This window comes from Thalassophryne amazonica, chromosome 11, assembly GCF_902500255.1.
Source record: "Thalassophryne amazonica chromosome 11, fThaAma1.1, whole genome shotgun sequence".
NCBI lineage: Eukaryota > Metazoa > Chordata > Actinopteri > Batrachoidiformes > Batrachoididae > Thalassophryne > Thalassophryne amazonica.
Genome location: NC_047113.1, coordinates 64865698 through 64937786, shown reverse-complemented (window position 1 = coordinate 64937786; position 72089 = coordinate 64865698).

Below are 72089 nucleotides of genomic sequence, written 5' to 3'. Positions count from 1 at the left end.
GTTGTGTGAAGAAATACTTTCTGAGAAGGAGCTTAGACCTTTCCTTGAACATTTTATGATGGTGACCCCTGGTACCATGGCAACCTCTCCTGAACTCAAACAAGACATCTGGATCTATGTCATCCAATCCATTCACAATCTTGAACACTTCAATAAGGTCAGCTCCAAGTCTCCTCATTTTCCATGATATCAGGCCGGTCTCTTTGTCTGGTATCATAATCCTTTTCTTGGAGATTACTTATCTTTGTGGCTGTGGATGTGCTGGATTTGCTGATTTTCACAGATCTGGCAACTTGCTTCTGACAGATTGTTGCTGTGACGCCACTCTGAACTTCACACGGTAGTATACGCTTCTTTTATTTCTGTTTAGCACTCTTCTGGTTATTAATTGTATCGACTCTGAACGTTATTTAACAACAGTCTTGTTGTGAATCGCGAGCAGTTAGTATTCGCTAGTGGTTAGCTTTCGCTAGCTAGGTCGACACCTCCCCTCTCCGCTGTTACTTTTTATAGCTATTTCTTTTCTACCCATTTAATACTTCTGTTTGTTTTTCAGTTGAACTGCTGTGAATTTTAAGTAATTTTTACTCCTGTGCAAAATCTTAGGAGCGGCTAGCATTTTCGCTAGCGGTTAGCTTGCATTAGCTATTTCTGACCCTTGTCATTTTTTCATTTCATTTTTTTACACTCCTGTTAGTTAACTGTTTAGTGTATTTTATAGCTGGTGCTTTTTTACCTGTTTAATACTTCTGTTAGTTTTTCAGTGTAACTGCTGTGAATTTTAATTCATTTATCTGAGTCTGTGTGAGCCTTAGGAGTGGTTAGCTTAACCATTATTGGTTAGCTCGTGTTTGCTTGGCTACATTTTTGAATTTCTTAGTGCACAAAGTACACTACTAATTCTACTTTACACCCTCCGTAAATCCTGCGTGATGTTGGAAGATAGGGTGGCTCTCTTAGAGAGCCGTGTGTTGGGAAAGTGTAGAGACACGGACCCACAACAGGGGGCGTAAATGAACGGACAATGGATAAGCCAAAAACAACAATTTACTGTTGTGAAGTGCACAACAAAATACAATCACAGATTTTGTAGTCAATCAATGTACAAAGGTGACGTGTGGGCAGGCTCGAGGATAGAAGACATCTGCCAGAGAAGAGCCGGGTCCCACATGATTTCCACTGCCAATGGATCTGGAGCACACTGGAGACGCCAAGTCCTGAGTCTCCAGGTGGCCACCATCTCCAGCTGTCAGATCTGGTACTGCTGGCAGGAAGCAGAAACAATTACTGGTGGGTGTGTGTGCACACACCCAGGAAAACAGTCAGCAAGCAGTTCCTTTCCAGTGGGGAAAAAACACTTCCACCTCCTGATCTCACAATATCCACAGTTTGTGCAGATCCCAAATTACACTTAACCGCTGAGGAGCGGGAACGCCAACTCCTCCCGACTTCTACAACCTCAGCTCCAGCTGCAAGTGTAACGGGTTACGTCTGCAAACTCAGAATTGATAGTTAAACAGCTCTCCAAGCCTAGATGCAAAGGACGTTACAACTACGCTTAGCTGCAAACTTAATATGTGCAAACTGCACAAGACGGCTGAGTCGTTTTACCTGAATGGTTTGACGATTTCTCGGCAGGAAGGTGGAGTTGCTGCCCGGCTTTTATGGGATGTGGTGATTGATGGTTGATGTGTGACATATGTCACTCCAGGCTGCTTCTGGGAGGTGGCTGCGCCCTCTCGTGCCTGAAGCCCGCACTTCAGGCAGGGTGCCATCTGGCGGTGGGCCAGCAGTACCTCCTCTTCAGCAGCCCACACAACAGGACCTCCCCCCCTCAACGGGCACCTCCTGGCACCCTACCAGGTTTGTCTGGATGTCAGCGGTAGAAATCGGCCAGGAGGGCCGGGTCCAGGATGAAGCTCCTCTTCACACAGGAGCGTTCTTCGGGTCCATAACCCTCCCAGTCCACCAAATACTGGAATCCCCGGCCCTGATGATGGACGTCCAGGAGCCTGCGCACAGTCCAAGCAGGCTCCCCGTCGATGATCCGGGCAGGAGGCGGCACCAGTCCGGGGGCGCAGAGGGAACAGGCGTGGTATGGTTTGATGCGGGAAACATGGAAAACTGGGTAGATCCGCAGCTTCACTGCGGCCGGACTGAGAACCTTGAGGATTGTGAATGGTCCAATGTATCGGTCTTTCAGTTTTTGGGATTCCAAAATGGATGTCCTTCGTTGACAGCCAAACCTCCTGCGCGGGCTGGTATGCAGGGGCCGGGGAACGCCGGCGGTCTGCATGGGCCTAGGCCCTCATCCGGGCTTTGAGCAGGGCAGAGCGGGCAGTGCGCCACACCCGACGGCACCTCCTCAGATGGGCCTGGACTGAGGGCACCACAACCTCTCCCTCCAGAAGCGGAAACAATGGGGGCTGGTACCCCAAACATACTTCAAACGGGGAGAGGCCAGTGGCTGTTGAAATTTGGCTGTTGTGAGCATACTCGATCCAGGCCAGATGGTTGCTCCAGGCCGTCGGATGTGAGGAGGTCACGCAGCGGAGGGCCTGCTCCAAATCCTGGTTCACCCGCTCTGCCTGTCCGTTCGTCTGGGGATGGTACCCGGACGAGAGGCTTACGGTGGCCCCCAGTTCCCTACAGAAACTCCTCCAGACTTGCGAGAAGAACTGGGGACCACGGTCTGAGACGACGTCGGATGGAATCCCATGCAGACGCACGACATGGTGGACCAGGAGGTCTGCGGTCTCCTGGGCCGTCGGGAGCTTCGGGAGGGCCACGAAGTGGGCCGCCTTGGAGAACCGGTCGACTATCGTGAGGATGGTGGTCATGCCCTGGGATGGCGGGAGGCCCGTGATGAAGTCCAGGCCAATGTGGGACCAAGGGCGATGAGGCACAGGCAACGGATGGAGGAGTCCTTGTGCTTTCTGATGGTCTGCCTTGCCCCTGGCGCAGGTGGTACAGGCCTGGACATACTCCCGGACGTCGGCTTCCATGGATGCCCACCAGAAGTGCTGCCGGACCACTGCCACGGTTCTTCGCACCCCTGGGTGACAGGAGAGCTTGGAACCATGACAGAAGTCCAAGACTGCAGCTCTGGCCTCTGGTGGGAGGTAAAGTCTGTTCTTAGGGCCGGTCCCCGGGTCCGGGTTCCGTGCCAGGGCCTCCCGGACGGTCTTCTCCACGTCCCAGGTGAGGTTGGCCACGATAGTGGACTCGGGGATGATAGGATCCGGTGGATCTGACAGCTCAGTTTTGACTTCCTCTTCGTGGACCCGGGACAAGGCGTCAGATCGTTGGGTCTTGGTCCTGGGGCGGTAGGTGATCTGGAAGTCAAAACGCCCGAACAACACTGGCCAGTGGCCTTGCCTGGGGTTCAGACACTTGGCGGTCCGGATGTACTCCAGGTTCCGATGGTCCGTGAAAACCGTAAATGGTACCGCAGCTCCCTCCAGCAGGTGTCTCCACTCCTCAAGAGCCTCTTTCACCGTTAGGAGTTCCCGATTGCCGACGTCATAGTTCCGCTCTGCCGGGGTCAACCTGCGGGAAAAATAGGCACAAGGGTGGAGGACCTTATCGGACTCCCTGCTCTGGGACAGCACGGCTCCTATCCCTGAGTCAGAGGCATCCACTTCAACAATAAACTGGCGATTGGGATCGGGCTGCACCAGAACTGGTGCAGTCGAGAACCAGCATTTCAACTCCCTAAACGCGGCGTTGCACCGATCCGACCAGGTGAAGGGGACTTTAGTGGAGGTAAGGGCCGTCAGGTGGCTAACTACCTGGCTGTAACCCTTCATGAACCTCCGGTAGAAATTTGCGAAGCCGAGGAACTGCTGCAATTTCCTATGGCTCGTCGGTTTGGGCCAATCTCTCACCGCCGCAACCTTGGCCGGATCAGGGGCAACGGAGTTGGAGGAAATTATGAACCCCAAGAAGGACAAAGAAGTGCGGTGGAACTCGCACTTCTCGCCCTTCACAAACAGCCGGTTCTCCAACAACCGCTGCAGGACCTGACGTACATGCTTAACATGGGTCTCAGGATTCGGGGAGAAGATGAGGATATCGTCCAGGTATACGAAGGCGAACCGATGCAGGGAGTCCCGCAAGATGTCATTAACCAAGGCTTGGAACGTCGCGGGCGCATTGGTGAGGCCGAACGGCATGACCAGGTACTCAAAGTGACCTAAAAGGGTGTTAAACGCCGTCTTCCACTCGTCTCCCTTCCGGATCCGAACCAGGTGGTACGCATTCCTAAGATCCAATTTAGTGAATATTTGGGCTCCATGCAAGGGGGTGAACACCGAATCCAACAGAGGTAACGGGTATTGGTTGCGAACCGTAATTTCGTTCAGCCCTCTGTAATCGATGCATGGATGGAGTCTGTCATCTTTCTTGCCCACAAAAAAGAAACCTGCACCCATCGGGGAGGTGGAGTTCCGGATCAACCAAGCAGCTAAAAAGTCCCGGATGTAGGTCTCCATTGATTCGCGCTCAGGACGTGAGAGATTATACAACCTGCTGGACAGGTACTCAACGCCCGGGATCAAATCAATGGCACAATCGTACGGACGGTGTGGGGGAAGAGTGAGTGCCAGATCTTTGCTGAAGATGTCAGCAAGATCATGGTACTCCTCAGGCAACGCCGACAGATTGGGGGGACTTTAACCTCCTCATTAGCTGTCACACTAGGTGGAACCGAGGATCCTAAGCATTCCTGGTGGCAGGTTTCGCTCCACTGCATCACTACCCCTGTCGGGTTTAGAATACTTTATCTTTGATAAGAGGAAGAGACAACCAGGCAATAAAACAAGTGAGAGATAGAATTCAATTTAAGCTCGCGAGGAGTGCAGTCAGGCTGTACACCAAAGCTACACTAAAGTCTGGCCTGCGCTCCCGCTCTTTTTATTTAGGACTTCCCTACATACATGGGCGGTACAGCTCCTGAGGGGAAGAGTGATAGCGCGTGAGCTGTTGCCGCAGAACTGCTGATTGCACAATACATTCAGGACGTTCAGAACCTTTTTAATCTTGGGCTCGATTAAGATGTGTTTAAGACATCTAACGATTAATCACACTTCTTCTGACACAAGGACTAATGTATCATAATCACACTGTGGTTGGAACATTCAATTCTCTATTCTTTATCTCACTGCTCCGCTTATGGCTGCATCCTGCCTGAGTCATCTTCACATGTCCTGAAAAAGAGCTTAGCGTACACACAGAAATACCACAACTTGCAGAAACACGTCATGTCACATATCTTAAGTAACCTTCACCCATCACATCAGTACAATACACTTTATCAGAGCAGAGAGAACACAAAACATGCATGATAAAATAAAACAGTGTATCTACCGAATAACTCCAACAACCCCAGACGGCCAGTCTATCCGGGGATTGTGCTTAGCCATCCATGGAAATCCCAAAATCACTCGGGAGGTAGGTGTTGTTACATAAAACACAATCTCCTCCCTGTGGTTCCCAGACACAACCAAGGTCACGGGCTGTGTCTGGTGTGTGATTAATGGGAGAAGGGTGCCATCTAGTGCCCGTACCTTCAATGGTGAAGGCAGAGCCACTAGAGAGAGCCCTATCTCCCTTGCCCATCTGCTATCCAGCAGATTCCCTTCCGACCCCGTGTCCACCAGTGGTGGGGCATGAAGGGTTAGATCCCCACTCAGGATTGTCACTGGGATGCGTGCGGATCTACGGGATTTCCCCGCGTGAATGTTATGGCCCACCCTTAGCCCAGTCTCTAGGGGCGGGCGTTGTAGTTTAACCGCTTGGGGCAGTTCTTTTGTATGTGCTCACTCGAGACACAGAAAAAACATTCTCTGCGGGCCAGCCTCCGTTGTCTGTCATTAGATTTTACTTTAGCCCTGCTCGTGTCCATAGCTTCGTCAGCAGGGGGAGCTGTTGCCACATGGAGCTCTCCGGCTGTGGAGCGTGGGGACGACGGCACCCTTTCGGACCCGGAAGGAAGAGGGATGGCTCGCGCCCAGCCACGCCCTTCGCCCCACTCCCGACGATGTTCCTCTAATTGGTTGTCTAACCGTATGACCAGGTCGATAAGCGCGTCAAAATCCCGCGGCTCATCCTAAGCCAGCAGATGCTCCTTCGGTATTCCAGCCGGACCTCGCAGCCGCGATGCGGAAGTCGACTGCATACTCGGCCGCACTCTGACGTCCCTGTCTCATTGACAGCAGCACGGTCGAAGCGGTCTCGCCTCTATTGGGATGATCAAACACTTGTTTAAACTCCCTCACAAACCCAGTATAAGTGGTTAGGAGCCGTGAATTTTGCTCCCAGAGCGCCGTAGCCCAGGCGTGTGCCTCTCCTTGAAGCAGATATATAACATAAGCCACCCGGCTAGCATCTGACGCATACATGACGGGACGCTGTGCAAAGACGAGCGAACACTGCATCAGGAAGTCTGCGCACGTCTCCACACAACCTCCGTACGGCTCCGGAGGGCTTATGTATGTTGTATGGCTGGGGGGCCTGGCTGCCTTTTTGTTTCTGTCTTTTGTTTTTCCTTCCAGGTGGCTTGCATTTGGAACTGAGTGGCTGTGTTGCTGAGTTTATCAGGACCTCACCCTGATCACCTGAGGCTGATCACCTGCGGCTCATCAGGACTCACAGCTGTGGTGCATCTGCATGGATTGGAACATGGTGGCATTTAAGACTGGAGTGCACAGTGTGTATTTGCCAGAGACTCGACCTTGTGACCAGACGGGTGAGATCGTTGTCTCGGGAGCCATCTCATCATCAGTGGATGCAGAGAACGTCCAGGTTTGATGCACGGTCTGTGAAAGAGGAGGGGGTGAGGTCTCACGCTCGTCAGCACACTTCCTGAGGTACGTTAGATTTGGTGACTAACATTTATACAGTCAGTAAATGTGGTGTCCCTCACACCTTTTTATATTGAGCTGTACGTTAGTCATGTATCGGCTTCCACTGCAGTGGAGTTTTGTGAACTGGATGTTCCATGCCTGCAGGTTGGGAAGCTGATTAGTAATCAAGCCAGGAAGTGTTTGCTGTTTGTACACCTTTAAGTGTTCTCTCTGTGTGTAGAGTGTGGACTCACATAATGGTTCCTTCTTTCACAGACTCGGTTTGTTGCGGCCACCTGGGGGGTGTCGGCGGGGTCCTTGGGTCCGAACAGCTTCTGGCTCCGGACCGTTAGCGCTGCTGGGAGCGCATCACGCCAGACCGCACTTTCTTTTGTATTTTTTTGTATCACTGTTATGTATTAAATTCAGTTAGCCTTTGTACCGTGCTCTGCTTATTTCATACTGGGTCCTTCAAACGCTGGTCGGTTCTCCGAGCTGCGTCCGACACATAACAGTAGTCTCTGGCCAAACATCACGGACCCAGCGGTAGCAGAGACGGTAACGCGCCGGGAAGGCGGCAGCAGACGTTCAGTAGTTATCCGGATCAGTTGCGGGTGCTCTCCGCCCGGATGGTGCGTGTTTGAGACCCATTACTGAATACTGATTTGTGCTCTCTTGCAGCCGTGTTCCTGTGTTTGTGCCTTATCCGTGGGTCGTGGTGGAGTGTGACTGGCGACAGCTTCGCGTCACGCTCCGACCGGATAAGAGGTTTAAACGGGAGCTGCAAGAGTGTGTCTGTAATGGGTGCACGCGCACGGCGGAGCTCTGTGGCACGGGTCGCTGAGCTTCCTGTGTTACAGTTGTAACCCCGTTTCCCCGGATAAAGATAACTACTGCGTCTGTTGTATCAGCTCCGGCGTTATTTAGTTGAGCACATTTTGGTTGTGTGTTGCACACAGCTGCGCACGAAGATGCAGCTCGTTTGTTTTTTGTCACCAAAGGGGGTTTTTCATTTTTAGCACTTTGGCTCCCTCTTTTGGTGACTGAGTCACATTACCGTCAAGCTCTTAAGTTGGAACAGGTGTGTTCCATTTGTTGGAGCTTGACGGTATAAATCACTTGTTTTGTGTTAGTTCATTTTGTGTGGGTGTTTTTTGAGTTGGTTTTTGTGTGGGATTTTATTTTTTGTTTTTCACTATTTAGTGTCTGGGGTCGTGACCCTGCAGTTCTGCCAAAAAAAAAAAAAAAAAAAAAAAAAAAAAGGACCCGAGCAACTGTATGTTAGTCTGGTTAGTCTTTCTTTTTATTTCTTTCAGTTTCACCTCCCAGGGTTTGATGGGACGGTCCCCTGGGGGGTCATGGGGGGGTCATTGGGTTTTTTTTTTCTCTTTTTTTTTTGTTTTGTTTTTTGTTGTGCCCTCTCTTCTCCTCTGACTCCAGCTGGGTGAGCCGTAGTGTCGGCGTTGCTGGAGTGGTGCAGTTTGGTTATGCTGGGCGTTTCCCAGGTAACCTCTGCACCTGGGGGGGGGGGGGTGTTTTTCTCCTTTTGTTTTTTCCCCCCCAGTTTCCGCCCTCAGGGTTTGACTGAGGTGTCCTCTGGGGGGGAAAGGGCTGTGGGTCCATCTAGCCATAGTCGGCCAAGGCTGGGTCCGTTGGTCATGAGGGGAGGCGTCTCCTGGGGTTGACGAGTGGTCCTCTGGGAGGCGCTGGGAGTCCCCGTGGGTGACGTTGGATCCCAGAGGGACCTCGGCTGTGGTTATTACTCCTGGAGCTGGCGGGAAGTCCTCTGGGGGGTGTTGGTCCCTACATGTCGTTTGGGGGGGGGGGGGGGGGTGTTAGCATTTTTATTTGTTAGCTTAAGTTTGGGTTGTTTTTCTTTTCTCCCCTTCCCGGGGTTTGATGGAATGGGCCTCTGGGGAGGGGGGGGGGGGGCGTTTTGGTTGTTTGTGTTTGTCTTTTTGGTTTTATGACTAACCAGACTGTGAACATGGTTGGACAAAGGCTGACCGCACAGGTTTAAGAACTCCTGGCCACACCTGTGCTAAGTGACTGACGGAAACAAAGGCAAAGATGCAGCCAGAGGAGAAGACATCAACCGTTCTGTTTGATGAGGATTCTGCTGGAAGATGAATGCGGATACGGTTTCCAGCCATGGTCCCTGGAGGGGGGTGTTTCTCCTGGGCCAGGTTTGTGTGGTCGCCGGGAGGCTTCCCGTGAGGGTGGGGTACTGTTGTATGGCTGGGGGGCCTGGCTGCCTTTTTGTTTCTGTCTTTTGTTTTTCCTTCCAGGTGGCTTGCATTTGGAACTGAGTGGCTGTGTTGCTGAGTTTATCAGGACCTCACCCTGATCACCTGAGGCTGATCACCTGCGGCTCATCAGGACTCACAGCTGTGGTGCATCTGCATGGATTGGAACATGGTGGCATTTAAGACTGGAGTGCACAGTGTGTATTTGCCAGAGACTCGACCTTGTGACCAGACGGGTGAGATCGTCGTCTCGGGAGCCATCTCATCATCAGTGGATGCAGAGAACGTCCAGGTTTGATGCACGGTCTGTGAAAGAGGAGGGGGTGAGGTCTCACGCTCGTCAGCACACTTCCTGAGGTACGTTAGATTTTGTGACTAACATTTATACAGTCAGTAAATGTGGTGTCCCTCACACCTTTTTATATTGAGCTGTACGTTAGTCATGTATCGGCTTCCACTGCAGTGGAGTTTTGTGAACTGGATGTTCCATGCCTGCAGGTTGGGAAGCTGATTAGTAATCAAGCCAGGAAGTGTTTGCTGTTTGTACACCTTTAAGTGTTCTCTCTGTGTGTAGAGTGTGGACTCACATAATGGTTCCTTCTTTCACAGACTCGGTTTGTTGCGGCCACCTGGGGGGTGTCGGCGGGGTCCTTGGGTCCGAACAGCTTCTGGCTCCGGACCGTTAGCGCTGCTGGGAGCGCACCACGCCAGACCGCACTTTCTTTTGTATTTTTTTGTATCACTGTTATGTATTAAATTCAGTTAGCCTTTGTACCGTGCTCTGCTTATTTCATACTGGGTCCTTCAAACGCTGGTCGGTTCTCCGAGCTGCGTCCGACACATAACAATGTATGCTTCGGGGACGGTGGGGGGGGGGTTCGTTGAATCACCACTGGAATGTCTGTATTCGGCACCTGAACAGCAGGAGGAGGAGCTGCAGCAGCGCCCTGCGTGCGCGCTTCCACCTGGGCGGTGAGAGCCTCCATCCTCCAATTGAGAATAACATTCTGCTCGGTCACCAAGTCCAACCGAGCAGTGAAGGCGGTTAAGATTTGCTGCAGCTCACCTAATACGCCTCCTGCCGGCGCCTGTGCACCCTGCGTTTCCATTGGTGGTTCACCCGATGGTTGACGCCCCTTGGAATCCATGACGCTGGCCGAGAAATCCTGTTGGGAAAGTGTAGAGGCACGGACCCACAACAGGGGGCGTGAATGAACGGACAATGGATAAGCCAAAAACAACAATTTACTGTTGTGAAGTGCACAATGAAATACAAACAATCACAGATTTTGGAGTCAATCAATGTACAAAGGTGACGTGTGGGCAGGCTCGAGGATAGAAGACGTCTGTCCAGAGAAGAGCCGGGTCCCACATGATTTCCACTGCCAACGGATCTGGAGCACACTGGAGCTGCCAAGTCCTGAGTCCCCAGGTGGCCACCGTCTCCAGCTGTCAGATCTGGTACTGCTGGCAGGAAGCAGAAACAATTAATGGTGGGTGTGTGTGCACACACCCAACAAAACAGTCAGCAAGCAGTTCCTTTCCAGTGGGGAAAAACACTTCCACCTCCTGATCTCACAATATCCACAGTTTGTGCAGATCCCAAATTACACTTAACCTGAGGAGCAGGAACGCCAACTCCTCCCGACTTCTACAACCTCAGCTCCAACTGCAAGTGTAACGGGATAAGTCTGCAAACTCAGAATTGATAGTTAAACAGCTCTCCAAGCCTAGATGCAAAGGACGTTACAACTACGCTTAGCTGCAAACTTAATATGTGCAAACTGCACAAGACGGCTGAGTCGTTTTACCTGAATGGTTTGACGATTTCTCAGCAGGAATGTAGAGTTGCTGCCCGGCTTTTATGGGATGTGGTGATTGATGGTTGATGTGTGACAGCTGTCACTCCAGGCTGCTTCTGGGAGGTGGCTGCGCCCTCTCGTGCCTGAAGCCCGCACTTCAGGCAGGGCGCCCTCTGGCGGTGGGCCAGCAGTACCTCCTCTTCAGCGGCCCACACAACACCGTGTCCGTAAGTTAGAGCAGCTTCTTAGTGCAGTGGAGTTAGATGTTACGGGCACTCCAGATGAGGTTAGCGTTGGGCCGGCTCGCGAGCCCATTAGCATCAGCTTAGAAATGCCGGCTGTGGAGGACGGCTTTTAGACTGTGGCTAGGCAGAGGAAGCCCCGTAGGGCTTGGTGCCCGGTTGTGGCACCCCGATCACACTCGCCAGTGCGAACTGTGAATCGGTTCTCCCCCTTGGATTTGCCAGATGTGAATTCTCTGAGTCCACACGTGACTTCCACTCCTGTCTCAAGGCCGAAACACCGGAATTTAGTGATAGGGGATTCTATCTGTTATGTGGGCCGCTGAAGAGGAGGTACTGCTGGCCCACTACCACCAGAGGGCGCCCTGCTTGGAGTGCGGGCTCCAAGCACGAGAGGGCGCCAGACCCAGAGGAAGTGACAGCTGTCACTCATCACACCAGCTGTCACTCATCTACACCACTACTTAAGCCGGACTGCAACTCCACCTCCCCGCCGAGAAATCGACTACCAAGAGGTAATTTCTCTGCTGACTGACACGTTGTGTACTAATCTAGATCTCATTTGCAGCCATTGTCCTGTGGTCGTTGCCTTATCTGGGATTTTGGCGTTTGGCGTGACTACGACGACTGCGCCTCACTCTCTGAACAGATAAGTGGTTAATCAAGAGCTGCACGAGTGTGTGATTTGGAGGTGGAGGTTCCCCCTCCTAACTGTGTACAGACCGTGGACCACTGAGTGTACGGACTTACACTCATTCATCTTGTCTCTGCTTTCTGCCAGCAGTACCAGGGTCGACAGCCAAAGACAGAGGTCACCTGGGGATACGGGACTTGGCGGCTCCGGTGTTCTTCAGACCGTTGGTGGTGGAGGCCGTGTGGGACGTGGCTTCTCTCTCGTCGGGGTCTTCTATCTTCGAGCCTGCCCACACGTCACCTGGTGTTAATTGGCTTTACAAATTTTGTGTGTTTAGTTGTGTGTTGTCACAACATTAAATTGTTACCTTTTGGCTTACTCATTGTCCGTTCATTTGCGCCCCCTGTTGTGGGTCCGTGCTACGACACCTTCCCAACACTATTACCCGCAAAGTCAGGTTACAGATGCCAGCTGACGTTAAATGTATTTTTGGGGCCAGAGCTCCCGACATTGCATCTCATCTTAGGGTGCTGATGCTGCAGAAGGGAAGACAGACGAAGGAACATGACATGAGATATAGTCACACAGTTATTCATGTTGGCACCAATGATATCAGGACGAAGCACTCAGAGGTCACAAAAACGGACATAGAGAGGACTTGTGACCTTGCCAGAAAGATGTGTCGGCATTGATTAATAGTCTCTGGTCCCCTCCCCTCCTGGGGTACTGATGAGGCGTTTAGCAGGCTGACATCATTAAATAGGTGGCTGGCTCAGTTTTGAAGCCAGCAAGGCTTTAGCTTTATTGATAACTGGCCTTCGTTCTGGGGCCGCCGTGGCCTGCTGATGCCGGACGGCCTCCACCCTACTGGGGAAGGCGCCGCCATTTTGTCTGCGAACATAGATAGAGCTCTACAGGGAGAGTAACATTAGGAATCTACAGCAGGCCACGGAGCAGGTGATTAGAGACCCTGCAAGGCTTATGACAAATGTGGATGTGGAATCCATTAGCTTAGCTGGGAAATTAGTACAGAAAATCCACTATGGTGATAGAGCAGTTTATCTGCCAGGGAGGGAATTTCAACAAGTTGAGACTGTGGCCTGCTCCCGTAGAAGTGTCCATAAAAATCATAGAGGGATATGCTTTGCAAACGTAATACCCATTACTATATTGCACCATGTTGAAACTGAGGATGGCCCAATGGTTGTTCCAGCAATATCAAATATTTCATGTCTGCTACCTACAACGCGTGTGGAATGTCTCAAACCTAAACCTACTTCTAGGCATCTTATATATGCCACTCTGGAACCACCCCTAAACCCAAAAAGCGCAACTGTCAACCCCTCTGAGGTTCTTAGACTGGGTCTCATTAACATAAGATCACTGTCCTCAAAATCATTGTTGATTAATGATTTAATTATTGATCATCACTTAGATATGATTGGGTTATGTGAAACTTGGCTTAAAGCTACAGCTGTCCTCCCCTTAAATGAGGCCTGCCCACCAGCATATACATTTAGTCACGTCCCTCGTGATGCGAAGCAAGGCGGGGGTGTAGCTCTTATTTATAAATCCAGGTTTAGCTTATTAGCGGTTGGGGGTCACAAATATAACTCGTTTGAGCATCTGATTCTCCACTCCGCTCAGGATATTACGCATTGCCAAGGTCAGAAGAATAAAATCAGCCGTATTACTTTGTCACTGTATATAGGCCTCCTGGCCCATATTCTGAATTCTTAGATGAATTTGGTGCGTTCATTTCTAACTTGTCAATGAGAGCAGATAACATTCTGATCATTGGTGACTATAACGTTCATATAAATAAGCCTTCTGATCCCCTCTGCAAATCATTTATGGAAATTGTGGATGCATTAGGATTTCGGCAGTGCATTCGGGATTCGACGCACATTAGTGGAAATACCCTGGATCTGGTTCTCGCACGTGGTATTGCTGTCACGAATTTTGACATCATGCCTCTTACATCAGTGGTCTCTGATCACTCACTTATTAAGTTTACAGTTTCACTGCCGTGTTTAGTGGAACAACAACCTTATTTATCATTACGGCGATGCATCAACTCCTCAACTAAGACTGAACTAGAAGCTAGATGCCTGATGTCTTAGCCTCACTTTTGACAAATACCCAGTCAGTAGACAGACTTGTGGATAGTTTAAACTCAGTGCTCAAAACGACACTCGACATGACTGCACCACCTGTGTTGAAACCGCGCTTCCCCAAATCACAGTCACCTTGGTTCAATGATTACCTGCGTGACCTCAAGCATAAAACAAGAGGCCTAGAACGGAAATGGCGTCGTTCAAAATTAGAAGTATTCCACCTTGCATGGCGTGATGCTATCTTAGACTATAAGCATGCACTATTGGCTACAAAGCGGACCTATTACTCTGATTTGATCAACAAAAACAAGCATAACTCAAAGTTCTTGTTCAACACGGTGGCAACACTTATTCATGGACAACCACCTGTAGTTCGCTCTCCTTTTACAGCACAAGATTTCCTGGATTACTTTGAGAAGAAAATAGATAACATTAGGTTGAACATATCCCAGCATGCCTTAACCCAGCCACTACACCCTGCTATTGAGGTGGGCGCCACTACGGAGGTATTACCTAGATTTACAAAATTTGATGGTATCTCTCTAGACATGCTGACAAAACTCGTAACGTCAACAAAAAGCACAACCTGTTTATTTGATCCTATACCAACAAAACTGTTTAAGGACCTGTGGCCCACTCTTGGGCCAATTGTGCTGGAAATTATTAATCTTTCTTTAACTTCTGGATCTGTTCCTAAACGTTTCAAATATGCAGTGATTAAACCATTACTTAAGAAATGGTGTCACGGCAGCTTGTAGACTATCTTACTAAGAATAATCTCTTTGAGCCGCTGCAGTGTGCTTTTAGAAAATATCATTCCACAGAAATGGCTCTCACTAAAGTAGTGAATGATCTTCTACTTACAATGGATTCGGACACCACTATGGTTCTGTTGCTGTTAGATCTCAGTGCTGCATTTGATACAGTGGATCATCATATTCTACTTGATAGGCTGGAAAATCATTTTGGGATTACTGGGAGTGCCCTTGCATGGCTGACGTCATACTTGACCAGTCGTTCTCACTGTGTTTTGTACAGTAACACTACCTCTAACCTTAGTGACATGAAATTTGGGGTTCCTCAGGGGTCTGTCTTAGGCCCCCTGCTTTTCTCCCTTTATATAGCACCCCTTGGGCACATATTGCGGCATTTTGGGATTACCTTTCACTGCTATGCAGATGATACTCAGTTATATATGCCGATAACTGCTGGTAATCTGGTTCACATAAAATCCTTAGAAGATTGCCTTGCATCAGTGAGAAGTTGGATGTCTAGAAACTTCCTACTTTTAAACTCTGAAAAGACTGAAATGATGGTTCTTGGTCCAGTGAGACATCGGCATCAATTTGACCAGTTAACACTCAGCCTAGGCTCGTGTGTCATACATCACACTGACAAAGTGAGGAACCTTGGGGTAATTTTTGATCCTTCGTTGTCCTTTGGTCTCCATATTAGAAATATTACTAGTACTGCTTTCTTCCACCTGCGAAATATAGCGAAGATTCATCCCATCCTGTCTGTGGCTGATACTGAGACCCTGATCCATGCGTTCATCTCTTCTAGATTGGACTACTGCAATGTTCTATTTTCTGGTTTACCGCAGTCTAGCATTAGGGGTCTCCAATTGGTTCAGAATGCTGCAGCCAGACTTTTGACACGAAGCAGAAGATTTGACCACATTACACCCATTTTGGTGTCTCTTCACTGGCTTCCTGTCCCAGTGAGAACAGATTTTAAGGTTCTGCTACTAACCTATGAAATTATTCATGGACTGGCACCTCCCTACCTAGCTGACCTAGTTAAACCTTACGTACCGGCCTGGGCTTTACGTTCTCAGGGTGCAGGACTACTTTGTGTGCCTAAGGTGAATAAGAAATCTGCGGGTCACAGAGCTTTCTGTTATCGTGCCACTGTTCTGTGGAATGATCTCCCTGCGTCAATAAAACAATCAGATTCTGTGGAGACTTTCAAGTCCAGACTTAAGACGCACTTATTTTCCCTTTCATATGGCTAGCATACTGGTGCAGTTTTGTTTTATGCTTTTTACTCTTTTAATTCATGTTATTAGTAATTGAAGTGGGCCGCGGCCTCAACTTCACCTAAATTCTGGGTCTTTTAGTGAAGCTTAGGGCTAGCGGCCGGCGATCACCTTAGTATTTCTTCTGTTTTTCTTGTTGATTAATGCTGGCAAATTATACAGTATTTTTTGTCTTTCTGATGCCTGATTGTGTTTTTTCTCTGTTTAAGGTGCAGCTCCATCCAGAGATGGGAGTTGTTTGTGTTGGCGATCCTCCTGTCCTGTGCACCAACAGCAATTCTTGTATATTTGTCCGTGAATTGTTCTGTGAATTATTTCTGTAATTTATGTTTGTAGCATGGTCCAAGCAGAGGGTCACCCCTTTGAGTCTGGTCTGCTTGAGGTTTCTTCCTCAGAGGGAGTTTTTCCTTACCACTGTTGCTCTGGGGGTTGGTAAGGTTACCTGTGTGAAGCGCCTTGAGGCAACTCTGTTGTGATTTGGCGCTATATAAAGGAAATAAATTGAAATTGAAATTGAATTGTGGCTCTACGCTGCACTTTCTCAATATTGTCTATGTCCTTTTGGAAGTAAGGTCTCCATGTCTGCACACAGTACTCGAAATGTGGCCTGACCAGTGCCTTATAAAGTCTGAGCATATTCTCCAAGCTTCTGTCCTCATAGGTCCTCCGTATTACGCCAAGTACACTATTCGCAGTCTTCACAATGGCTGCCACGTGTTTACTGGGACTGAGGCTCTCATGTATGAGGACTCCCAAATCTTTCTCCTCTTCTGCACTCTCTATCAATTCCTTGCACAAAAAATAATCATATCTGAGATTTCCATGACCCATGTGCAGGCATTTACATTTCCCGCTATTAAAGAGCATCTGCCATTCAAGGCTCCAGTCATAGAGCTTGTGTAAGTCCTCCTGCAGGGTGAAGGCCTGGTCAGCAGTGGCAACATTTCTCAAAAGTTTAATATCGTCAGCAAACTTCAGTAGATCACTGGTTACTCCCTCATCAGTATCATTGATATAAATGAGGAAGAGGATCGGCCCTAGCACCAAGCCTTGTGGGACACCACTAGAAACATCGGCCCAGTCTGAAGACCAGCTGTTCACCACAACCCTCTGCTTCATACCAGTCAACCAGGCTCCAATCCAATTTGTAACCATTTCACCGATGCCATGCACTCTCAACTTACTCAGCAGCCTCTGATGCGGTACTTTATCGAAGGCCTTACTAAAATCTAGGTAAAGGATGTCCACTGGGTTACCTGTATCAACAGCTTTAGTAATTTTCCCCAAGAAAACCAGCAGATTAGTCAAACATGACTAATCTGCCGGTCAGAGCTTTCACAACCGTACGCTATAAGAGGAAGCATGTCCACCCTAAAGATGTGCTCCTTTATTCTACCACAAAGGTATCACCAAACACATCTGTCCAGAGACCTCATGAAGTCATGAACTCTATCTTGTGGTCTCTCTCAATCTGAAAGGCCAAGGATCCAGAGACATTGATGTCAGTACTGAGATAAGTGAACATCTGCGTAAGTTCAACACTTTCACCACATACAGATACACTTTTGATAGTCAAGGCCAGCAAGTCATGAAAAGGCTCATCTGTTGTCTTGATCCAGGAAAATAGCAAACCCAAGCAATCCAATTTCTCACTAAGCATCTCAAGTGCTGCAATCCAGCAATTTATTGATTCCACAAAGATCACAGCATTATTGACAAAGCGAAGGTCAGTAAACCTTTACTCACTAAACAAAAGCACTTATAATCCACTGGTTTCTACAACCCTATGCAATACCAAGTCCATGCAAGCACTGAATAGTGCAGGAATCACAACACATCCCTGGCGAATTGTGATACCTCCGCAAGAACAAAATTAAATTGAGAGTGGGGGTTCTTTGTAGTGATTGCTGTGCATCCAGTCCTGCAACAGCTCTTTTGGCATCTTAGCTAGTTGACTGAAACAGTAAATTTAACACAATGCTGAAATACCCTCAGCTGTACGAGCATTGTCTTCTTTATCATTTGCAACTGTTTAATTAGTATCCCAGTGCAAACTACAAGTATATACTGTATATTTAAATATATATATGCCCAGCTAACAATTTGACTTTGCCGGAACGTTGCGCAGAAGTTGCAATGATGTTGTAGCAACATGAATTCACGTTGCTACAACGTTGTCAGCGACCTTCCAGCAGCGTTGCATTTACGTTGTGTGTTACCTGGGTGGTAAATGTACTGCATTTATGTAGCACTTTTCCATCTGCATCACACACTCAAAGCGCTTTACAATAATGCCTCACATTAACACCGATGTCAGGGTGCTGCCACACAAGGCACTCACTACGCACCGGGAGCAACTAGGGGATTAAGGACCTTGCCCAGGGCCCCTGAGTGATTTTCCGGTCAGTCTGAGATTTGAACCAAGGATCCTCTGGTCTCAAGCCCAACAACTTAACCACTAGACCTTCACCTGCCCTGATGATAATAGTGATGAGATATATATATATATATATATATATATATATATATAGATATATATATATATATATATATATATAGATATATATATAGATATAGATATATATCTATATATATAGATATATATATATATAGATAGATAGATAAAGGCTATGTGTGTATGCGGCATGATTTGTGTTCAGGGTGAACATCCACAGCGATTAAGCGATCATCACCGAACTTGGTATGGTGACTAGGGGCACTGAGGCAGATGTCTTTGGGGCCCTTAAATTTAAAGCATCACACACATTAAAGTGAAAGTTCTTTTGCCTGTGAATTCTAGCAATAATGATTAGAGCTGAATTCTGTAATAGATAAATAGATAAGTAGAGAAGCTTGAATCTTCGACTGGACTGGGTTGCTTGACGCGAGGACGTTTCGCTTCAAATCACAGAAGCTTCCTCAGCTAAAATTCTTGCTCTGGTGGTCTGACTTCTGTCTTGACTCTTGTAGAGAAGAATAATCAAGAAGTCTCAGCAGTCTCAGTCTGCAGTTCATCTCCACCTTAAAGACACTAACCACACGTTTGAGGACAAGGAAGTTAAAATATTAGCCAGAGAGAAGAAATGGTTTGAGAGAGGGGTCAAGGAGGCATTCTTTGTGAAACGATTGAAACCCAGCCTTAACCGGGGAGGGGGTCTGAGACACGCTTTATCCCCTGTTTACAATGGGGTACTCAGGTCAAAGCAGTTTCAGTCTTTTGTTCATGTTAATGAGCCATTCACGTCATCAGCAGAGTCGTCAAGGGAGCCATCAGGAGAGGGACAGCTGCCCTGTCATTAGGAGGGTGTTAACTATAGCACAATAGGTGCTAATTAGAGCTATTGTTTAGTCACCAGCCTATAGTAGTCTGCCTCTCGGTAGGAGGGGTCTGGTTAGGTTTAAAACTCCAGCTTTTGTGACTTCTTGATTATTCTTCTCTACAAGAGTCAAGACAGAAGTCAGACCACCAGAGCAAGAATTTTAGCTGAGGAAGCTTCTGTGATTTGAAGCGAAACGTCCTCGCGTCAAGCAACCCAGTCCAGTCGAAGATTCAAGCTTCTCTACTATGGAAACCACCTGGACAACTGAGAACCTACACAGAACTAAATAGATAAGAGAATAGATTAAAGCATTAAATTATTGGTTGCCCAACAACAATAAAGAATTAAAGTGAAAGTTCTTTTTGTCTAAAATTTCTAGCAATAATGATTAAAGATGAATTCTGTAATAGATAAACATAAAGAAAATAGATTAAAGCATTAAATTATTGGTTGCTTTGCTGGTTCACAGATCTGGCAGCTTGCTTCCGACAGATTGTTTACTGTTGTGACGCTCTTCCGATCTTTACACAGTTGTATATGTTTCTTTGATTTCTGTTTAACACTTTTTTTGGTGTAGTGTATGTACCATGAATTTTATTTAACTACAGTTCTATTGTGAATCGCTAGCGGTTAGCTTTTCAATCAATCCATCAATTTTTTATATAGCGCCAAATCACAACAAACAGCTGCCCCAAGGCACTTTATATTGTAAGGCAAGGCCATACAATAATTATGTAAAACCCCAACGGTCAAAACGACCCCCTGTGAGCAAGCACTTGGCTACAGTGGGAAGGAAAAACTCCATTTTAACAGGAAGAAACCTCCAGCAGAACCAGGCTCAGGGAGGGGCAGTCTTCTGCTGGGACTGGTTGGGGCTGAGGGAGAGAACCAGGAAAAAGACATGCTGTGGAGGGGAGCAGAGATCGATCACTAATGATTAAATGCAGAGTGGTGCATACAGAGCAAAAAGAGAAAGAAACAGTGCATCATGGGAACCCCCCAGCAGTCTACGTCTATAGCAGCATAACTAAGGGATGGTTCAGGGTCACCTGATCCAGCCCTAACTATAAGCTTTAGCAAAAAGGAAAGTTTTAAGCCTAATCTTAAAAGTAGAGAGGGTGTCTGTCTCCCTGATCTGAATTGGGAGCTGGTTCCACAGGAGAGGAGCCTGAAAGCTGAAGGCTCTGCCTCCCATTCTACTCTTACAAACCCTAGGAACTACAAGTAAGCCTGCAGTCTGAGAGCGAAGCGCTCTATTTGGGTGATATGGTACTACGAGGTCCCTAAGATAAGATGGGACCTGATTATTCAAAACCTTATAAGTAAGAAGAAGAATTTTAAATTCTATTGTAGAATTAACAGGAAGCCAATGAAGAGAGGCCAATATGGGTGAGATATGCTCTCTCCTTCTAGTCCCCGTTAGTACTCTAGCTGCAGCATTTTGAATTAACTGAAGGCTTTTTTAGGGAACTTTTAGGACAACCTGATAATAATGAATTACAATAGTCCAGCCTAGAGGAAATAAATGCATGAATTAGTTTTTCAGCATCACTCTGAGACAAGACCTTTCTGATTTTAGAGATATTGCGTAAATGCAAAAAAGCAGTCCTACATATTTGTTTAATATGCGCTTTGAATTACATATCCTGATCAAAAATGACTCCAAGATTTCTCACAGTATTACTAGAGGTCAGGGTAATGCCATCCAGAGTAAGGATCTGGTTAGACACCATGTTTCTAAGATTTGTGGGGCCAAGTACAATAACTTCAGTTTTATCTGAGTTTAAAAGCAGGAAATTAGAGGTCATCCATGTCTTTATGTCTGTAAGACAATCCTGCAGTTTAGCTAATTGGTGTGTGTCCTCTGGCTTCATGGATAGATAAAGCTGGGTATCATCTGCGTAACAATGAAAATTTAAGCAATACCGTCTAATAATACTGCCTAAGGGAAGCATGTATAAAGTGAATAAAATTGGTCCTAGCACAGAACCTTGTGGAACTCCATAATTAACTTTAGTCTGTGAAGAAGATTCCCCATTTACATGAACAAATTGTAATCTATTAGACAAATATGATTCAAACCACCGCAGCGCAGTGCCTTTAATACCTATGGCATGCTTTAATCTCTGTAATAAAATTTTATGGTCAACAGTATCAAAAGCAGCACTGAGGTCTAACAGAACAAGCACAGAGATGAGTCCACTGTCCGAGGCCATAAGAAGATCATTTGTAACCTTCACTAATGCTGTTTCTGTACTATGATGAATTCTAAAACCTGACTGAAACTCTTCAAATAGACCATTCCTCTGCAGATGATCAGTTAGCTGTTTTACAACTACCCTTTCAAGAATTTTTGAGAGAAAAGGAAGGTTGGAGATTGGCCTATAATTAGCTAAGATAGCTGGGTCAAGTGATGGCTTTAATGGTTAATTACTGCCACCTTAAAAGCCTGTGGTACATAGCCAACTAACAAAGATAGATTGATCATATTTAAGATCGAAGCATTAAATAATGGTAGGGCTTCCTTGAGCAGCCTGGTAGGAATGGGGTCTAATAAACATGTTGATGGTTTGGATGAAGTAACTAATGAAAATAACTCAGACAGAACAATCGGAGAGAAAGAGTCTAACCAAATATAGCTAGCGGTTAGCTTGCATTAGCTAGGTTGACTCTCCCCCACCCTCCCCTTTGTTACTTTATTACTGTTTTTACCAGTCTAATACTTCTGTTAGTTTTTCAGTGTAACTGCTGTGAATTTTAGGTCATTATTTTACTCGTGTAAATCTTAGGAGTGGCTAGCATTTTTGCTAGCAGTTAGCTTGTGTTAGCTAGGTCGACCCCCCAGTTTCTTTAATACTTCTCTTAGTTTTTCATTGTAACTGATATGAATTTTAGTTCATTACATTACTCTTGTGTTAATCTTAGGAGTGGTTTACTCTTAGGAGGTTATTTTAAACTACTGTTTCTATCAATCTAATACTTTTGTTACTTTTTCAGTGTAACTTTTACGTCATTAATCTACTTAACTGAACCTTAGCAGTGGTTAGCAAATTCATCAGTGGTTAGCTTGTATTTGCTTGGCTATACTCTTGAATATTCTGGTGCATAAGTACACTACACTTTACGTAAATCCTGCATGATGCTGGAAGATAGGGTGGCTTTTTTAGAACGCCATGTCCTTACGTTAGAACAGCTTCTTAGCTCAGTGGAGATTTTACGGGCCCTCCAGATGAGGTTAGTGTTGGGCTGGCTAGTGTGCCCATTAGCATCAGCCTAGAAATGCCAGCTGTGGAGGACGGTTTTCAGACAGTGGTTAGGTGGATGAAGCCATGTAGGGCTTGGTGCCCGGTTGTGGTACCCCGATCACACTTGCCACTGCGAATTGTGAATTGGTTCTCCCCCTTGGATATGCCTGATGTGAGTTCTTTGAGCCCATGGGTGACTTCCACTCCTGTCTCTGTGCCGAAATGCTGGGCTTTAGTGATAGGGGATTCTATCACCTGCAAAGTCAGGTTACAGACGCCAGCTGACGTTAAACGTATTCCTGGGGCCAGAGCTCCCGACATTGCTTCCCATCTTAGGGTCCTGACGCGGCAGAAGGGTAGATAGATTAAGGAATGACATGAGATACAGTCACATAGTTATTTACGTCGGCACCAGTGATGTCAGGATGAAACACTCAGGATTCACAAAAATGGACATAGAGAGGACTTGTGACCTTCACAGAAAGATGTGATGGCTGACCTAATTAAACCCTATGTACCGGCCTGGGCTCTGCATTCTCAAGGTGCAGGACTACTTAGTGTCCCTCTGGTGAATAAACAGTCTGCGGGGCACAGAGTTTTCTCTTATCCTGCCCCTGTTCTGTGGAATGATCTCCCTGCTTCAGTAAAACTGTCAGATTCTGTAGAGAATTTCAAGTCCAGAATTAACATGCACTTATTTTCCCTTTTGTATGGCTAGCATACTGGCATAGTATGTTTCCATGCTTTTTACACTTCTAATTCATTTTATTAGGAAACGGAGCGTGCCGCGGCCTCAACTTTATCTAAATTCTGGGTCTTTTAGTGAAGCTTAGGGCTAGTGGCCGGTGATCACTTTAGTATTTCTTCTGTTTTTCTTGTTGCTTAATGCTGAGAAATGATACTGTATTTGTTTTTCTGATGCTTGACTGTTTTTTTTTTTCTTTGCTCTCTGTTGAGGTGCGGCTCCATCCAGAGATGAGTATGGTATCTGTTCCAGAAACCATTCTGTGCACCGGCAGCATTTCCTGTATGTTCGTTTTGTGAATAGTTTTGGAATTTGTGTCTGTAGCATGGCCCAAGCAGAGGGTCACCCCTTTGAGTCTGGTCTGCTTGAGGTTTCTTCCTCAGAGGGAGATTTTCCTTACCACTGTTGCTCTGGGGGTTGGTAAAGTTAGACCTTACTTGTGTGAAGTGCCTTGAGGCAACCTTGTTGTGATTTGGCATTATATAAATGAAAATAAATTGAACCATAAAAGATAAATAGATAAAGAGAATTGATTAAAGCATTAGCCCAGTAACCATAAAAAATTAAAATGAAAGTTCTTTTTGTCTAAGATTTCAAGCAATAATGATTAAAGCTGAATTCTATAGATTATTTCTGGCAATAATGATTAAAGCTGAATTCTGTAATAGATAAATAGATACAGAATAGATTAAAGCAAGGGTGCAAGAGTGCCAGGAAGGCAGATCTCAAGGACCGAACTTAGGCACCCCTGGATTAAAGCAGTATATTGCGGTTGCCCAATAACCACAAAGAATTAAAGTGAAAGTTCTTAAATCATTAAAGCACAGAAGTGACACACACAGTCTACCTTATATAAATATACTTGCTTTGCAGCGGGTACACCTGCTAGTTAGTGTGTGTGTGTATATATATATATATATATATATATATATATATATATATATATATATATATATACGTGTACGCAGCCTGTGCGGTCGCAGAGGCAAAAACGCAGGTCTGGGAGGAGTTCGGGGAGGCTATGGAGGAAGACTATCGGTCGGCCTTGAAGAGATTCTGGCAAACCGTCCAACGCCTCAGGAGGCGGAAGCAGCTCTCCACCAGCACTGTATACGGTGCGGGTAGGGAGCTGTTGACCCTGACTGGGGATGTTGTGGGGCGGTGGAAGGAGTACTTTGATGATCTCCTCAATCCCATCGTCACGTCTTCCGAAGAGGAAGCAGAGACTGGGGACTCAGAGGCGGACTCATCCATTACCCAGGCCGAAGTCACCAAGGTGGTTCGAAAGCTCCTCAGTGGCAAGGCTCCTGGGGTGGATGAAATCCAATGAGTACCTTAAGTCTCTGGATGTTGTGGGACTGTCTTGGCTGACAAACCTCTGCAACATCGCGTGGCGATCGGGGACAGTGCCTCTGGATTGGCAGACTGGGGTGGTGGTCCCTCTGTTTAAGAAGGGGGACCGGAGGGTGTGTTCCAACTATAGGGGGATCACACTCCTCAGCCTCCCCGGTAAGGTCTATTCCAGAGTACTGGAGAGGAGAATTCGACCGATGGTCGAACCTCGGATTCAGGAGGAGCATTGTGGTTTTTGTCCTGGTCGCGGCACACTGGACCAGCTCTACACGCTCCATCGGGTGCTCGAGGGTTCATGGGAGTTCCCCCAACCAGTCCACATGTGTTTTGTGGATCTGGAGAAGGCGTTCGACCGTGTCCCTCGGGGCACCCTGTGGGGAGTGCTCCGAGAGTACGGGGTCCGGGGTCCTTTGCTAAGGGCTATCCGGTCCCTGTACGACCGCAGCAGGAGCTTGGTTCGCATTGCCGGTAGTAAGTCAAACCTGTTTCCAATGCACGTTAGCCTCTGCCAGGGCTGCCGGTTCTGTTCATTATTTTTATGGACAGAATTTCTAGGCACAGCCAGGGTGTAAAGGGGGTCTGGTTTGGGAACCACAGAATCTCGTCTCTGCTGTTTGCGGACGATGTGGTTCTGTTGGCTTCGTCAAATCAGGACCTTCAGCGTGCACTGGGGCGGTTTGCAGCCGAGTGTGAAGCATCCGGGATGAAAATCTGCACCTCCAAATCCGAGGCCATGGTTCTCGACTGGAAAAAGGTGCTTTGCCCTCTTCAGGTCGGTGGAGTGCCCTTGCCTCAAGTGGAGAAGTTTAAGTATCTCGGGGTCTTGATCACGAGTGAGGGATGGATGGAGCGTGAGATCGATAGACGGATCGGTGCAGCATCTGCAGTGATGCCGTCGCTGTATAGGACCGTTGTGGTGAAGAGAGAGCTGAGTAGGGGGGAAAAGCTCTCCATTTACCGATCAATCTATGTTCCGATCCTCACCTATGGTCATGAGATTTGGCTCATGACCGAAAGAATGAGATCGCGAGTACAAGCCGCCAAGATGAGTTTCCTCCGCAGGGTGGCTGGGCGCTCCCTTAGAGATAGGGTGAGGAGCTCGGTCACTCGGGAGGAGCTCGGAGTCGAGCCGCTGCTCCTCCACGTTGAAAGGGGTCAGTTGAGGTGGCTCGGGCATCTTTTCTGGATGCCCCCTGGACGCCTCGCTGGAGAGGTGTTCCGGGCACGTCCCATTGGGAGGAGGCCCCGGGGAAGACCCAGGACACACTGGAGGGACTACATCTCTCGGCTGGCTTGGGAATGACTTGGGCTTCCCCCGGAGGAGCTGGGGGAGGTGTGTGTGGATCGGGAGGTCTGGGCGGCTTTGCTTAAGCTGCTGCCCCCCGCGACCCGACTCCAGATAAAGCGGAAGAAAATGGATGGATGGATGTATGTATATATATATATATATATATATATATATATATATATATATATATATATATATATATATATATAAATGTGACTTTTTAAACTGTTCAAATAGTCAAGGTTAGCCAGCTTTGAACATGTCCAAGGTGTGAACTTGAAGACCCTGGCAGTAATAGGACTGGACTTATGCTGAGTACAGATGGATGGACAGATGAATGCAAAGCCTTTGCAAGTAACCCAGTGGCCAAATTTTAATGGCCTCGGGTAAATGACTTGCTTTCTAAGTGAAAACATGGCGAACTGCCAGTGGAATTTCCCAAATGCCTAAATCGAGCAGACTTCGACACTGTAACCCTGATGTAGGAATGCAGGAGATGACAATCTTCGATCTCCTTTATTTTGCTATCAGCAAAATAAATGACCCCTGTGTTCACTTTCCTGTCTTCCTGGGTATCTGCTGCTGTTGCTTGTCTCCCCATTGGTACTGTTCCACCTGAGCACCTGCCTGACTTCACTTTTTGGCCGTGGCTACAGGTACGGCGTATCTACAGAGACCGTTCTAAAGATACGGAGGGTGTCTTCCTGACCAATCAGAATGCGCAAATATGTCCGTACCCGTACCATATGTGGCTAAAGGTCCGGCAAGGCTTCAAAACTCATCCGTACATTGTTCGTATCTTCGGTGAACCTCGGTCCATACCTTTAGCAGTCCCGCAGACGATATGGATGTACGTACCCGTAGCCACTTCATTATTCTTTCTTCTTTTTACTTCCTGTGTACATACTGCTGTCTGTTATTGCTTGTGTCTCTTAGTCATGCTTCTCCACTTCCTGTTTACCATCTGCTTATTTTGGTACTGTGCCCACCTTTGTCCTTTTTACTTGCCTTTCCACACCTGCTTACCTAATGCCATACCTTTTGTTAGTCGTCATCCAAGTGCAAATAAACAGCTAGCTTTTAGCCAACGCTTAGGTTTGCGGTTTTTGTTCAGAATAAGTATAAAAAGCCTGAGTACCTCACATTTAATGGCTGAAAGTAGGCCAACAACAAATTTTTGCACACACAAATAGAAGCTGATATAACTTTGATAGAAAACAAACACACACAAGCAATTGTGGTTTCCTGAAATTATTAGAATTCCTTTTCCCACAGTGTGATAAAACAAAACAAACACGGTTGCCATTTTTGAAAGAATGTTTCAAGTCATAATGGAAGAAAAAAGTTCCCTTTGAAGATTTTTTTTTTTGTCTGTTTGAAATGGAGAGCTACAGTGCTTCTCATTTCTGCCAGCTTTTAAGACATCCAATAAAATCAGGGGCAGTATGAGGCATCACTGTGTAAAAATGCTACTTTACTTCCAAATGCATGTTGTAAAAGTTATACAGTAAACGCTCCAAATGATAAAGGTAACTTGAAAATGAAATTCACTGCTGTCCCAGTTTAAGCATCGATTTGTACAGACTGAGAAAACAGGACCTCGGTGTTCACTGTGTACTGGATGTTCTCTGCTCTTTGAGCTGCAAGCTTCGTTTACGAGTTATATAATCCAATGGGTCTCGGACTTCTCCTCCATTGTCAAGTTCAATTCCAATCATTTAGACAGTACAACTACATCACAAGTCACCTCAAGGTACAACAGAAGAGTAAAGAGAGTAAACGAGGGGTCTACAGCCCTGCTCCCAGAGATCACCTGCCCTCCATATGTTCTAATTATAATTTAACCAGGTTAGACCCATTGAAATCGAGACCTCTTTTGCAAGGGAGACCTGGACAATTATTAACTTTCCACTTCACCTAACCTGGATGTCTTTTAAATGTGGGAGGAAACCGGAGCATCCGGAGGAAACTCATGCAAACACGTGGAGAACATGCAAAGCCCACACAGAAAGGCCACAGGTGGGAATCAATCCCATGACCTTCTTGCTGTGAGGCAACAGTGCTAACCACTAAACCACCATGCTGCCAAGCACAGTATGTACCCTGCTGGAACCCTGCTTAGTCAAGTCTGCTGTTTTCTAAGTCTTGACTGTCTGAGCACACCAGACTTAGTTATTTAGCAGTGGATGGAGCAGTGAAAGTTGGAAAATCTACATGAAGGTGATCTCCAGGAGCAGCATTAGTGACCCCTGGTTTTGACCTTACCCATGTGAGGAAGTGACAAAAGTGATGGGGGGGATTATTTTGATTCCAGGAAGAAACCTCAAGCAGACTGGAAACAAAGAGGGAGCTCAGAATGTACACAATATGTGAGCTGAACAACCACATATATATTTGAAATTGCTAAAATGAGATGTAGATGAGAGTCCCAGTGGAAGAAAATTCATTAGTAAGTCAGTGAAGTTGCTCTTTTGGAACTGAACACACTCATCCACCCACCCACTGTCTCTCATCAGGTTGAACACAAGCATAATTTTTAATCAACCATTTATAATACTGGCAACATTCCAACCAAAGATTAATTTTATTTAAGCGTCCTTGCCAAGCACATCGCCTGTGCTTTTTTTTTCAGATTCGTTCAAGGTACGGTTGGACAAATAAAAAAGTAATTTACAAATTGTTAATTTTTTAGACATACATGCACAAGGCTCAGGCCAAATTGACTCAAAGCACAAGTGCAAGGCAATGCAGAAAGAGTCTGCAGGTTTGATCCCTAGGCCTGAAAAATGCTACATCTATACATCTTACATAATGGTGTAATAAATAACAGAACTACATTTAATGTCCTACTTGTGTCCGTTAAAGTGAACCATCTTATCTACAACCTACCACCTGGATTTTGATCATGTAAATGCTAACAGGCAGGAATACGCCTTACAACAGCTGCATATAAAACTGACTGAATGTAACACAGCCATTGTGCACCAAATCGGAGCACTGTGACAGTTGTAGCTTCGGAGAAAGACAGACTTCTGGCAAAGTGGCCGCACCTGTCGCCTCCTTCAAAGGGTCTTCACACATCTTGTCGCACCTTCCCCATCCCCTATTGTGAAAGGTGTGCTGGCTGGCAGGGCTCCATTGAGCTGTTCTAGAGCTGTGATAATTGGCCCATTAAGATCTCAAAACGAGACCCAGCATGTGGCAGAGACGGAGTTGAAGTCTGCCAACTCCTTGGAATCAGCCCTGATGATTTCTTTACTGGGGTTTGAATATGTACAGGAGCAGAAACTTGCTTTGCATATTGGCATATTATATGTAAAATAGATTGCGGTAGAGGCAATCCAAGAAACTAACAACATATACAGGACTGTGCATTTCATAAAATTTATTCTCATTCTCCAAAAGGTGGCGAAGCCGACTGCAGGAACCCTGATTTTTGCAGCACGCACGTAATACAGATGGTCATCTCTACTAGTGTATGTCCATTTTACATCTCGCCCCTGCAGTCTGCTTTGCCTCCCTTCAGGGAATTTCTTTTCTTGCTATTATATTCCTTCCCATGTACATGCTGAAGCATGATGAGCATGGACAGAAATGGCATCACCCTGCAAAAAGTAATAATCGTACACTAAATTAGCAGCAGCTGTTAGGTTAGGGAGGTCAATGTCATCAATATTTATAAAATTCACTCTCATACTGAAGTATAAATGTCTAAAAATAGAGGCTCACAAATCTATATGGTTCACATTCAATCCTTTAATGTACTGTAATTATATCCGCGCACAGTGGTGAAGCATGCAGGGGTATTGTTTAGACTCCTCTGCAATGCAGATAAACAAGAAGACAAAATATGAAAGACAGTTAAAACCACCTGAATGAGAACAACGCACTACAAAATATTGACAGAAGACAAGCTTCTCCAGATTAAGAACTGTACTTGAGTTTAAATGTACGCAGCAGTATTTTAAACCAACCAAAGTATAGTTACAAGTCTGTATGCCTTGCAGCTACAACAACCCAGACCAAGTCAAGCAAGTCCACCACACCATGGAACTCCATTCAACATCCAAGTCCTGGATGACAACCACTTATGCTGGCAAACGGTCCATACCCACTTCTCGAAAGTAGCAGTGGCGGCACCAGGAAATTTTTGTTGGGGGGGGCTGAGGTAAAAGTTGGAGGGGCTCCACAAAATGTCGTTGAAATGAACTATATATAGTAAATTGCTTTATAAATACCAAGGTATATGTTTTAGTCACTTAGAATGATTGCAATTTCAGTAAACTTGCACATACTGTAGGTATACAAACTGAATTCACTGAAAGGGTTCTCAAGACAATGCATGGAATCAACCTTACACAAATCGTCTATAGCATATATCATATAGCCGTAATAAATATTTAGGAAACCTAAATTTTTGAGTATTGAGTTAAATTTGTCTCATTAATACTTGCAAATGCACAGAGGGTGATTTACAAATATCCTTTGATTTGTGCACGTGCTTTTTGGTCCACAAACACAATTTCTGATGTGTAACTTGTGTGTGGGGTTTTACAAATAATGTTTATTTGCAAAACTGAAAATTCTGTTTGTGAAGGTGATTCAGCATTGGTGGATCACCGAACACACACATTCATCACTTGCTCAGTTATGCAATATTGAGACATTCTCACCGCAAAACTGCAGTTGAGATCCACAAATGTGTGAGTCACTATTCACATTATTGGCAGAATTTTATTGTTGGGGAGCTGAGGGGGGCTTGGCTCATTATTTGGTGGTTTTAAGCCCCCCCAAGCCCCCCTTTGGCACCGCCACTGGAAAGTAGCATCTATTGGTCACAATCAGATGAAAAACGGGCAACGCCTTGGCCTTCTCCAGTCACTGGGGGTCCTCAACACTGAGGTGTCTTCATGTTGGATCATGAGAAGACTCGAGAAAGTTAACAGCACGTTGAAGCATGCTGGTATACGTCACAGTCTGGCGAGTTCGTCAAAAAATTTTGGGCATGCACAATATTTTCAGTGCATGTCCAAAATACATCTCATATGTCCCACATAGTGGCCCATAAGTTGCAGGTTAGCCATGTGTTTGCTGACAAACATTACTCATAAGTTGAAATATGTCCATTGATGCTGTTCATTGATTAGCTCAACAACTGAAAGCTGCAGTCCTGTGAACAGCTGAGGTTATTTCAGATATTAAATATTTACACGCCACGTAATATAAAGTCTTATCTTACCTGTTATAGTTGTTTCAGTCAGAGTCATCAGAAACCAATCCTTGTGGATAGGTTTGCTGACTATCCACCAGTACAGCGGACTACTTAGTTTCGGAAAACGTCTGATTCAGGTTGTAGTCTGAACAAACGGTAATGTTTTAAAAAGAAGTCCCTCTGTGGCTCCCTGCTCAGGGGTGCATTCCGCACCCTGACCAGCGCATGCCGGTGCTTTGCGCCGCAACAAAGACAATTAACTTATTTAAAGGTTGAAAGAGGTCACAGCTCCTCATATCATTCAAGTCAGGACCACCACAGGCAGTTAGTCAATTCTTCAGTTCTGTGTGCGATGAAAATAAATCCATGATCCACTATAAGACAAAAAAAAAAAAAAAAAAGTAAAATAAATGTTAAATTACTCTGTTTAGCCTCCTTGTGGCGGGGAGAGGCCAAGCAAAAGCGGACGCACGCTCGATGACCAGTCCAGTCTCACGTTTTTTGTTGTTGTTGTTTCTGTTTGTTTGTTTGTTTGTTTCATGCTCCCGTCACGAAATGAGTCAAATTTTCATGGCGGGGTTTTTTTTTAACTCACTATTACTAACCCTATTACTACCCCCAACCCTAACCATAACCACCCCGACCCCCCGCTTCACTTTTAATTTTGTGCAGCCATCACAGAATGTATTAGAATGAATTCGTGCTGCCGTGACGAAAATGCGGTGCTTTTTGCGACAAAATTACAAACCAATAGATTAATGTATATTTCATGCCATGAGACTGGATTGCGATGACATGCATGTCAATATCTACCTGCTTTGCCTACCAGACAAAAGGGTTCTGCTGGTGATGGAAATACAAACCGAGCCAGACTTAACCATTCTGACTTTTTCCATACTGTGTCGTACCAACCCAGGCCACTTGGTGGAAATGGGGCTGTTGGAATACGCTGCCAAAATTGTCATGGTGTGGCAGCTGCATAACTTATACGACATAGCCAGTGTATTCACTAAATTTTTCACAAGTCGGCACATGCTGGCTAAATCGTCAGGGTGTGACAGGCTCATTAACAAGATCACCCCAAGAATCAGCATAAAACATTCACAAATAGCACAACAAATCACAATTATTTATCCTTATTTACAGTTCTCCCAGAGTGAACATTTGTGTGTTTGTGTGTGTGAACGAATGAATGAATGAATGAATGAATGAATGAAAGTCTATTAACGTGTCATGCGACCACAGGTCGCCCAGCCCACATGGGCATATAAGGCACCATAACAAGAGTATTACATACACTACATAGAATAATTGAATCTCATTACAAAACATAAAGATATTTAATCTTACAGTCATCTGAAAAGGAACATTACAATATTTACGTCTTTTCCATGCCTGTGTGTGTGGGTGTGTGTGTGTGTGTGTGTGTGTGTGTGGTGTGTGTGTGTGTGTGTGTGTGTGTGTGTGTGTGTGTGTGTGTATGGACATATCCCCCTGGTCCCAACAAATCAGTAATACGAGGTCTGGGAGAAAAGTATTGTACCTTTTTATTTTATGCAAAAACTATATGGATTTGATTCATATGTTTTTACGTCAGCCAAGCTTGAACCTTTGTGCGCATGCGTGAGTTTTTCCACGCCTGTCGGTTGCGTCATTCACCTGTGGGCAGGCTTTGAGTGAGCACTGGTCCACCCCTCTCGTCGTTGTTTCATTGCGAGGAAATGGTGGAATGATTTGGGCTTTTTTTCCATCAGAATTTTTTCCGAAACTGTTAGAGACAGGCAGCTGGAAACCATTCGAAAAATTTATCTGGCTTTCGGTGAAAATTTTACGGGCTTCACAGAGAATAAGGAGTGTTACTACAGCTTTAAGGACGGCCCACAATGGCGCACGGCGCGCCACGCTCCGAGCCGCCATCAAGAGGCAGAAACCACCACATCATTTCTAAATGGATTGCTGTGTGGAGCCGGGACCGTCGTGTGCAATTTCTCTGGTTATCACAAGAGCTGGACATCAGCCATTTTCCGGCAGATTTAACTTTTAACAAGAGATTTTGTCATGGAAAGCCGCGCGGAGGCTTCGCGCGTCACGACCGATTCGCTGATGAACTGAGACAAAGGAACACCTCCATTTCGGAGTGTTAAAGGACAAGTTGGGACATGTCCAGCTCTCCACAATTTCTCTTATACTCACTCAACTGGTAAGCACTGAAAGCCGGTAAGCATGCACACGAAGGTTCTAGCTTGGCTGACGTAAAAACATCTGAATCAAATCCATATATTTTTTGCATAAAATAAAAAGGTCGGATACTTTTCTCACAGACTTCGTACAAAGTGTTGGGGGATCACCTAGGTACACACTTATGCTAAATATGAATAAAACTGGTCAACTGGTTCTTGAGGTATGGCACTAACAAGGGTGGCAATGACAATATCTTGAATATCTCCTCTCTGTGACCTTGAAATTGATCCCAAGGTCACTGCAACAAATCAGTAATACAAAGTGTTGGGGGATCCCACAAGTACACCCATAAGCTAAATATGAGTGAAATTGGTCACTGGTTCGTTCGTCTTATTACATGTAACAAAGGTTATATAATTCGGTCAACCTAAGCGTTTTGGGAAAATGGACTCGGTTCTCCCGTTATATACAACATTTGAACATCTAGCCAATGAAAAATCTACATGCCCCGTGACCAGCTTCCCACTAAGCACCAAAACTGAAATACATCACTGCCTGTAGACCATATCGGCTTGCGTGCTTGGCGGCCGTTGTTTACACTTTTTTAGTGGCAGAAACTTTGATTAAATACAGCTCTCAGGGACTTGTTTGTCGATATGCTTGACCAGTGTGTCACAGCATATTGCACAAACACAAGGGAGACAGATTTTAGCCTTTTCAAGTTTCCACAGGATGAAAATCTCTGTGAAAAGTGGGTTCTGCAAGTTCGTTATACAAGATCAGGTCTGACGAAGGGGACGCTATGGGGGCTGACCGCGTATTCTTTGTTGTGCTGTGCACATTTTGAAGATGGGTGTTTTGACGCCGTCCCAGCTTTGAAGGAGCAGCTTGGGATAAATGAACGTCTTGTTTTTGTTGCCGGGGACTGTTTCAAGCATCTTTTCCTGCGGCACATCGACGTCCACAGCAAAGCCTATGAAGTGCAGAAAATCTACTATGTTAGAGAAACGGCGAGGCCAAAACGGCGGAGATTGGTGGTAGGTTTCTAGCATTTTGTAGGTTTTCGGCGATCTTTCTCGAAACCTTCGCAGTTTATTTCCTATTCTTTCATGAAAATAACGGAACTAATCACAGATGAATGCAATGCCTGGCACTCGAAAATGGCAAAAACCCGAAGGTAATGACGGTGGTCCGCAAGTAGGAGCTACACTATCGCGGGTCCGGAAAAATAACAAAGGCGATAGACGCTAGAATCGAAAATGCTATAATTGTAGTGTTATAAACAGCAGCAACACAAATCAAAGCCTCCCTTACCATTCCATATTCTGCAGCCTTTCTCTTGCCTCTGCTTTGGCTTCGCCATGAGCATCGTCGGCATTATTTTCACTGCCAGAATGCTCCTGGTTTCAATGTTCGTCCGAAAGATACGGCTTGAATCTGTAGGGTCTAATCACTGCTGCGACATCCTCAGGATTAGAGTCCGTCTCGATTTCCTCACAGAAACAATGGACACTTGAAGAGGAGTCAGAAAAGTTCTCGATCTCGTCACTGTCCATGCTGAGGCCTATCTGTTCCTGTTGTCAGTCGAACAGACAAAGATGGGACTCTACAGGCTGTGATGTCACGGCATTACGTAAATGCTGATGGAACGCTAAGATAAAGTTTTCATTATCGGATTATCTTTTCAGATAATTTTGAAAACCATTATCAGACTAATTATCTTCTGATAAATTTTTGTCCGATAACTTTTAGACCATTAACATGGTAAACAAAGGTGACCAGATGTGCAGTTCCACCCTCTAGAAACAGAAGAGAGCTGGTTCTAGGAGAAACTGCTCTATCCTCTGCAGTCAAAGGAGAACTGGTCACAAAAAAAAAAAATTATTTTAACCCCATACAGATACATGGCCAATATCACCCAAGTCATCTATAGGCATACATTTTTAAGTTATGGTTAAAATTTTAACCAAACTTATTTCAGACAAGTTATTTAAATTAACGTCACTTCTGAAGTTTTATAAAGTGAAAATATCAGATATATGTTTTATTTTTAAAGTAATGCGCTAATTTTAAGGTTTTAGTGTGGGCATGCTGTGCCCAGCAGTGCATTATGGGTAGGATAGGGTAATCTCAGTACAGTAATCTCAGTACATTCACAGGAGAATGCATGATTTGAGACAACAGCATTAAACTCGAGTGCCTAAAGCTCTCATGAATATATTCTCTGGGTTTATAGACATTGTTTTTGTGTTTGCTTTTATTAAATTGCACGCATCTTAAACATAGCAAGTAGCAACACAGATTATCTGGAATTTTGTTTTGGCACGTTTTCAAGGTCTCTACTGCCATCTACTGGCCAGTAGTGTTCATGGCAGTGCTCAGACTCAAGCTATTTATATCAGTTTTACCTAATTTTTTAGGTGTCATATCCACTTTAAATATAGCTCTAACAAGCAAAAACGGATGGACAGGCTTATTTTAATACGTCGGCATATGTAGGGTAAATCAAGGTGTGACAGGGCCATTATGGTTAGGGGAAGGGGTAGGGTTAGAAATAAAATAAAATAAGGGTGTTACAAAAACGTGACTACTTTTGTGACAGGAGCATGAAAGAAATATCGTGAGACTGGGCTCTTTTATTAATACAATATTGGACACACCATAAAGCAAACAATATAATTCTCCAATGTACAAACAGTCTGTTCAATGTAACATGTTGCAGGCCTCTCTAGTAAATTAACCAAAATGGAATGGACACTTAACTAGCTAACCTGTAGCTTTTTTATAGAATTTGTTGTACAATGAACAAAAAGGTCATTGCTGAATATTTAACAAAGTACAAGTGCTACCTGTGGGTAAACACAGCCTTTATAAAGATGTAATATTCTGAGCAACATCCCATATGCAGATAGATAATGAGAAGAAAGCAGCCTTACCAGTCTGAGATTTAGATTTAGAGATTTACTGGTGTTGTCAGATGACTCTTTGTTCTATTTGTAAATTTTCTATAACTAGCAAACTACCCCCTATCCATGCAGGAACACTGCATTACATTTTGAATGCTGAAATCCTATATCCTGGAATGGAATTATAGTCCTCATTTTATCGTTTACCTGCTCTATGATAGTCATGATGGGGATATTTAATTGAAGAGTTTTGCCATTTCACACACACTGGTCACTGATGCTGATACAGCGATTTCTACTTCAGTATCACCAGTGGTGGTGAGTGGATCGATCCAAATATCGACATTGATACCAACATTGGTATTGATATTCAGCATCCCGGTGTAATGAGATCCATACTTTAGTTTCAGTTTCTCTCCTGTATGCACTGCTGCATTCGGAAAGAAGTGCACTGAAGGGGAGACATTTTGTTTTTTGTTTGTTTGTTTTGTTTTGGGTTTTGTTTGTCTGTTTGTTTTCTCTTTTCCTGAACACACATTCTACTTGAAATTTTGCTTGTTTTATAACATTTGTTGTGGAGTGATAATTTTGTACACTTTATTTTAAAAAATCCACAAAAGAAGTGCAATGAAGAGTGAAATTTTATTTAATTATTGGCATTTAGCTTATGAACTCTCTAAATAAAAAATAATTTAATTTGTTCTTGAATGATAATTTTGTATGTATGAGGAAAATTGTTTTGCTACTGTTCTATTGTTTCTGAACAAAAACTTTTATTATGATAATAAACAATCCATTTACTTATAACTTTACCCAAATTTAACAAATTAATAGTCCAAAAAAATAATAATTTCTTGCAAACATAAACATATTATTCACCGTTCAAAGGTTACAGATTGCACTCTATCTCATGAACTGGCACACAGGTACAGGTGGCACAGATAGCATAGAAACATCATACAATGGAAGCTCACTCATTTTACAGGGAATCCCAAACAGGAAGTGCCAAATTTTGAGTCCACAGCGAAATGTCAAACACTTCTTGGATTGACACTTCCTAGAATGACAGGCGAGATCTCATGGAATCTCACAAGAACTCAGTGGCAACTTCACACTGAAACAGGAAATGTCAAATGTTGAACACTTCCTGGCATGGGTGGAGCTAGAGTGGAGGCTAGGGTTGCACTGGACTCCCCTGAAATCTGAGTGGACACAGATGATTGACATGTCACGGAACATGCTAAAAAAAGAGCTGCATTTTGAAATTGGTGACACATATTGACTGCTAGGCCCATCCTGTACAGTAGTAGTAGAGGGTGGACTTTTTTCTGGTTCCGGAGCACAGCGGTGTTCTGCTGTATCTGTTAGCTGTTGAACTGAGCTGTTTGAGTTCTTTGAATTAACAGTCTTTTTCAAGACTTTTTTACTTTTTTTTACTTTTCACCGCTGCAGTGTGCTTTTTAGAAAATATCATTCCACAGAAATGGCTCTCACTAAAGTAGTGAATGATCTTCTACTTACAATGGATTCGGACACCACTATGGTTCTGTTGCTGTTAGATCTCAGTGCTGCATTTGATACAGTGGATCATCATATTCTACTTGATAGGCTGGAAAATCATTTTGGGATTACTGGGAGTGCCCTTGCATGGCTGACGTCACTTGACCAGTCGTTCTCACTGTGTTTTGTACAGTAACACTACCTCTAACCTTAGTGACATGAAATTTGGGGTTCCTCAGGGGTCTGTCTTAGGCCCCCTGCTTTTCTCCCTTTATATAGCACCCCTTGGGCACATATTGCGGCATTTTGGGATTACCTTTCACTGCTATGCAGATGATACTCAGTTATATTGCCGATAACTGCTGGTAATCTGGTTCACATAAAATCCTTAGAAGATTGCCTTGCATCAGTGAGAAGTTGGATGTCTAGAAACTTCCTACTTTTAAACTCTGAAAAGACTGAAATGATGGTTCTTGGTCCAGTGAGACATCGGCATCAATTTGACCAGTTAACACTCAGCCTAGGCTCGTGTGTCATACATCACACTGACAAAGTGAGGAACCTTGGGGTAATTTTTGATCCTTCGTTGTCCTTTGGTCTCCATATTAGAAATATTACTAGTATACTGCTTTCTTCCACCTGCGAAATATAGCGAAGATTCATCCCATCCTGTCTGTGGCTGATACTGAGACCCTGATCCATGCGTTCATCTCTTCTAGATTGGACTACTGCAATGTTCTATTTTCTGGTTTACCGCAGTCTAGCATTAGGGGTCTCCAATTGGTTCAGAATGCTGCAGCCAGACTTTTGACACGAAGCAGAAGATTTGACCACATTACACCCATTTTGTCTCTTCACTGGCTTCCTGTCCCAGTGAGAACAGATTTTAAGGTTCTGCTACTAACCTATGAAATTATTCATGGACTGGCACCTCCCTACCTAGCTGACCTAGTTAAACCTTACGTACCGGCCTGGGCTTTACGTTCTCAGGGTGCAGGACTACTTTGTGTGCCTAAGGTGAATAAGAAATCTGCGGGTCACAGAGCTTTCTGTTATCGTGCCACTGTTCTGTGGAATGATCTCCCTGCGTCAATAAAACAATCAGATTCTGTGGAGACTTTCAAGTCCAGACTTAAGACGCACTTATTTTCCCTTTCATATGGCTAGCATACTGGTGCAGTTTTGTTTTATGCTTTTTACTCTTTTAATTCATGTTATTAGTAATTGAAGTGGGCCGCGGCCTCAACTTCACCTAAATTCTGGGTCTTTTAGTGAAGCTTAGGGCTAGCGGCCGGCGATCACCTTAGTATTTTCTGTTTTTCTTGTTGATTAATGCTGGCAAATTATACAGTATTTTTTGTCTTTCTGATGCCTGATTGTGTTTTTTCTCTGTTTAAGGTGCAGCTCCATCCAGAGATGGGAGTTGTTTGTGTTGGCGATCCTCCTGTCCTGTGCACCAACAGCAATTCTTGTATATTTGTCCGTGAATTGTTCTGTGAATTATTTCTGTAATTTATGTTTGTAGCATGGTCCAAGCAGAGGGTCACCCCTTTGAGTCTGGTCTGCTTGAGGTTTCTTCCTCAGAGGGAGTTTTTCCTTACCACTGTTGCTCTGGGGGTTGGTAAGGTTACCTGTGTGAAGCGCCTTGAGGCAACTCTGTTGTGATTTGGCGCTAATAAAGGAAATAAATTGAAATTGAAATTGAATTGTGGCTCTACGCTGCACTTTCTCAATATTGTCTATGTCCTTTTGGAAGTAAGGTCTCCATGTCTGCACACAGTACTCGAAATGTGGCCTGACCAGTGCCTTATAAAGTCTGAGCATATTCTCCAAGCTTCTGTCCTCATAGGTCCTCCGTATTACGCCAAGTACACTATTCGCAGTCTTCACAATGGCTGCCACGTGTTTACTGGGACTGAGGCTCTCATGTATGAGGACTCCCAAATCTTTCTCCTCTTCTGCACTCTCTATCAATTCCTTGCACAAAAATAATCATATCTGAGATTTCCATGACCCATGTGCAGGCATTTACATTTCCCGCTATTAAAGAGCATCTGCCATTCAAGGCTCCAGTCATAGAGCTTGTGTAAGTCCTCCTGCAGGGTGAAGGCCTGGTCAGCAGTGGCAACATTTCTCAAAAGTTTAATATCGTCAGCAAACTTCAGTAGATCACTGGTTACTCCCTCATCAGTATCATTGATATAAATGAGGAAGAGGATCGGCCCTAGCACCAAGCCTTGTGGGACACCACTAGAAACATCGGCCCAGTCTGAAGACCAGCTGTTCACCACAACCCTCTGCTTCATACCAGTCAACCAGGCTCCAATCCAATTTGTAACCATTTCACCGATGCCATGCACTCTCAACTTACTCAGCAGCCTCTGATGCGGTACTTTATCGAAGGCCTTACTAAAATCTAGGTAAAGGATGTCCACTGGGTTACCTGTATCAACAGCTTTAGTAATTTTCCCCAAGAAAACCAGCAGATTAGTCAAACATGACTAATCTGCCGGTCAGAGCTTTCACAACCGTACGCTATAAGAGGAAGCATGTCCACCCTAAAGATGTGCTCCTTTATTCTACCACAAAGGTATCACCAAACACATCTGTCCAGAGACCTCATGAAGTCATGAACTCTATCTTGTGGTCTCTCTCAATCTGAAAGGCCAAGGATCCAGAGACATTGATGTCAGTACTGAGATAAGTGAACATCTGCGTAAGTTCAACACTTTCACCACATACAGATACACTTTTGATAGTCAAGGCCAGCAAGTCATGAAAAGGCTCATCTGTTGTCTTGATCCAGGAAAATAGCAAACCCAAGCAATCCAATTTCTCACTAAGCATCTCAAGTGCTGCAATCCAGCAATTTATTGATTCCACAAAGATCACAGCATTATTGACAAAGCGAAGGTCAGTAAACCTTTACTCACTAAACAAAAGCACTTATAATCCACTGGTTTCTACAACCCTATGCAATACCAAGTCCATGCAAGCACTGAATAGTGCAGGAATCACAACACATCCCTGGCGAATTGTGATACCTCCGCAAGAACAAAATTAAATTGAGAGTGGGGGTTCTTTGTAGTGATTGCTGTGCATCCAGTCCTGCAACAGCTCTTTTGGCATCTTAGCTAGTTGACTGAAACAGTAAATTTAACACAATGCTGAAATACCCTCAGCTGTACGAGCATTGTCTTCTTTATCATTTGCAACTGTTTAATTAGTATCCCAGTGCAAACTACAAGTATATACTGTATATTTAAATATATATATGCCCAGCTAACAATTTGACTTTGCCGGAACGTTGCGCAGAAGTTGCAATGATGTTGTAGCAACATGAATTCACGTTGCTACAACGTTGTCAGCGACCTTCCAGCGTTGCATTTACGTTGTGTGTTACCTGGGTGGTAAATGTACTGCATTTATGTAGCACTTTTCCATCTGCATCACACACTCAAAGCGCTTTACAATAATGCCTCACATTAACACCGATGTCAGGGTGCTGCCACACAAGGCACTCACTACGCACCGGGAGCAACTAGGGGATTAAGGACCTTGCCCAGGGCCCCTGAGTGATTTTCCGGTCAGTCTGAGATTTGAACCAAGGATCCTCTGGTCTCAAGCCCAACAACTTAACCACTAGACCTTCACCTGCCCTGATGATAATAGTGATGAGATATATATATATATATTATATAGATATAATATATAATATATATATATATATATAGATATATATATAGATATAGATATATATCTATATATATAGATATATATATATATAGATAGATAGATAAAGGCTATGTGTGTATGCGGCATGATTTGTGTTCGGGTGAACATCCACAGCGATTAAGCGATCATCACCGAACTTGGTATGGTGACTAGGGGCACTGAGGCGATGTCTTTGGGGCCCTTAAATTTAAAGCATCACACACATTAAAGGTGAAAGTTCTTTTGCCTGGAATTCTAGCAATAATGATTAGAGCTGAATTCTGTAATAGATAAATAGATAAGTAGAGAAGCTTGAATCTTCGACTGGACTGGGTTGCTTGACGCGAGGACGTTTCGCTTCAAATCACAGAAGCTTCCTCAGCTAAAATTCTTGCTCTGGTGGTCTGACTTCTGTCTTGACTCTGTAAGAGAAGAATAATCAAGAAGTCTCAGCAGTCTCAGTCTGCAGTTCATCTCCACCTTAAAGACACTAACCACACGTTTGAGGACAAGGAAGTTAAAATATTAGCCAGAGAGAAGAAATGGTTGAGAGAGGGGTCAAGGAGGCATTCTTGTGAAACGATTGAAACCCAGCCTTAACCGGGGAGGGGGTCTGAGACACGCTTATCCCCTGTTTACAATGGGTACTCAGGTCAAAGCAGTTTCAGTCTTTTGTTCCTGTTAATGAGCCATTCACGTCATCAGCAGAGTCGTCAAGGGAGCCATCAGGAGAGGGACAGCTGCCCTGTCATTAGGAGGGTGTTAACTATAGCACAATAGGTGCTAATTAGAGCTATTGTTTAGTCACCAGCCTATAGTAGTCTGCCTCTCGGTAGGAGGGGTCTGGTTAGGTTTTAAAACTCCAGCTTTTGTGACTTCTTGATTATTCTTCTCTACAAGAGTCAAGACAGAAGTCAGACCACCAGAGCAAGAATTTTAGCTGAGGAAGCTTCTGTGATTTGAAGCGAAACCGTCCTCGCGTCAAGCAACCCGTCCAGTCGAAGATTCAAGCTTCTCTACTATGGAAACCACCTGGACAACTGAGAACCTACACAGAAATAAATAGATAGAGAATAGATTAAAGCATTAAATTATTGGTTTGCCCAAACAAACAATAAAGAATTAAAGTGAAAGTTCTTTTTGTCTAAAATTTCTAGCAATAATGATTAAAGATGAATTCTGTAATAGATAAACATAAAGAAAATAGATTAAAGCATTAAATTATTGGTTGCTTTGCTGGTTCACAGATCTGGCAGCTTGCTTTCCGACAGATTGTTTACTGTGTGTGACGCTCTTCCGATCTTTACTCAGTTGTATATGTTTCTTTGATTTCTGTTAACACTTTTTTGGTGTAGTGTATGTACCATGAATTTTATTTAACTACAGTTCTATTGTGAATCGCTAGCGGTTAGCTTTTCAATCAATCCATCAATTTTTTATATAGCGCCAAATCACAACAAACAGCTGCCCAAGGCACTTTATATTGTAAGGCAAGGCCATACAATAATTATGTAAAACCCCAACGGTCAAAACGACCCCCTGTGAGCAAGCACTTGGCTACAGTGGGAAGGAAAAAACTCCATTTTAACAGAAGAAACCTCCAGCAGAACCAGGCTCAGGGAGGGGCAGTCCTTCTGCTGGGACTGGTTGGGGCTGAGGGAGAGAACCAGGAAAAAGACATGCTGTGGAGGGGAGCAGAGATCGATCACTAATGATTAAATGCAGAGTGGTGCATACAGAGCAAAAAGAGAAAGAAACAGTGCATCATGGGAACCCCCAGCAGTCTACGTCTATAGCAGCATAACTAAGGGATGGTTCAGGGTCACCTGATCCAGCCCTAACTATAAGCTTTAGCAAAAAGGAAGTTTTAAGCCTAATCTTAAAAGTAGAGAGGGTGTCTGTTCTCCCTGATCTGAATTGGGAGCTGGTTCCACAGGAGAGGACCTGAAAGCTGAAGGCTCTGCCCTCCCATTCTACTCTTACAAACCCTAGGAACTACAAGTAAGCCGCAGTCTGAGAGCGAAGGCGCTCTATTTGGTGATATGGTACTACGAGGTCCCTAAGATAAGATGGGACCTGATTATTCAAAACCTTATAAGTAAGAAGAAGAATTTTAAATTCTATTGTAGAATTAACAGGAAGCCAATGAAGAGAGGCTAATATGGGTGAGATATGCTCTCTCCTTCTAGTCCCCGTTAGTACTCTAGCTGCAGCATTTTGAATTAACTGAAGGCTTTTTAGGGAACTTTTAGGACAACCTGATAATAATGAATTACAATAGTCCCAGCCTAGAGGAAATAACTGCATGAATTAGTTTTTCAGCATCACTCTGAGACAAGACCTTTCTGATTTTAGAGATATTGCGTAAATGCAAAAAAGCAGTCCTACATATTGTTTAATATGCGCTTTGAATTACATATCCTGATCAAAAATGACTCCAAGATTTCTCACAGTATTACTAGAGGTCAGGGTAATGCCATCCAGAGTAAGGATCTGGTTAGACACCAGGTTTCTAAGATTTGTGGGGCCAAGTACAATAACTTCAGTTTTATCTGAGTTTAAAAGCAGGAAATTAGAGGTCATCCATGTCTTATGTCTGTAAGACAATCCTGCAGTTTAGCTAATTGGTGTGTGTCCTCTGGCTTCATGGATAGATAAAGCTGGGTATCATCTGCGTAACAATGAAAATTTAAGCAATACCGTCTAATAATACTGCCTAAGGGAAGCATGTATAAAGTGAATAAAATTGGTCCTAGCACAGAACCTTGTGGAACTCCATAATTAACTTTAGTCTGTGAAGAAGATTCCCCATTTACATGAACAAATTGTAATCTATTAGACAAATATGATTCAAACCACCGCAGCGCAGTGCCTTTAATACCTATGGCATGCTTTAATCTCTGTAATAAAATTTTATGGTCAACAGTATCAAAAGCAGCACTGAGGTCTAACAGAACAAGCACAGAGATGAGTCCACTGTCCGAGGCCATAAGAAGATCATTTGTAACCTTCACTAATGCTGTTTCTGTACTATGATGAATTCTAAAACCTGACTGAAACTCTTCAAATAGACCATTCCTCTGCAGATGATCAGTTAGCTGTTTTACAACTACCCTTTCAAGAATTTTTGAGAGAAAAGGAAGGTTGGAGATTGGCCTATAATTAGCTAAGATAGCTGGGTCAAGTGATGGCTTAATTACTGCCACCTTAAAAGCCTGTGGTACATAGCCAACTAACCAAGATAGATTGATCATATTTAAGATCGAAGCATTAAATAATGGTAGGGCTTCCTTGAGCAGCCTGGTAGGAATGGGGTCTAATAAACATGTTGATGGTTTGGATGAAGTAACTAATGAAAATAACTCAGACAGAACAATCGGAGAGAAAGAGTCTAACCAAATATAGCTAGCGGTTAGCTTGCATTAGCTAGGTTGACTCTCCCCCACCCTCCCCTTTGTTACTTTATTACTGTTTTACCAGTCTAATACTTCTGTTAGTTTTTCAGTGTAACTGCTGTGAATTTAGGTCTTATTTTACTCGTGTAAATCTTAGGAGTGGCTAGCATTTTGCTAGCAGTTAGCTTGTGTTAGCTAGGTCGACCCCCCAGTTTCTTTAATACTTCTCTTAGTTTTTCATTGTAACTGATATGAATTTTAGTTCATTACATTACTCTTGTGTTAATCTTAGGAGTGGTTTACTCTTAGGAGGTTTATTTTAAACTACTGTTTCTATCAATCTAATACTTTTGTTACTTTTTCAGTGTAACTTTTACGTCATTAATCTACTTAACTGAACCTTAGCAGTGGTTAGCAAATTCATCAGTGGTTAGCTTGTATTTGCTTGGCTATACTCTTGAATATTCTGGTGCATAAGTACACTACACTTTACGTAAATCCTGCATGATGCTGGAAGATAGGGTGGCTTTTTTAGAACGCCATGTCCTTACGTTAGAACAGCTTCTTAGCTCAGTGGAGATTTTACGGGCCCTCCAGATGAGGTTAGTGTTGGGCTGGCTAGTGTGCCCATTAGCATCAGCCTAGAAATGCCAGCTGTGGAGGACGGTTTTCAGACAGTGGTTAGGTGGATGAAGCCATGTAGGGCTTGGTGCCCGGTTGTGGTACCCCGATCACACTTGCCACTGCGAATTGTGAATTGGTTCTCCCCCTTGGATATGCCTGATGTGAGTTCTTTGAGCCCATGGGTGACTTCCACTCCTGTCTCTGTGCCGAAATGCTGGGCTTTAGTGATAGGGGATTCTATCACCTGCAAAGTCAGGTTACACACGCCAGCTGACGTTAAACGTATTCCTGGGGCCAGAGCTCCCGACATTGCTTCCCATCTTAGGGTCCTGACGCGGCAGAAGGGTAGACAGATTAAGGAATGACATGAGATACAGTCACATAGTTATTTACGTCGGCACCAGTGATGTTCAGGATGAAAACACTCAGGATTCACAAAAATGGACATAGAGAGGACTTGTGACCTTCACAGAAAGATGTGATGGCTGACCTAATTAAACCCTATGTACCGGCCTGGGCTCTGCATTCTCAAGGTGCAGGACTACTTAGTGTCCCTCTGGTGAATAAACAGTCTGCGGGGCACAGAGTTTTCTCTTATCCTGCCCCTGTTCTGTGGAATGATCTCCCTGCTTCAGTAAAACTGTCAGATTTCTGTAGAGAATTTCAAGTCCAGAATTAACATGCACTTATTTTCCATTTTGTATGGCTAGCATACTGGCATAGTAATGTTTTCCATGCTTTTTACACTTCTAATTCATTTTATTAGGAACGGAGGCGTGCCGCGGCCTCAACTTTATCTAATTCTGGGTCTTTTAGTGAAGCTTAGGGCTAGTGGCCGGTGATCACTTAGTATTTCTTCTGTTTTTCTTGTTGCTTAATGCTGAGAAAATGATACTGTATTTGTTTTTCTGATGCTTGACTGTTTTTTTTTTCTTTGCTCTCTGTTTGAAGGTGCGGCTTCCATCCAGAGATGAGATGAGTATGGTTATCTGTTCCAGAAACCATTCTGTGCACCGGCAGCATTTCCTGTATGTTCGTTTTGTGAATAGTTTTTGGAATTTGTGTCTGTAGCATGGCCCAAGCAGAGGGTCACCCCTTTGAGTCTGGTCTGCTTGAGGTTTCTTCCTCAGAGGGAGATTTTCCTTACCACTGTTGCTCTGGGGGTTGGTAAAGTTAGACCTTACTTGTGTGAAGTGCCTTGAGGCAACCTTGTTGTGATTTGGCATTATATAAATGAAAATAAATTGAACCATAAAGATAAATAGATAAAGAGAATTGATTAAAGCATTAGCCCAGTAACCATAAAAAATTAAAATGAAAGTTCTTTTTGTCTAAGATTTCAAGCAATAATGATTAAAGCTGAATTCTATAGATTATTTCTGGCAATAATGATTAAAGCTGAATTCTGTAATAGATAAATAGATACAGAATAGATTAAAGCAAGGGTGCAAGAGTGCCAGGAAGGCAGATCTCAAGGACCGAACTTAGGCACCCCTGGATTAAAGCAGTATATTGCGGTTGCCCCAATAACCACAAAGAATTAAAGTGAAAGTTCTTAAATCATTAAAGCACAGAAGTGACACACACAGTCTACCTTATATAATATACTTGCTTTGCAGCGGGTACACCTGCTAGTTAGTGTGTGTGTGTATATATATATATATATATATATATATATATATATATATATATATATATATATATACGTGTACGCAGCCCGTGCGGTCGCAGAGGCAAAAACGCAGGTCTGGGAGGAGTTCGGGGAGGCTATGGAGGAAGACTATCGGTCGGCCTTGAAGAGATTCTGGCAAACCGTCCAACGCCTCAGGAGGCGGAAGCAGCTCTCCACCAACACTGTATACGGTGCGGGTAGGGAAGCTGTTGACCCTGACTGGGGATGTTGTGGGGCGGTGGAAGGAGTACTTTGATGATCTCCTCAATCCCATCGTCACGTCTTCCGAAGAGGAAGCAGAGACTGGGGACTCAGAGGCGGACTCATCCATTACCCAGGCCGAAGTCACCAAGGTGGTTCGAAAGCTCCTCAGTGGCAAGGCTCCTGGGGTGGATGAAATCCAATGAGTACCTTAAGTCTCTGGATGTTGTGGACTGTCTTGGCTGACAAACCTCTGCAACATCGCGTGGCGATCGGGGACAGTGCCTCTGGATTGGCAGACTGGGGTGGTGGTCCCTCTGTTTAAGAAGGGGGACCGGAGGGTGTGTTCCAACTATAGGGGGATCACACTCCTCAGCCTCCCCGGTAAGGTCTATTCCAGAGTACTGGAGAGGAGAATTCGACCGATGGTCGAACCTCGGATTCAGGAGGAGCATTGTGGTTTTTGTCCTGGTCGCGGCACACTGGACCAGCTCTACACGCTCCATCGGGTGCTCGAGGGTTCATGGGAGTTCCCCCAACCAGTCCACATGTGTTTTGTGGATCTGGAGAAGGCGTTCGACCGTGTCCCTCGGGGCACCCTGTGGGGAGTGCTCCGAGAGTACGGGGTCCGGGGTCCTTTGCTAAGGGCTATCCGGTCCCTGTACGACCGCAGCAGGAGCTTGGTTCGCATTGCCGGTAGTAAGTCAAACCTGTTTCCAATGCACGTTAGCCTCTGCCAGGGCTGCCGGTTCTGTTCATTATTTTTATGGACAGAATTTCTAGGCACAGCCAGGGTGTAAAGGGGGTCTGGTTTGGGAACCACAGAATCTCGTCTCTGCTGTTTGCGGACGATGTGGTTCTGTTGGCTTCGTCAAATCAGGACCTTCAGCGTGCACTGGGGCGGTTTGCAGCCGAGTGTGAAGCATCCGGGATGAAAATCTGCACCTCCAAATCCGAGGCCATGGTTCTCGACTGGAAAAAGGTGCTTTGGCCCTCTTCAGGTCGGTGGAGTGCCCTTGCCTCAAGTGGAGAAGTTTAAGTATCTCGGGGTCTGATCACGAGTGAGGGATGGATGGAGCGTGAGATCGATAGACGGATCGGTGCAGCATCTGCAGTGATGCCGTCGCTGTATAGGACCGTTGTGGTGAAGAGAGAGCTGAGTAGGGGGGAAAAAGCTCTCCATTTACCGATCAATCTATGTTCCGATCCTCACCTATGGTCATGAGATTTGGCTCATGACCGAAAGAATGAGATCGCGAGTACAAGCCGCCAAGATGAGTTCCTCCGCAGGGTGCTGGGCGCTCCCTTAGAGATAGGGTGAGGAGCTCGGTCACTCGGAGGAGGCTAGGACGTCGAGCCGCTGCTCCTCCACGTTGAAAGGGTGTCAGTTGAGGTGGCTCGGGCATCTTTCTGGATGCCCCCTGGACGCCTCGCTGGAGAGGTGTTTCCGGGCACGTCCCATTGGGAGGAGGCCCCGGGAAGACCCAGGACACACTGGAGGGACTACATCTCTCGGCTGGCTTGGGATTGCCTGGGCTTCCCCCGGAGGAGCTGGGGGAGGGGTGTGGGATCGGGAGGTCTGGCGGCTTTGCTTAAGCTGCTGCCCCCCGCGACCCGACTCCAGATAAGCGGAAGAAAATGGATGGATGGATGTATGTATATATATATACTGATATAATATATATATATATATAATATATATATATATATATATATATAAATGTGACTTTTAAAACTGTTCAATAGTCAAGGTTAGCCAGCTTTGAACATGTCCAAGGTTGTGAACTTGAATGACCCTGGCAGTAATAGGACTGGACTTATGCTGAGTACAGATGGATGGACAGATGAATGCAAAGCCTTTGCAAGTAACCCAGTGGCCAAATTTTAATGGCCTCGGGTAAATGACTTGCTTTCTAAGTGAAAACATGGCGAACTGCCAGTGGAATTTCCCAAATGCCTAAATCGAGCAGACTTCGACACTGTAACCCTGATGTAGGAATGCAGGAGATGACAATCTTCGATCTCCTTTATTTTGCTATCAGCAAAATAAATGACCCCTGTGTTCACTTTCCTGTCTTCCCTGGGTATCTGCTGCTGTTGCTTGTCTCCCCATTGGTACTGTTCCACCTGAGCACCTGCCTGACTTCACTTTTTGGCCGTGGCTACAGGTACGGCGTATCTACAGAGACCGTTCTAAAGATACGGAGGGTGTCTTCCTGACCAATCAGAATGCGCAAATATGTCCGTACCCGTACCATATGTGGCTAAAGGTCCGGCAAGGCTTCAAAACTCATCCGTACATTGTTCGTATCTTCGGTGAACCTCGGTCCATACCTTTAGCAGTCCCGCAGACGATATGGATGTACGTACCGTAGCCACTTCATTATTCTTTCTTCTTTTTACTTCCTGTGTACATACTGCTGTCTGTTATTGCTTGTGTCTCTTAGTCATGCTTCTCCACTTCCTGTTTACCATCTGCTTATTTTGGTACTGTGCCCACCTTTGTCCTTTTTACTTGCCTTTCCACACCTGCTTACCTAATGCCATACCTTTTGTTAGTCGTCATCCAAGTGCAAATAAACAGCTAGCTTTTAGCCAACGCTTAGGTTTGCGGTTTTTGTTCAGAATAAGTATAAAAAGCCTGAGTACCTCACATTTAATGGCTGAAAGTAGGCCAACAACAAATTTTTGCACACACAAATAGAAGCTGATATAACTTTGATAGAAAACAAACACACACAAGCAATTGTGGTTTCCTGAAAATTATTAGAATTCCTTTTCCCACAGTGTGATAAACAAAACAAACACGGTTGCCATTTTTGAAAGAATGTTTCAAGTCATAATGGAAGAAAAAAAGTTCCCTTTGAAGATTTTTTTTTTTGTCTGTTTGAAATGGAGAGCTACAGTGCTTCTCATTTCTGCCAGCTTTTAAGACATCCAATAAAATCAGGGGCAGTATGAGGCATCACTGTGTAAAAATGCTACTTTACTTCCAATGCATGTTGTAAAAGTTATACAGTAAACGCTCCAAATGATAAAGGTAACTTGAAAATGAAATTCACTGCTGTCCCAGTTTAAGCATCGATTTGTACAGACTGAGAAAACAGGACCTCGGTGTTCACTGTGTACTGGATGTTCTCTGCTCTTTGAGCTGCAAGCTTCGTTTACGAGTTATATAATCCAATGGGTCTCGGACTTCTCCTCCATTGTCAAGTTCAATTCCAATCATTTAGACAGTACAACTACATCACAAGTCACCTCAAGGTACAACAGAAGAGTAAGAGAGTAAACGAGGGGTCTACAGCCCTGCTCCCAGAGATCACCTGCCCTCCATATGTTCTAATTATAATTTAACCAGGTTAGACCCATTGAAATCGAGACCTCTTTGCAAGGAGACCTGGACAATTATTAACTTTCCACTTCACCTAACCTGGATGTCTTTTAAATGTGGGAGGAAACCGGAGCATCCGGAGGAAACTCATGCAAACACGTGGAGAACATGCAAAGCCCACACAGAAAGGCCACAGGTGGGAATCAATCCATGACCTTCTTGCTGTGAGGCAACAGTGCTAACCACTAAACCACCATGCTGCCAAGCACAGTATGTACCCTGCTGGAACCCTGCTTAGTCAAGTCTGCTGTTTTCTAAGTCTTGACTGTCTGAGCACACCAGACTTAGTTATTTAGCAGTGGATGGAGCAGTGAAAGTTGGAAAATCTACATGAAGGTGATCTCCAGGAGCAGCATTAGTGACCCCTGGTTTGACCTTACCCATGTGAGGAAGTGACAAAAGTGATGGGGGGGATTATTTTGATTCCAGGAAGAAACCTCAAGCAGACTGGAAACAAAGAGGGAGCTCAGAATGTACACAATATGTGAGCTGAACAACCACATATATATTTGAAATTGCTAAAATGAGATGTAGATGAGAGTCCCAGTGGAAGAAAATTCATTAGTAAGTCAGTGAAGTTGCTCTTTTGGAACTGAACACACTCATCCACCCACCCACTGTCTCTCATCAGGTTGAACACAAGCATAATTTTTAATCAACCATTTATAATACTGGCAACATTCCAACCAAAGATTAATTTTATTTAAGCGTCCTTGCCAAGCACATCGCCTGTGCTTTTTTTTCAGATTCGTTCAAGGTACGGTTGGACAAATAAAAAGTAATTTACAAATTGTTAATTTTTTAGACATACATGCACAAGGCTCAGGCCAAATTGACTCAAAGCACAAGTGCAAGGCAATGCAGAAAGAGTCTGCAGGTTTGATCCCTAGGCCTGAAAAATGCTACATCTATACATCTTACATAATGGTGTAATAAATAACAGAACTACATTTAATGTCCTACTTGTGTCCGTTAAAGTGAACCATCTTATCTACAACCCTACCACCTGGATTTTGATCATGTAAATGCTAACAGGCAGGAATACGCCTTACAACAGCTGCATATAAAACTGACTGAATGTAACACAGCCATTGTGCACCAAATCGGAGCACTGTGACAGTTGTAGCTTCGGAGAAAGACAGACTTCTGGCAAAGTGGCCGCACCTGTCGCCTCCTTCAAAGGGTCTTCACACATCTTGTCGCACCTTCCCCATCCCCTATTGTGAAAGGTGTGCTGGCTGGCAGGGCTCCATTGAGCTGTTCTAGAGCTGTGATAATTGGCCCATTAAGATCTCAAAACGAGACCCAGCATGTGGCAGAGACGGAGTTGAAGTCTGCCAACTCCTTGGAATCAGCCCTGATGATTTCTTTACTGGGGTTTGAATATGTACAGGAGCAGAAACTTGCTTTTGCATATTGGCATATTATATGTAAAATAGATTGCGGTAGAGGCAATCCAAGAAACTAACAACATATACAGGACTGTGCATTTCATAAAATTTATTCTCATTCTCCAAAAGGTGGCGAAGCCGACTGCAGGAACCCTGATTTTTGCAGCACGCACGTAATACAGATGGTCATCTCTACTAGTGTATGTCCATTTTACATCTCGCCCCTGCAGTCTGCTTTGCCTCCCTTCAGGGAATTTCTTTTCTTGCTATTATATTCCTTCCCATGTACATGCTGAAGCATGATGAGCATGGACAGAAATGGCATCACCCTGCAAAAAGTAATAATCGTACACTAAAATTAGCAGCAGCTGTTAGGTTAGGGAGGTCAATGTCATCAATATTTATAAAATTCACTCTCATACTGAAGTATAAATGTCTAAAAATAGAGGCTCACAAATCTATATGGTTCACATTCAATCCTTTAATGTACTGTAATTATATCCGCGCACAGTGGTGAAGCATGCAGGGGTATTGTTTAGACTCCTCTGCAATGCAGATAAACAAGAAGACAAAATATGAAAGACAGTTAAAACCACCTGAATGAGAACAACGCACTACAAAATATTGACAGAAGACAAGCTTCTCCAGATTAAGAACTGGTACTTGAGTTTAAATGTACGCAGCAGTATTTTAACCAACCAAAGTATAGTTACAAGTCTGTATGCCTTGCAGCTACAACAACCCAGACCAAGTCAAGCAAGTCCACCACACCATGGAACTCCATTCAACATCCAAGTCCTGGATGACAACCACTTATGCTGGCAAACGGTCCATACCCACTTCTCGAAAGTAGCAGTGGCGGCACCAGGAAATTTTTGTTGGGGGGGGCTGAGGTAAAAGTTGGAGGGGCTCCACAAAATGTCGTTGAAATGAACTATATATAGTAAATTGCTTTATAAATACCAAGGTATATGTTTTAGTCACTTAGAATGATTGCAATTTCAGTAAACTTGCACATACTGTAGGTATACAAACTGAATTCACTGAAATGGTTCTCAAGACAATGCATGGAATCAACCTTACACAAATCGTCTATAGCATATATCATATAGCCGTAATAAATATTTAGGAAACCTAAATTTTTGGAGTATTGAGTTAAATTTGTCTCATTAATACTTGCAAATGCACAGAGGGTGATTTACAAATATCCTTTGATTTGTGCACGTGCTTTTTGGTCCACAAACACAAATTTCTGATGTGTAACTTGTGTGTGGGGTTTTACAAATAAATGTTTATTTGCAAAACTGAAAATTCTGTTTGTGAAGGGTGATTCAGCATTGGTGGATCACCGAACACACACATTCATCACTTTGCTCAGTTATGCAATATTGAGACATTCTCACCGCAAAACTGCAGTTGAGATCCACAAATGTGTGAGTCACTATTCACATTATTGGCAGAATTTTATTGTTGGGGAGCTGAGGGGGGCTTGGCTCATTATTTGGTGGGTTTAAGCCCCCCCAAGCCCCCCTTTGGCACCGCCACTGGAAAGTAGCATCTATTGGTCACAATCAGATGAAAAACGGGCAACGCCTTGGCCTTCTCCAGTCACTGGGGTCCTCAACACTGAGGTGTCTTCATGTTGGATCATGAGAAGACTCGAGAAAGTTAACAGCACGTTGAAGCATGCTGGTATACGTCACAGTCTGGCGAGTTCGTCAAAAAATTTTGGGCATGCACAATATTTTCAGTGCATGTCCAAAATACATCTCATATGTCCCACATAGTGGCCCATAAGTTGCAGGTTAGCCATGTGTTTGCTGACAAACATTACTCATAAGTTGAAATATGTCCATTGATGCTGTTCATTGATTAGCTCAACAACTGAAAGCTGCAGTCCTGTGAACAGCTGAGGTTATTTCAGATATTAAAATAATTTACACGCCACGTAAATATAAAGTCTTAATCTTACCTGTTATGTTGTTTCAGTCAGATTCATCAGAAACCAATCCTTGTGGATAGGTTTCTGACTATCCACATACAGCGTACTTATTTCGGAAAACGTCTGATTCATGTTGTAGCTGAACAAACGTAATGTTTTAAAAGAAGTCCCTCTGTGTCTCCCTGCTCAGGGTGCATTTCTCACCCTGAACCAGCGAATGCCGGTGCTTTGCGCCGCAACAAGACAATTAACTTATTTTAAAGTTGAAAGAGTCACAGCTCCTCATTCATTCAAGTCAGGCACCACAGGCATTAGTCAATTCTTCAGTTCTGTGTGCGATGAAAATAAATCCCATGATCCACTAAGACAAAAAAAAAAAAAAAAAAAGTAAAATAAATGTTAAATTACTCTGTTTAGCCTCCTTGTGGCGGGGAGAGGCCATGCAAAAGCGGACGCACGCTCGATGACCAGTCCAGTCTCACGTTTTTTGTTGTTGTTGTTTCTGTTTGTTTGTTTGTTTGTTTCATGCTCCCGTCACGAAATGAGTCAAATTTTCATGGCGGGGTTTTTTTTTTAACTCACTATTACTAACCCTATTACTACCCCCAACCCTAACCATAACCACCCCGACCCCCCGCTTCACTTTTAATTTTGTGCAGCCATCACAGAATGTATTAGAATGAATTCGTGCTGCCGTGACGAAAATGCGGTGCTTTTTGCGACAAAATTACAAACCAATAGATTAATGTATATTTCATGCCATGAGACTGGATTGCGATGACATGCATGTCAATATCTACCTGCTTTGCCTACCAGACAAAAGGGTTCTGCTGGTGATGGAAATACAAACCGAGCCAGACTTAACCATTCTGACTTTTCCATACTGTGTCGTACCAACCCAGGCCACTTGGTGGAAATGGGGCTGTTGGAATACGCTGCCAAAATTGTCATGGTGTGGCAGCTGCATAACTTATACGACATAGCCAGTGTATTCACTAAATTTTTCACAAGTCGGCACATGCTGGCTAAATCGTCAGGGTGTGACAGGCTCATTAACAAGATCACCCCAAGAATCAGCATAAAACATTCACAAATAGCACAACAAATCACAATTATTTATCCTTATTTACAGTTCTCCCAGAGTGAACATTTGTGTGTTTGTGTGTGTGAACGAATGAATGAATGAATGAATGAATGAATGAATGAAAGTCTATTAACGTGTCATGCGACCACAGGTCGCCCAGCCCACATGGGCATATAAGGCACCATAACAAGAGTATTACATACACTACATAGAATAATTGAATCTCATTACAAACATAAAGATATTTAATCTTACAGTCATCTGAAAAGGAACATTACAATATTTACGTCTTTCCATGCCTGTGTGTGTGTGTGTGTGTGTGTGTGTGTGTGTGTGTGTGTGTGTGGTGTGTGTGTGTGTGTGTGTGTGTGTGTGTGTGTGTGTGTGTATTGATGACATATCCCCCTGTCCCAACAAATCAGTAATACGAGGTCTGGGAGAAAAGTATTGTACCTTTTTATTTTATGCAAAAACTATATGGATTTGATTCATATGTTTTTACGTCAGCCAAGCTTGAACCTTTGTGCGCATGCGTGAGTTTTTCCACGCCTGTCGGTTTGCGTCATTCACCTGTGGCAGGCTTTGAGTGAGCACTGGTCCACCCCTCTCGTCGTTGTTTCATTGCGAGGAAATGGTGGAATGATTTGGGGCTTTTTTTTCCATCAGAATTTTTTCCGAAACTGTTAGAGACAGGCAGCTGGAAACCATTCGAAAATTTATCTGGCTTTCGGTGAAAATTTTAACGGGCTTCACAGAGAATAAGGAGTGTTACTACAGCTTTAAGGACGGCCCACAATGGCGCACGGCGCGCCACGCTCCGAGCCGCCATCAAGAGGCAGAACCACCACATCATTTCTAAATGGATTGCTGTGTGGAGCCGGGACCGTCGTGTGCAATTTCTCTGGTTATCACAAGAGCTGGACATCAGCCATTTTCCGGCAGATTTAACTTTTAACAAGAGATTTTGTCATGGAAAGCCGCGCGGAGGCTTCGCGCGTCACGACCGATTCGCTGATGAACTGAGACAAAGGAACACCTCCATTTCGGAGTGTTAAAGGACAAGTTGGGACATGTCCAGCTCTCCACAATTTCTCTTATACTCACTCAACTGGTAAGCACTGAAAGCCGGTAAGCATGCACACGAAGGTTCTAGCTTGGCTGACGTAAAAACATCTGAATCAAATCCATATATTTTTTGCATAAAATAAAAAGGTCGGATACTTTTCTCACAGACTTCGTACAAAGTGTTGGGGGATCACCTAGGTACACACTTATGCTAAATATGAATAAAACTGGTCAACTGGTTCTTGAGGTATGGCACTAACAAGGGTGGCAATGACAATATCTTGAATATCTCCTCTCTGTGACCTTGAAATTGATCCCAAGGTCACTGCAACAAATCAGTAATACAAAGTGTTGGGGGATCCCACAAGTACACCCATAAGCTAAATATGAGTGAAATTGGTCAACTGGTTCGTTCGTCTTATTACATGTAACAAAGGTTATATAATTCGGTCAACCTAAGCGTTTTGGGAAAATGGACTCGGTTCTCCCGTTATATACAACATTTGAACATCTAGCCAATGAAAAATCTACATGCCCCGTGACCAGCTTCCCACTAAGCACCAAAACTGAAATACATCACTGCCTGTAGACCATATCGGCTTGCGTGCTTGGCGGCCGTTGTTTACACTTTTTTAGTGGCAGAAACTTTGATTAAATACAGCTCTCAGGGACTTGTTTGTCGATATGCTTGACCAGTGTGTCACAGCATATTGCACAAACACAAGGGAGACAGATTTTAGCCTTTTCAAGTTTCCACAGGATGAAAATCTCTGTGAAAAGTGGGTTCTGCAAGTTCGTTATACAAGATCAGGTCTGACGAAGGGGACGCTATGGGGGCTGACCGCGTATTCTTTGTTGTGCTGTGCACATTTTGAAGATGGGTGTTTTGACGCCGTCCCAGCTTTGAAGGAGCAGCTTGGGATAAATGAACGTCTTGTTTTTGTTGCCGGGGACTGTTTCAAGCATCTTTTCCTGCGGCACATCGACGTCCACAGCAAAGCCTATGAAGTGCAGAAAATCTACTATGTTAGAGAAACGGCGAGGCCAAAACGGCGGAGATTGGTGGTAGGTTTCTAGCATTTTGTAGGTTTTCGGCGATCTTTCTCGAAACCTTCGCAGTTTATTTCCTATTCTTTCATGAAAATAACGGAACTAATCACAGATGAATGCAATGCCTGGCACTCGAAAATGGCAAAAACCCGAAGGTAATGACGGTGGTCCGCAAGTAGGAGCTACACTATCGCGGGTCCGGAAAAATAACAAAGGCGATAAACAGACGCTAGAATCGAAAATGCTATAATTGTAGTGTTATAAACAGCAGCAACACAAATCAAAGCCTCCCTTACCATTCCATATTCTGCAGCCTTTCTCTTGCCTCTGCTTTGGCTTCGCCATGAGCATCGTCGGCATTATTTTCACTGCCAGAATGCTCCTGGTTTCAATGTTCGTCCGAAAGATACGGCTTGAATCTGTAGGGTCTAATCACTGCTGCGACATCCTCAGGATTAGAGTCCGTCTCGATTTCCTCACAGAAACAATGGACACTTGAAGAGGAGTCAGAAAAGTTCTCGATCTCGTCACTGTCCATGCTGAGGCCTATCTGTTCCTGTTGTCAGTCGAACAGACAAAGATGGGACTCTACAGGCTGTGATGTCACGGCATTACGTAAATGCTGATGGAACGCTAAGATAAAGTTTTCATTATCGGATTATCTTTTCAGATAATTTTGAAAACCATTATCAGACTAATTATCTTCTGATAATTTTTGTCCGATAACTTTTAGACCATTAACATGGTAAACAAAGGTGACCAGATGTGCAGTTCCACCCTCTAGAAACAGAAGAGAGCTGGTTCTAGGAGAAACTGCTCTATCCTCTGCAGTCAAAGGAGAACTGGTCACAAAAAAAAAAAAATTATTTTAACCCCATACAGATACATGGCCAATATCACCCAAGTCATCTATAGGCATACATTTTTAAGTTATGGTTAAAATTTTAACCAAACTTATTTCAGACAAGTTATTTAAATTAACGTCACTTCTGAAGTTTTATAAAGTGAAAATATCAGATATATGTTTTATTTTTAAAGTAATGCGCTAATTTTTAAGGTTTTAGTGTGGGCATGCTGTGCCCAGCAGTGCATTATGGGTAGGATAGGGTAATCTCAGTACAGTAATCTCAGTACATTCACAGGAGAATGCATGATTTGAGACAACAGCATTAAACTCGAGTGCCTAAAGCTCTCATGAATATATTCTCTGGGTTTATAGACATTGTTTTTGTGTTTGCTTTTATTAAATTGCACGCATCTTAAACATAGCAAGTAGCAACACAGATTATCTGGAATTTTGTTTTGGCACGTTTTCAAGGTCTCTACTGCCATCTACTGGCCAGTAGTGTTCATGGCAGTGCTCAGACTCAAGCTATTTATATCAGTTTTACCTAATTTTTTAGGTGTCATATCCACTTTAAATATAGCTCTAACAAGCAAAAACGGATGGACAGGCTTATTTTTAATACGTCGGCATATGTAGGGTAAATCAAGGTGTGACAGGGCCATTATGGTTAGGGGAAGGGGTAGGGTTAGAAATAAAATAAAAATAAGGGTGTTACAAAAACGTGACTACTTTTGTGACAGGAGCATGAAAGAAATATCGTGAGACTGGGCTCTTTTATTAATACAATATTGGACACACCATAAAGCAAACAATATAATTCTCCAATGTACAAACAGTCTGTTCAATGTAACATGTTGCAGGCCTCTCTAGTAAATTAACCAAAATGGAATGGACACTTAACTAGCTAACCTGTAGCTTTTTTATAGAATTTGTTGTACAATGAACAAAAAGGTCATTGCTGAATATTTAACAAAGTACAAGTGCTACCTGTGGGTAAACACAGCCTTTATAAAGATGTAATATTCTGAGCAACATCCCATATGCAGATAGATAATGAGAAGAAAGCAGCCTTACCAGTCTGAGATTTAGATTTAGAGATTTACTGGTGTTGTCAGATGACTCTTTGTTCTATTTGTAAATTTTCTATAACTAGCAAACTACCCCCTATCCATGCAGGAACACTGCATTACATTTTGAATGCTGAAATCCTATATCCTGGAATGGAATTATAGTCCTCATTTTATCGTTTACCTGCTCTATGATAGTCATGATGGGGATATTTAATTGAAGAGTTTTGCCATTTCACAATCACACTGGTCACTGATGCTGATACAGCGATTTCTACTTCAGTATCACCAGTGGTGGTGAGTGGATCGATCCAAATATCGACATTGATACCAACATTGGTATTGATATTCAGCATCCCGGTGTAATGAGATCCATACTTTAGTTTCAGTTTCTCTCCTGTATGCACTGCTGCATTCGGAAAAGAAGTGCACTGAAGGGGAGACATTTTGTTTTTTGTTTGTTTGTTTTGTTTTGGGTTTTGTTTGTCTGTTTGTTTTCTCTTTTTCCTGAACACACATTCTACTTGAAATTTTGCTTGTTTTATAACATTTGTTGTGGAGTGATAATTTTGTACACTTTATTTTAAAAAATCCACAAAAGAAGTGCAATGAAGAGTGAAATTTTATTTAATTATTGGCATTTAGCTTATGAACTCTCTAAATAAAAAAATAATTTAATTTGTTCTTGAATGATAATTTTGTATGTATGAGGAAAATTGTTTTGCTACTGTTCTATTGTTTCTGAACAAAAACTTTTATTATGATAATAAACAATCCATTTACTTATAAACTTTACCCAAATTTAACAAATTAATAGTCCAAAAGAAATAATAATTTCTTGCAAACATAAACATATTATTCACCGTTCAAAGGTTACAGATTGCACTCTATCTCATGAACTGGCACACAGGTACAGGTGGCACAGATAGCATAGAAACATCATACAATGGAAGCTCACTCATTTTACAGGGAATCCCAAACAGGAAGTGCCAAATTTTGAGTCCACAGCGAAATGTCAAACACTTCTTGGATTGACACTTCCTAGAATGACAGGCGAGATCTCATGGAATCTCACAAGAACTCAGTGGCAACTTCACACTGAAACAGGAAATGTCAAATGTTGAACACTTCCTGGCATGGGTGGAGCTAGAGTGGAGGCTAGGGTTGCACTGGACTCCCCTGAAATCTGAGTGGACACAGATGATTGACATGTCACGGAACATGCTAAAAAAAGAGCTGCATTTTGAAATTGGTGACACATATTGACTGCTAGGCCCATCCTGTACAGTAGTAGTAGAGGGTGGACTTTTTTCTGGTTCCGGAGCACAGCGGTGTTCTGCTGTATCTGTTAGCTGTTTGAACTGAGCTGTTTGAGTTCTTTGAATTAACAGTCTTTTTCAAGACTTTTTTACTTTTTTTTACTTTTTCACCGTGCTCCAACGCCTAAAGAAGACCTCTAACGGTCGAAGCATCGCGACGGAGCTCTTTTATCAGCTAACCTTCATCAGCGTTGGCAAGCTAACTAGCTTGCTAACGCTTTCGTTTTTATTTTATTTTATTTTTTAGCACTGTTGTCGTGCTGCTCCACAGCCTGCCTAGTGGATTTTTATTTTATTTTAGCACTGTTGTCGTGCGTTACCTGTGCTGCTCCACAGCCTGTCCAGTGGATTTTTATTTTATTTTAGCACTGTTGTCGTGTGTTACCTGTGCTGCTCCACAGCCTGTCCAGTGGATTTTTATTTTATTTTTTACCACTGTTGTCGTGTGTTACCTGTGCTGCTCCACAGCCTGTCCAGTGGATTTTTATTTTATTATTTTATTTTATTTTATTTTTTTATTTTTTTTATTTTTTTTTAGCACTGTTGTCGTGCGTTACCTGTGCTGCTCCGCAGCCTGTCCAGTGGATTTTTATTTTATTATTTTATTTTATTTTTTTTTTTTTTTATTTTTTGTTTAGCACTGTTGTCGTGCGTTACCTGTGCTGCTCCACAGCCTGTCCAGTGGATTTTTATTTTATTTTTTAGCACTGTTGTCGTGCGTTACCTGTGCTGCTCCACAGCCTGTCCAGTGGATTTTTATTTTATTTTTACCACTGTTGTCGTGCGTTACCTGTGCTGCTCCACAGCCTGTCCAGTGGATTTTGATTTTTATTTTATTTTTTTGGGCGCTGTTGTCGTGCGTTACCTGTGCTGCTCCACAGCCTGTCCAGTGGATTTTTATTTAGCGCTGTTGTCGTGCGTTACCTGTGCTGCTCCACAGCCTGTCTAGTGGATTTTTATTTTGTTTTAGCACTGTTGTCGTGCGTTGCCTGTGCTGCTCCACAGCCTGTCCAGTGGATTTTTATTTTTATTTTATTTTATTTTTTAGCACTGTTGTTGTGCGTTACCTGTGCTGCTCCACAGCCTGTCAAGTGGATTTTTATTTTTATTTTATTTTATTTTTTAGCACTGTTGTTGTGCGTTACCTGTGCTGCTCCACAGCCTGTCTAGTGGATTTTTATTTTATTTTAGCACTGTTGTCGTGCGTTACCTGTGCTGCTCCACAGCCTGTCTAGTGGATTTTTATTTTGTTTTAGCACTGTTGTCGTGCGTTGCCTGTGCTGCTCCACAGCCTGTCCAGTGGATTTTGATTTTGATTTTATTTTTTTTGGCACTGTTGTCGTGTGTTACCTGTGCTGCTCCACAGCCTGTCCAGTGGATTTTTATTTTATTATTTTATTTTATTTATTTATTTTTTTTTAGCACTGTTGTCGTGCGTTACCTGTGCTGCTCCACAGCCTGTCCAGTGGATTTTTATTTTATTATTTTATTTTATTTATTTATTTTTTTTTAGCACTGTTGTCGTGCGTTACCTGTGCTGCTCCACAGCCTGTCTAGTGGATTTTTATTTTATTATTTTATTTTATTTATTTATTTTTTTTAGCACTGTTGTCGTGCGTTACCTGTGCTGCTCCACAGCCTGTCCAGTGGATTTTTATTTTATTATTTTATTTTATTTATTTATTTTTTTTTAGCACTGTTGTCGTGCGTTACCTGTGCTGCTCCACAGCCTGTCTAGTGGATTTTTATTTTATTTTTTACCACTGTTGTCGTGTGTTACCTGTGCTGCTCCGCAGCCTGTCCAGTGGATTTTTATTTTATTATTTTATTTTATTTATTTATTTATTTTAGCACTGTTGTCGTGCGTTACCTGTGCTGCTCCACAGCCTGTCCAGTGGATTTTTATTTTATTTTTTAGCACTGTTGTCGTGCGTTACCTGTGCTGCTCCACAGCCTGTCCAGTGGATTTTTATTTTATTTTTTACCACTGTTGTCGTGCGTTACCTGTGCTGCTCCACAGCCTGTCCAGTGGATTTTGATTTTTATTTTATTTTTTGGGCGCTGTTGTCGTGCGTTACCTGTGCTGCTCCACAGCCTGTCCAGTGGATTTTATTTAGCGCTGTTGTCGTGCGTTACCTGTGCTGCTCCACAGCCTGTCTAGTGGATTTTTATTTTGTTTTAGCACTGTTGTCGTGCGTTGCCTGTGCTGCTCCACAGCCTGTCCAGTGGATTTTTATTTTTATTTTATTTTATTTTTTAGCACTGTTGTTGTGTGTTACCTGTGCTGCTCCACAGCCTGTCCAGTGGATTTTTATTTTGTTTTAGCACTGTTGTTGTGCGTTACCTGTGCTGCTCCACAGCCTGTCTAGTGGATTTTTATTTTGTTTTAGCACTGTTGTCGTGCGTTACCTGTGCTGCTCCACAGCCTGTCTAGTGGATTTTTATTTTGTTTTAGCACTGTTGTTGTGCGTTACCTGTGCTGCTCCACAGCCTGTCTAGTGGATTTTTATTTTGTTTTAGCACTGTTGTTGTGCGTTACCTGTGCTGCTCCACAGCCTGTCTAGTGGATTTCTATTTTGTTTTAGCACTGTTGTCGTGCGTTACCTGTGCTGCTCCACAGCCTGTCCAGTGGATTTTATTTTTTTTTTATTTTATTTTTTAGCACTGTTGTTGTGCGTTACCTGTGCTGCTCCACAGCCTGTCTAGTGGATTTTTATTTTATTTTAGCACTGTTGTCGTGCGTTACCTGTGCTGCTCCACAGCCTGTCTAGTGGATTTTTATTTTGTTTTAGCACTGTTGTCGTGCGTTGCCTGTGCTGCTCCACAGCCTGTCCAGTGGATTTTTATTTTTATTTTATTTTATTTTTTAGCACTGTTGTTGTGCGTTACCTGTGCTGCTCCACAGCCTGTCTAGTGGATTTTTATTTTATTTTAGCACTGTTGTCGTGCATTACCTGTGCTGCTCCACAGCCTGTCTAGTGTCGGATTCCCTGTTTGGGAATCCGCTAGCTTAGCGTAGCTACTAGCTCTTAGCCGTTTTAGCATGGCGGCTTCTCCTGTCTCTCCCGTACTTTTCTGCTCTGGGTGTGAAATGTTTAGTTATTCCTGGCCTCTTTTAGCAGTAACGGTACATGTAATAAGTGCAGCTTATTCGTAGCTTTGGAGGCCAGGCTGGGCGAATTGGAGGCTCGGCTCCGCACCGTGGAAAATTCTACAGCTAGCCAGGCCCCTGTAGTCGGTGCGGACCAAGGTAGCTTAGCCGCCGTTAGTTCCCCCCTGGCAGACCCCGTGCAGTCGGGAAGGCAGGCTGACTGGGTGACTGTGAGGAGGAAGCGTAGCCCTAAACAGAAGCCCCGTGTACACCGTCAACCCGTTCACATCTCTAACCGTTTTTCCCCACTCGACGATACACTCGCCGAGGATCAAACTCTGGTTATTGGCGACTCTGTTTTGAGAAATGTGAAGTTAGCGACACCAGCAACCATTGTCAATTGTCTTCCGGGGGCCAGAGCAGGCGACATCGAAGGACATTTGAAATTGCTGGCTAAGGCTAAGCGTAAATTTGGTAAGATTGTAATTCACGTCGGCAGTAATGACACTCGGTTACGCCAATCGGAGGTCACTAAAATTAACATTGAATCGGTGTGTAACTTTGCAAAAACAATGTCGGACTCTGTTGTTTTCTCTGGGCCCCTCCCCAATCAGACCGGGAGTGACATGTTTAGCCGCATGTTCTCCTTGAATTGCTGGCTGTCTGAGTGGTGTCCAAAAAATGAGGTGGGCTTCATTGATAATTGGCAAAGCTTCTGGGGAAAACCTGGTCTTGTTAGGAGAGACGGCATCCATCCCACTTTAGAGGGAGCAGCTCTCATTTCTAGAAATCTGGCCAATTTTTTGGGATCCTCCAAACTGTGACTGTCTAGCGTTGGGACCAGGAGGCAGAGCTGTGGTCTTATACACCTCTCTGCAGCTTCTCTCCCCCTGCCATCCCCCTATTACCCCATCCCCGTAGAGACGGTGCCTGCTCCCAGACCACCAATAACTAGCAAAAATCTATTTAAGCATAAAAATTCAAAAAGAAAAAATAATATAGCACCTTCAATTGCACCACAGACTAAAACAGTTAAATGTGGTCTATTAAACATTAGGTCTCTTTCTTCTAAGTCCCTGTTGGTAAATGATATAATAATTGATCAACGTATTGATTTATTCTGCCTAACAGAAACTTGGTTACAGCAGGATGAATATGTTAGTTTAAATGAGTCAACACCCCCGAGTCACACTAACTGTCAGAATGCTCGTAGCACGGGCCGGGGCGGAGGATTAGCAGCAATCTTCCATTCCAGCTTATTAATTAATCAAAAACCTAGACAGAGCTTTAATTCATTTGAAAGCTTGTATCTTAGTCTTGTCCATCCAAATTGGAAGTCCCAAAAACCAGTTTTATTTGTTATTATCTATCGTCCACCTGGTCGTTACTGTGAGTTTCTCTGTGAATTTTCAGACCTTTGTCTGACTTAGTGCTTAGCTCAGATAAGATAATTATAGTGGGCGATTTTAACATCCACACAGATGCTGAGAATGACAGCCTCAACACTGCATTTAATCTATTATTAGACTCTATCGGCTTTGCTCAAAAAGTAAATGAGTCCACCCACCACTTTAATCATATTTTAGATCTTGTTCTGACTTATGGTATGGAAATAGAAGACTTAACAGTATTCCCTGAAAACTCCCTTTTGTCTGATCATTTTTTAATAACATTTACATTTACCCTGATGGACTACCCTGCAGTGGGGAATAAGTTTCATTACACTAGAAGTCTTTCAGAAAGCGCTGTAACTAGGTTTAAGGATATGATTCCTTCTTTATGTTCTCTAATGTCATATACCAACACAGAGCAGAGTAGCTACCTAAACTCTGTAAGGGAGTTAGAGTATCTTGTCAATAGTTTTACATCCTCATTGAAGACAACTTTGGATGCTGTAGCTCCTCTGAAAAAGAGAGCTTTAAATCAGAAGTGTCTGACTCCGTGGTATAACTCACAAACTCGTAGCTTAAAGCAGATAACCCGTAAGTTGGAGAGGAAATGGCGTCTCACTAATTTAGAAGATCTTCACTTAGCCTGGAAAAAGAGTTTGTTGCTCTATAAGAAAGCCCTTCGTGAAGCTAGGACATCTTTCTACTCATCACTAATTGAAGAAAATAAGAACAACCCCAGGTTTCTTTTCAGCACTGTAGCCAGGCTGACAAAGAGTCAGAGCTCTATTGAGCTGAGTATTCCATTAACTTTAACTAGTAATGACTTCATGACTTTCTTTGCTAACAAAATTTTGACTATTAGAGAAAAAATTACTCATAACCATCCCAAAGATGTATCGTTATCTTTGGCTGCTTTCAGTGATGCCGGTATTTGGTTAGACTCTTTCTCTCCGATTGTTCTGTCTGAGTTATTTTCATTAGTTACTTCATCCAAACCATCAACATGCTTATTAGACCCCATTCCTGCCAGGCTGCTCAAGGAAGTCCTACCATTATTTAATGCTTCAATCTTAAATATGATCAATCTATCTTTGTTAGTTGGTTATGTACCACAGGCCTTTAAGGTGGCAGTAATTAAACCATTACTTAAAAAGCCATCACTTGATCCAGCTATCTTAGCTAATTATAGGCCAATCTCCAACCTTCCTTTTCTCTCAAAGATTCTTGAGAGGGTAGTTGTAAAACAGCTAACTGATCACCTGCAGAGGAATGGTCTATTTGAAGAGTTTCAGTCAGGTTTTAGAATTCATCATAGTACAGAAACAGCATTAGTGAAGGTTACAAATGATCTTCTTATGGCTTCGGACAGTGGACTTATCTCTGTGCTTGTTCTGTTGGACCTCAGTGCTGCTTTTGATACTGTTGACCATAAAATTTTATTACAGAGATTAGAGCATGTCATAGGTATTAAAGGCATTGCGCTGCGGTGGTTTGAATCATATTTGTCTAATAGATTACAGTTTGTTCATGTAAATGGGGAATCTTCTTCACAGACTAAAGTTAATTATGGAGTTCCACAAGGTTCTGTGCTAGGACCAATTTTATTCACTTTATACATGCTTCCCTTGGGCAGTATTATTAGACGGTATTGCTTAAATTTTCATTGTTACGCAGATGATACCCAGCTTTATCTATCCATGAAGCCAGAGGATACGCACCAATTAGCTAAACTGCAGGATTGTCTTACAGACATAAAGACATGGATGACCTCTAATTTCCTGCTTTTAAACTCAGATAAAACTGAAGTTATTGTACTTGGCCCCACAAATCTTAGAAGCATGGTGTCTAACCAGATCGTTACTCTGGATGGCATTTCCCTGATCTCTAGTAATACTGTGAGAAATCTTGGAGTTATTTTTGATCAGGATATGTCATTCAAAGCGCATATTAAACAAATATGTAGGACTGCCTTTTTGCATTTACGCAATATCTCTAAAATCAGAAAGGTCTTGTCTCAGAGTGATGCTGAAAAACTAATTCATGCATTTGTTTCCTCTAGGCTGGACTATTGTAATTCATTATTATCAGGTTGTCCTAAAAGTTCCCTAAAAAGCCTTCAGTTGGTTCAGAATGCTGCAGCTAGAGTACTGACGGGGACTAGCAGGAGAGAGCATATCTCACCCGTGTTGGCCTCCCTTCATTGGCTTCCTGTTAATGCTAGAATAGAATTTAAAATTCTTCTTCTTACTTATAAGGTTTGAATAATCAGGTCCCATCTTATCTTAGGGACCTCATAGTACCATATTACCCCATTAGAGCGCTTCGCTCTCAGACTGCGGGCTTACTTGTAGTTCCTAGGGTTTGTAAGAGTAGAATGGGAGGCAGAGGCTTAAAACTTTCCTTTTCGCTAAGGCTTATAGTTAGGACTGGATCGGGTGACCCTGGACCATCCCTTGGTTATGTTGCTTTAGACGTAGACTGTGTTTCATAATTATTGTATGGCCTTGCCTTGCAATGTGGAGCGCCTTGGGGCAACTGTTTGTTGTGATTTGGCGCTATACAAGAAAAAAGTTGATTGATTGATTGATAGTTGGTGCTGTGTACTACAAAAAGTTCAACTCTACCTTACTAGAAGAAGAACAATGTTTGACTCATTTGAAACTGAACATGTCATTTGAACCATGGACTAATAATAACACCAAAGTTATATTGCTGAGTAACATACCATATTTTATCAATCAATCAATCAATCAATTTTTTATATAGCGCCAAATCACAACAAACAGTTGCCCCAAGGCACTTTATATTGTAAGGCAAGGCCATACAATAATTATGTAAAACCCCAACGGTCAAAACGACCCCCTGTGAGCAAGCACTTGGCTACAGTGGGAAGGAAAAACTCCCTTTTAACAGGAAGAAACCTCCAGCAGAACCAGGCTCAGGGAGGGGCAGTCTTCTGCTGGGACTGGTTGGGGCTGAGGGAGAGAACCAGGAAAAAGACATGCTGTGGAGGGGAGCAGAGATCGATCACTAATGATTAAATGCAGAGTGGTGCATACAGAGCAAAAAGAGAAAGAAACAGTGCATCATGGGAACCCCCCAGCAGTCTACGTCTATAGCAGCATAACTAAGGGATGGTTCAGGGTCACCTGATCCAGCCCTAACTATAAGCTTTAGCAAAAAGGAAAGTTTTAAGCCTAATCTTAAAAGTAGAGAGGGTGTCTGTCTCCCTGATCTGAATTGGGAGCTGGTTCCACAGGAGAGGAGCCTGAAAGCTGAAGGCTCTGCCTCCCATTCTACTCTTACAAACCCTAGGAACTACAAGTAAGCCTGCAGTCTGACAGCGAAGCGCTCTATTGGGGTGATATGGTACTACGAGGTCCCTAAGATAAGATGGGACCTGATTATTCAAAACCTTATAAGTAAGAAGAAGAATTTTAAATTCTATTCTAGAATTAACAGGAAGCCAATGAAGAGAGGCCAATATGGGTGAGATATGCTCTCTCCTTCTAGTCCCCGTCAGTACTCTAGCTGCAGCATTTTGAATTAACTGAAGGCTTTTAGGGAACTTTTAGGACAACCTGATAATAATGAATTACAATAGTCCAGCCTAGAGGAAATAAATGCATGAATTAGTTTTTCAGCATCACTCTGAGACAAGACCTTTCTGATTTTAGAGATATTGCGTAAATGCAAAAAAGCAGTCCTACATATTTGTTTAATATGCGCTTTGAATGACATATCCTGATCAAAAATGACTCCAAGATTTCTCACAGTATTACTAGAGGTCAGGGTAATGCCATCCAGAGTAAGGATCTGGTTAGACACCATGCTTCTAAGATTTGTGGGGCCAAGTACAATAACTTCAGTTTTATCTGAGTTTAAAAGCAGGAAATTAGAGGTCATCCATGTCTTTATGTCTGTAAGACAATCCTGCAGTTTAGCTAATTGGTGTGTGTCCTCTGGCTTCATGGATAGATAAAGCTGGGTATCATCTGCGTAACAATGAAAATTTAAGCAATACCGTCTAATAATACTGTCTAAGGGAAGCATGTATAAAGTGAATAAAATTTATGCCAGAAATGAGGTCCAGGTTGGTAAAAGTGGCATTTCTCCTTTAATTTGGGTTGCCTTATATACTGTATACGTGTTTTTCCAGTGATATGAAACGAGCAGGCTGTTGTTGATTCATGAGATATAACATGAAGATGCTCAGGCTGAAAGAAATACAGGTAATTTACTCCTCCTCTGTTCTGTATAAAACCTGTGCCACCTTGTAATTTTGCTCTCTGAAGCACTTATTTTTTAAAACAAAACTCTTAATTTTGCTGTCTGAGTGACACACCAGTGACACAGCTTTAGATAAATAAAAAAAAATCTAAAGTTATTTCCTTAAACTCAAACTGAAAGCAAATTTCTACAACTTGATATAAATTAATTAAAAATATAAAATCTAGCTTCCTGATGAAGTAGTGTAGAGGAGGATTTTCTTAAAAAGAAGACCCGATAGTTCAGCTACAATTTGCTTACCTTGTGTTTTGGTGAAAGAAACCTTTGTATTTCTTCATAATTGATGTAAATAAAGTCCAAGACATATTCAGTGACTTGGAAATGTTCATGTTTCCATCTCCTGACTTGTCTGAAGTAAACTGGCAATAAAAGTGATTATTATTGGCAGGTATTATCAAGTTTGAGAGATTTGCTTTCAGTTTGAGTTGGAGGAAGATAATTTTCGACATTTTTATTCTTTATATTTGTGTATTTCCTGTATTTGAAATAGTATAAACAAATTAAAATGTGTGAAATACCAAGTTTTCCAAAACTTTTGGATGGCACAGCCTTAAGGCCCAGTCCCACTGGGGAGAGGATTAATTGCGTATGAATTGAGTATACAAATTTTGGGCGTTTGTTGTCGTCCGCAACAATGGCCAAGAATGACAAATTTCTCAGTATGAATTAGAGATATATTAATAATGTATAGCGAATATATGATGAACAATCACAGATGTATAACGCATGTATTGAGGAAACAGATCGTAAGCATTGCGATTATCACGGAAGTATTACGGATGTATTGAGAATGTAATGCGCACGTGTTGCGGAAACAGCAGTTGTATTGCACATGCGCAGCATCTGCATTGCGGTCATAAAAGAAGAGCACTCAGGCCTTTCGGCATCACTATTCACACCAACACAACAGCCTCTGGAGCAATTGCTGGACTTGGAAAAGTTGACTGGTATGTTGTTGGATGGCAGCAACTATCACACTACGTCTTTGGGGATCCATAACTACATCTGTACATCTCCACAGCTGGACTGGCAATGACTGGCAAGTATGTTGATTTCTGCCACATTTATATAGTACTTAGTTCATGATGTGGATGTAATATGCACACTATATATTCGTTTTACACACTGTCCCAGTCCGCTGCTAAGCCGCAATACCCCGTCAGTTGCAGTTATCAGCGGATAACAGTGGCTATACAGTGCATAGATTATGTATTGAGTATGTATTGCGGATGTAAGGCGGATGTCATCCGCAACCAAAATTTTGTGCAACTCAAAAATCCTGGCAACGGAAAAACGTGCCTCTGCGGATAATTGCGGACGAGTGCGGATGTCGGCCGACTCATACAAGCATGTTTCACGGATACTGAGGATGTTTAGCGAATATAAACCAAGTTTGTGCGCAGTTCATACGCAAATCTTCCTAAACGCCAGTGGGACTGAGCCTTTATGATGAGTGCAAAATGAGTGTGGTATTATTACTGTTTTATTTAAAGTAGACCTGCATTGAAATAAATGTGGTCAGATTTCAGAAAGAAATAGCTGATATGTATTTATAAGACCCTTGTGAATGCAGTAAAGTAAATCTGTAAGCCCAAATTTGTAATTCAGTGGAGAAATCTTCGTTTAAAATGACAAATTTGCAGCTAAAATTTAGCCCTCTGTGAAAACAGTTTGTACAGCCGTATCATTTCCATTACATCAGGGACAAGATGACGCGCTCCCGCCTTCAGTCCGATCCCGCACTGAAATTGATTTTATCTGTTAGTAATGTTACTTATACACGTCCTGGTTTCAACATCCAAAAGTAAGCTGCAATGAATGTGAGATACAGATCTGTGTGCTCAGATCAGCAACGACATCGACAGCGGGCGCTGTTCTTCCTCTCCCACTCTCTGCCTCCGCTGGGCTTATTAAGTCTGCGGGCTCGTTAACGAGCTCGTTAACCGCCGACGCGGGCCACTCACACCGCCCGTGTCTGCTTTGCAGCCGGCATCAGATCTCTGTCTACTGAATGGAGCTGCAGCACACTTGGCACAAGTCCTGAGATTACGCTCGCTGTTTTAATGCGAAGCGACCGGTACACCTGTTGCTGCAAGGACAGACTTCTTGCTGCAAAATCCACAGCACCGCACGTCTCGGCAATCGGAGCCCCAGAGCTCCATGGACGCTGAGAGAGGTTTATATATTTTTAATGACTGGGATTCTTTCCGGGTCTCGCCTCCATATCCCGCGATGGTACCGGAGGCGAAAGACAGTAGATTTCATTGCGACACCACTCAATCAAACGGGCGTATGAAAAAGTCCCCCAAATAATTTTCAAGCACAAATAAATGTGTACTCACCAAACATGCCGCAAGACAATATGAAGTTTTAAAAAAAGTAGATCCTTCCGTATAAGACAAGAAAAAGGTGCAGAGGCAAACTGACGTAAATCCACAAATTACAATTGGTGCAATGCATGCTGGGAGAGGGTCTTGTCCGTGACGTCTCGGCAACGTCCATGATGAGAGGGACAATTTGCGGAGGGCTAAATGTTAGCTGTAAATTTGTCATTTTCAAATGAAGATTTCTCTGTTGAATGACAGATCTGGGCTTGCAGATTTACTTTACTACTGTTATGTACAGACGCGGGTTGAGGAGCGGACCTGCGTCTGACTGAACCCAGTGCTAAATAACCAGAAAAGCGGTTCCAAAAACAAACAATTTTATTTTTCTCCTGTGCAATAATTGGTGTACAACATAAATGTGCGTTTGTCTGGCGAGGTGAAGGACGGCGCGCTCTCCAGCGCCGAAATGGATCAAAGCTCGGCACTTCTGGACCCAGACTCACCGCCGAACACCCCCCAGGTGGATACGACAAACTGACTCTGTGAAGGATGGA